The sequence below is a fragment of the Salminus brasiliensis genome, chromosome 23 (assembly GCF_030463535.1).
Source record: "Salminus brasiliensis chromosome 23, fSalBra1.hap2, whole genome shotgun sequence".
Lineage (NCBI taxonomy): Eukaryota > Metazoa > Chordata > Actinopteri > Characiformes > Bryconidae > Salminus > Salminus brasiliensis.
Window position 1 is genome coordinate 11,396,907 of NC_132900.1, and position 71,527 is coordinate 11,468,433.

The window sequence follows — 71,527 nt, forward strand, 5'->3', positions numbered from 1 at the left end:
ATCATATGGTTGTTGGTACTGATTCAGAACAGTCACAAATCTACTTAAATATGGCTATATGTTTCTTTGCCTGGTAAAATGGTTCTCCACATACATAGCATTCTATATAGCAGCAAAAAGGGTTCCACTATTGTTAGAAGACTTGACAAAGTACTATGTCAAATAACCCTTTTTGATTAGAGAGTAGAGTACGGTTGAGGGTAACAACAGTAGCCACATTAGAAAAGTGTAGTATGTTTAAGGTGGTAGTAACTTCAGTCACCTGCAGATGGTGCTGCACGAGGATGATCGGGCTATAAATACCCGCAGGGTATGTGACGAGATTCATAGATTGAGAAGAGGTGGTACAGTGCAGTGAATGTCTTCTTGGATGTGTGGAAAATGGGTCGCAATGCAAATGATTGGTAAAAGGAGTGATTACATTTGGGTGACCCAAAAGCCATAGTGTGAAAGAAGTAGCTGAATTTGCAGCTGTATGGAAGAGTACGGTCATACAGGTCTACCAGCAGTGGCAAAAATCCCAGTCTACAGGAAATTCTCATCATTCTTGAGAAGTGAGCAAAGGCCTTTTGCACGCTCTATTCAACATCTGTTTCATATGTTGATGGTAGGCAGTTCCTTATTCCTTCACAACCAATTGTTATTTCAGAAATTGGTTGTGAAGGACCTGCATTGACTTCTAGAAGTAATCTCTTGCCAAGCCGCATAACCTGCTGACGGTCTCTGTCCCTTAGTTTCGTCTTTCGGTCACAATTCTGATGCAACACCATCTACAGGAGCCTGAAGTTATTACCCCCTCAACCCCTTAACCTTCCAAGGCTTATTACACGTTAAGGTGTATTACTCCAGGGACTTCCTTGGTAACATAAGTTTGTAATAACACTTTCAGGGGTTAAACATGCAAAGTGACTGATTATTTGCATATGAAGCTTATATACCAATGCATTTCACAATGTTTCAGCTCGATTCCATATAAAACATTCCAAATGTTAATGTTGAATATAGTTTTATTGTCATTTCTAATACAGGTGATCGTACAGATTAAAAACACTGATTTAAAAATGCCTAGAGCAGCAAAAGCAAGAGGAAAAAAGTCCCAGGAATGAGGAGGGGGTTTGTGCTTTTCATATTTTATGTGCAAGAGAGATTTGCATGTGCTACAGACCGCATACAAGACAACACACACTCCACAATTTCAACAAGAGAGAAATAGAGAGAGAGAGCGAGCACTCTCTCTACAGGGTGTGTGCGAACCCCTACGAATTCCAATCAGCACATGACATAAAGGGCAATATAGAAAGACTTTATTAATGACACGTATTGCAACTTTTTGGGTGGCATAAGACATTGTAGAATACCGAAGCAGACTTACAGATTCCCAAACACCAAAATGGTGCGTGTAGACAACAAAAGCGGAACTATTGTATATAATGTTCTAGAAAGGAATCTTATACTGTGGATTGAGTTTGTGTTACGAATGTCGTCCGTACAAATGCTGCTGCAGACTAGAGACATTTCTAGAAACTAAGAATAGCACTGTACCCTGCTTCAGTGCTCCTAGGCTGTCTTGCATAACGTTTAGTTTGCATGTGCAGACCACGCCCTCTATCTATGGTAATGGTGGGGTTTGGCAATATGAGGATATCACCCATAAACCACTTTTTTCATACATATCATCGCTGTCATGCAAAAATCCTTGTATCTTCATTTTTGATAAATATTCATTTGAATTTTTATATCTTCTCCAATTTTAATGATGAATGGACCAATAGAAATGCTTCAAAATTACATACAATTTTTATACATTGACTTCCATTGAAGGTTTTTTCTTCACCTGAAGTTTCATTTTTGAAAAACGAGATTTGTGTGTATATATTTACACAATGATATCAGAATATTATAACCACGACTGGTTTGGAACGACCTCGGCCCAGGACGTCACACATGGCACGTGACAGGGTTTGCTGCACACCAGTCAGTTATAGCACAGTTCAAAACGATCGTCATGGGCAAAGGACAGGATTTGACTGATGTCCAGAGAGCCATTAAAATCGGCTACCGGGTAAAAGGCAGCAGCATCTCAGAAGCGGCTAACTTCGTGGGGTGTTTGAGAGTGCCTAGTGAGTGTTTTCCGAAAACAGACCCCCAACAGTGGTGCCCCTCCGTGGCTTTGCTACCAGAGCGGTTCTGCGGCACCATTGCGGACATGCTAACCTATATAACGAACACCGCCCGCTGTTTAATACAGTTCATGCTACGACATCTCGCTAGTGTCATCCAAGCCAATCCAATGGTGGTTATCCCCACTATTAGGTAAGTGAAATATTGATATACATTTAGAAAAGCATTTTGTGATGTAATTTACCATGACAGCAACTACATATAGTCATATTGCCCACCCCTAGTGGTGGGCTGCAAAAATGCTGTCATAGGAAACAGGAAGGCAGAGGTGGACATGTATGGCAATGGTCTTTCTCCCGAAAATTCATTTATAAAGCAAATTCTAGCTAGGCATACACAACGTCTGCTGCTGCTCACTAATCAGGATCAAATGTTGGAATACATTCTAAAGGGGTTTAATTTTAAGATGGTTTCCATATAGGTATTACACATAGTTGTTATTACACTTGTTTAATTAACACTGGTGGTTCAGCCCACACTACCAACCTTGAGGACACCTTTTAAACTTCTCCAAAAGAACTCCACACTCCGGCATAGAGATCAAGGTAAGTGGCTTAAAGCAATCAACATTCATAAAGGCCTTTGTTTTCTTTGTTATCTGATGGGACTCTTTTGTGAAACACTTATGCTTATTTGTATTGCACGACAGCTCATAAAATGACCCAGAACTATGCTATTACGCTCCATCTGAAAAAATAAACACAAATCCAAACTTCTGGCTCTCTTTTGGTTCACTTCTGGCTAAGTAAGAGGGATGAGGGAAATACAATGGCTTTAAACCTAACCTGTAACATTATCCTGAGAATGCATTTAAACACCAAATCAGGAATGTCCAGGAAAACAGCACTACGGCTGCCTCAGGGTGCAATTCCTAGTTTAGTGGGTAACACTGTGCAGCTAATATGGGTAACACAGCTGTCCTACAAAACATCACCTTACACTCCTTAAAATCAAGGAGCCACGAACAGTGCTGACTGATGCTATGAAAGAGTAAGATATATATGTATATGCTTAAATAACCCTTTAAATGGTCCACCTCCTCAAACCCTGAACACAGGTCCAGACTGCAGTCTTCACCCATATAACTACATTACTGGCATAATTAACATCAGTTTCACAGGCCCTAAAACCAAAAATGGTGGAATCTCTCAAAGAACCCCTTGTGGTACCTTTATTTTTAGGGTGTACACCAACAATCCTTGGGCAAGACTACTAAAGCTACATTCATTTGTGTAACTCTGTCAAATGCCAGAGTTAACCGACAGTGGTTATTAATAATAACAATAATAATAATAACAATAATAATACATAGCAATATATATTGGTTTTGGCCAGTGTTGTCTTGTAGCCTTGGTTCTGCGTGAACATTTCTATTATAACAGTTTTTGGCAAGTTATTTAAAAAACAAAATAGGTAACTGATAAAATATCCAATTCATAATTGCCAGTTAAAGCAATTTCTGATAGAATAAAATCGAATATTTATTATAGAATAAATAGATTAAATAAGACAACCAATAGAAAAAATATTGAATTTATCAAACCTACATCTCACATCACAGCGTCCTTTATTATTTTGTCCACTGTACCACTATCTGTTTTAACTTTCCAATAAACAAAAGACTGTGGCTAGACCAATTACTAAAATGTTTGGTGCTCCAGGATTGGATATTACTCTCCGCTTTCTACTCCTTCATCCAAATCTTGTCAAACATACTTTGCAGACACCTGATACCTTGGCAGTACGTGAACATTTCCAGACAAGACCTAGTCGGTAGGCAGTAGAAATATATGGCCAGCTAATTATAGCACTGTCTGGTTTCCGAGTTAGAGATCTATAAATGGAATACTGGGATATGATGGTAAAAACTGGAATGTACTGTCGCCATAGTAACACGCTAACGATGCAAGTACTTTGCAGTTTGTACATCGAGGGACTTTTTGCAACTTCAGCTCAATTTGCAGCACTGAATCCCAGCAGACACCAAACCGTGCTACTGTCAGGGACTGGATGTCCTGATGTATAGAACCCACATTGAAAACAACCCAGGGTGAAGAACATCTCAAATGTCAGTACAGAAGTGCTTATGTAGAACCAGACACACTATCAGTTCATTACAGTGTATGCATTTGACTGTTTACTCCAGCCTTCATGATTTTTGAATGTCATTTCAGACGGAATACAATACAATACAATCTATAAATAATTCAATTATTGCCAAGGAATAAGTGAACTGCAAGGCATAACTCTGTTATGAAATATGTGTTTATGTGTGAAAACCCATTTGAATTTAATGCATCTCATGTGTGTTTACAATTTAGCTGTTTTACCGAGAAATTCCACCAATTTTACAAAATATCTGCATAATCTACTCACTGAGATTCAGGGTCATTCAGAGTGGTTTATGAGAATTGGTGCACTGTAGAGAAACTTACCCACTCATTTTTCATTACAGAGGTGGTGACAGGAACCAGGTGTTAAGATGTCTGCAACACAAATATAGCCATTTTATTTGCTGTTAAAAATAACCAGTGAGGGCTTTCAGTAGCTCAGCTGTGTAATGCGCTACCATTATATGCCAGGGGTTGCAGGTCTGAATTCTGAATCATGCTGGCATTTTCCTCCGAGCGTGTCGGCTACCCAGCGGTGACAAAATTGGCGGCAGTTCGAAAAAAGGGGTGGTGGCAGGTATTGGAGGAGTCTTGTTACGTCCTTACACTCCTAGTGTCGGGAGTATTACTAGTGCTAGAGGGGGTTACAAACGGGTGGGTGAATTAGCATTACCAGAGAGAAAAAGATTCGACCAGTTTTTATATAGTCGTATGCAAATGTCTGGGCAACAATTTAGGGGCTTTCCTTGCCTTAAATACTTTTGGATGCCAACCACCACCATTGTTAAAAATATCAAACCACTCAGAATGACATTTCTTACATCCTAAGAACTGAATTAATCAGGTGAACTTGACAACCACACATGATCCCCCAGCACCCCAAGTTACCCCCCCCCCCCCAACTCGTTTGCACTGTGAGTGATCTATGGTTATTATACGGTATCATTGGTTAGTATACATTATGGCTATATAATCGCATCTACCTCACAGGGGTCTACCTCCCCCCCTGAGTCCAAGAAATTCTAAAAAGGCACCACCAAAAGCTCAAAAGCTGACCCTATATCAGCGCTTTCTCTGAAAAGTTGATCATTAGTTACGTATATAGACATACAGTAATTAAGAAGTGTTTCCGCTGAAAGGTAAGTAGTAATAAACCTACATTTACATTGAAAAAAGTCAAATATGCACGAGAGACTGTCAGTTTAACACCAAGACAATTGCTGTATGATTTATATTACTTAACAAGAGGTTTTTAAGGGTGCTTTGACATATGCCAGTCGGATCTATTCGCTTATTTGAGAACCTGTAGCCAGAACAAATCAACTCTAAACAAATGCTGGTGAATGTTGGTTCAGGAACTGCACCAGTGTACCAAGGTATATGAAGCAGCAACTAAAGGTGCATGGAAAGTCCACCAACTGCGATCAAGCTGTGGCTAGCGACAACAAAGCGTACCCTGTGTAATTTCCGTGAACAGTGTGTATAGAACTGCACCTGGGATTTAAATTTCAGATGTGAAAAACTCCCTACAAGAATTTGAAGGCAGTACCGTTTCAGATTCAGATTCAAATTCAATAAACCCCCAAAAAAAAGCGAAAAAAAAAAAGCAGTAAATGACTAAGATTTCCCCGTTGGGGAAAAGTATTCTATGCTATACATTAGCGACTAAATGGCTAAACTTGAAGAAGAAGGCATGGATTGTTTCACAATCGAATCTAAGTGTAATATAGCATTAATATCTGTTTTGCTAACCCTAAAAAAAAGCTCTTCCATTCTCACTTTCTCTCCCTTTAAGCCTCGGATTCGGACTGGTCTGTGGTGACGCTGCCGTTCTGTTCCCCTACGACTGACTGGTCCTGGGTTTCTGTGACGCCGCCCACAATAAACGTTGGCCCGCTTCCTTCTTTTCCGCTGACAGATTCAGAATCCGTGGGCTTTCTTGATTGCTCAGTCAGATTAGGCCCTTCCCACTTCTCTTCATCCAGCCGACTGGAGATGGACCAGTAAAGGTGAGCTTCCAGACGGGCAGCAGCCAAAGCGAGTTCTCGCGCAGAGCAGGAAGGTGTGTCCACCTATGAAAGTGAGAGAGGACAGGCGAAGTTTCATCCTCACAACCTGGTTTAGATGCTAAGCAATAGGAGAGTTTGAGCTGCTGCTCATAATTCTGTTACATTATGTTAATGGGCTTTTTTCCACTTTAGGAGACAGATCTAGAACCAATGTTGACTACTACTTTTTATATATTCTCTAGCCCTGGAAAGTTTAGTTCCAGCAATCCCTGATCTAGGCAGAAAGGGGTCATGTAAGATAGAGTGAATTCTTTTTGCACCTCAAAAGTGTGATGGAAGGCTCCATAGTCCACATCAAAGAATCCCTCAGCCAGGCACATCATCGGGCTGAACCTGTGACCCCACATCACCTCCTCCGCCAAGTAGGAGCTCCGTGCCTGACATGTCATACCTTTCAATTATACAGACACATAGACATACAGGTCAGGTGATCCATAGACAGACACAATTTTGGTTTTAGTCATTTACAGTTTCAACCCAATACCACATGATGCTACTGGTGCTTGAAGGGTGAAGTGGGGAAATGTGAAATTGAAGGGTCAAATGTCCTCCAGATCACAAAGAGAACCACTGCATCTTTTCAAACTGCTGCTAAAGCAACTGAACACTCTTTTGCATCTGTCACCAAACTGGGAGCAAATGACATCCAGCTATACTCAATATACACTATATTGACAAAAGTATTGGGACATCTGCTCATTCATTGTTTCTTCTGAGGTCAAGGCTGTTAAAAAGAGTTTATCCTGATTTTGTTGAATTAACTGTCTCTACTGGCCAGTTAAGGCTTTTTTGCTAGATTCTGGAGCATTGCTGAGGATTTGATTGAATTCAGTGACAAGAGCATTAGTGAGGTCAGAATGCTGGATGATCACCAGCTGACCTCATTCCAAACCCCCCAACTGAAGTATTAGATGGAGCACCAACCATCATTCCAGAGAACACCGTTCTGCTCCACAGCTCAATGCTGGGGGTGTTTATACCCCTCTAGCCCATGTCTGGCAGTAGGCATGGTGCCAATAGGCCCATGATAATCTGTTCGGGAAAGTCATTTGAAAATACAGCGTATATAATGAGTGGAATGACTTAAGTATTTATGTAAAGCATCAGTGGCTAATATATGCCATCTTGGTAGCTCAAACCTTTCCAATATCTCACTAATACTTCCAGGACATTACTATCAAATTTACGCTATTTTTAGAAAATGTAATGTAAATGAAGTATATTTGTTTTTAGAGTGGATTAATTGTTAGCATAGGTATAAAGGGTAAACTCAGGAAGGTGTGTGTAATATGTGTCTCACCCGTAGCCTCCACCATGCCCTCTAAAATGACAACTATTTCAAAGTCTTCTTTCTCCAGCTGGGCCTGTGACATGTCCCAGAACGGGGAGCGAGAATCAATCTCATGAGAGATGACCAACGGTGACACGAGAAACAGACGGTCATCCCCCGTCTCAAAGCCCACGCTGATATCCGTCTGATCCAGAGGAATAAACTCGCCTGAGGAGAAAGAAGAGAATTCTTGAGGAAACTATACAATATCTGATATGATATACATCATCATTCAGGAGGAAACAGTCAGCTAACAACATCCCTTCTCCATAGTCTGGATTCCCACTATTTTTTAGAAAAAACAGAACTTTTCCATGACTTCTGTATATGATAACAAATTTGCAATGAGCATATTAAGGGCCTTTTTACACTTGTCCAGAATACATGAGTCTGCACCCACGACAGATTCTGGGGCTTGTTTGAGGGAGGGTCTAAAGTATTTCTTGCAAACTGTGGATGGATTGAGCAATTTTTTCAGTGCATGTTCAGATTCATCTGCTTATCAGTTTTCATCATGCAGGCAAACCTGCTAGCAAGGAGACATTCTCATAGGAGGTTATCAGCCATACAGGTGATAAGTTGAAGCAGTCACATGACAAAATAAACCAATCACATAACACCACACTCAGTGGCAGGAGTGGATAGCTTCCACACACACAGTGGAACCGTACTTTGAAGCAAACCCCAGACCACCGATTTCAGGAGGACCAGAGATCGGTTCTCTGGACTGCTCCCGGGCTCAAAAACAGCTTTGCCACACCAAATGTACCAAACTCTTAGAACAAGCTCTCCCAGGTCTGCAAAAATCATACCCCTCAAGCTCATACCTGGCATTCGGCATATTCATCGGTACCAGAGAGTCATTTGAACATATAGTTTATATAGTGAGCAGATACAAAAGTATTTATGGTAACAGCTAATATAACAGCAAAATGTAACTGTCCACATAAAATACAGCATTAGTGGCTAATATATGCCATATAACTTAGTAGCTCGATGGCTCAACCTTTCCAAGAATATTTCCAGGACATTTTTTGCCAATTTCCAATTTTCCATGGTAGGAAAACTAGTATCTGTTTTTCCAGATATTATAGGACACTGTGTGAGCATGATTTTCTAGATTTGTTTCAGGACGGAATCGGATTCCGATGCTGCTTTGTTTTCCCGGATCCCAGATTGACTTGCTACCTGTGTTTCCATTCACATACTCTAGCATTTGTTTTACCAGCATACCAATACTCATCAACACTGATATGCCATCTCTGTCAGACAGATATACAGTTGTAAACAGAGCTTCAATAAATCCTCTCAAGGCCAGTCTATCAGAGTTTACTGAGATGGAAAGTATACACCATGTGCATTTGCCGGGCTCTTTATTAATTAGCTTGAGTGCTGCTCTTATGACAGCCTTGGTGTTTTGTATTCCTTATTGGTTTAATTAGGAAAGGCCTCTGAGTATTTGGATGGAAACACAGGGAGCAAGTCATCTCAGATCCGGGCAAACAAAGCAGCAGTGACTAGGGATTCTATGTTCCAGTCTTCCAATCTGTGCAAAGAGTCTGCTTTTGGTAATTTCATCTTGATCTGCTCAGTTCTTCAGGGAAATCTGGATAGATTTCTAAGGTTATTGGACGAGGACAGCTGGTATTTTAGACAGAGTTCATGCACTTAGTGCTCAGGCACACAGTATCCCTTTCCAAAACAATGCTGTCGAAATGTCCCCTTCAAACTGTTGCCTTATTACCTTTCACTTTAATTTATACAGTAGCTACTACCATGACCCAAGCCTTTCCACATTAGAAACTGCTCACCACCAGGTGGCACTACTGTATTCCTTCCCAGCTCTGCTACTAAGCTACTGCAGTCAACGTTTTCGTTTTCAAGTTTGGTGTTTTGTACTGGAGATGACGTTAGATGTGCTGTCTCACCCTCTTGAGTCTGTTTGGACTTGATGAGTTTGGCTCTCATGTTGGCGCCCACAATGTGCGAAGATCTTAAATCTCCGACTCTGAACATCAGACACAGCTTATCGTCCCGCAGAGAGATGACCGCATTCCGGGAGAACACCAGCGTCTCTGCCCGCTTGTTTGGCTGTGAGATCTTCACAAACATGCATCCCACCTGAGAGAGAGAGAGGAAAGAGAATTAAAGACAATGGAAACAAAGAAATACAGCAAAGAGATACTGAGATGCTCACTTAGAACTCCAGGCCCAACAGGTGCAACAGTAGAACAAATTGGGCCAAAAACAGCTTTCATTCAATAGCAACTAAACTGGATCCTGTAGAGCAGCAAGATCGAGCAACCCCGGCAGTGAAGACAGCAGCCCAGCAAACATACTCATGTGGGGCTCACATAAGTGGAAGGTGGGCTAGGTGGGTTCAGGGTTGGGCCTAGGGTCTGAATGGGTTTGTACATGTTTTGTTACTGGGATGCAGTTGGGCTTTCCAAATGGGCCCCATCGTTATAGCCCACCCTAATCTCACATGGGTTCCATGTAGGCCTCATGCGCAGTGTACAACTCAAATGGGGCCCATATTTAACCCCTCCTGACAGGCATACATATGTGGACAAAACTTTCTGGTTCCCAGTTGGGCTAACTGGTAGGTCCTCCTCGCACTGCCAAAACAGCACTGATCCATCAAGGCATGAACTTGCATGAAACAGCATTAATCTTAAGCAGTTTATGCTACAGTAGCTCTTCTGTGGGACTGGAAGGCAGACAGACTAGCCCTCACTCCCCCAAACATCAGTAAGCTTTGGGTGCCCATTAACCCTGTTGCTGGTTTACCGGTTATCCTTCCTCTGAGCACTTTTTGGTAGGTACTGACCACTGCACTCCACAAGACCTGTCATTTTTGAGAGGCTTGTCTATGTATCATAAGTGTGCCCTTACTTAAAGAATCTTGCCCATTTTTTCTGCTTCCAACACATCAACTTCAAGAACTGCAACTGGAACCTGATAATCAATGTTATTAACTTCACATGTTAATGTTATGGCTGATCAGTGTATATACAGTGATACTGCACAGTTGGTGAACCCTCTACAAATTTCTGGATGCCTGTAAAAATATGACCCAAAATGTGATTAGATCTTCATCAGAACACATCCTAACACTAGATTAGTGAAGCCAATAAAACAAATATACATTCATATGGTTCTTTAAAAATAGTTATTGTATGGCAGAACCATTTTTTAGGCCAGGAGTTTCAGTTTGTACATCTGCTCCTCATTGCTGGTATTTATAAATGTCCTGATGGATACAAATGAATATAATCCATTATAACAGTAAACAGTAAAGTAGCCAAACTGTGTTAATGCTAATTTTCACTTTGTGCACAGAGACGATGCTTAATTTAACAGTAATTAAAACTTTCGTTCTGTTAACTATCTAACTTACTGTTAGATGTTCAGTGACGTCAACATTCACCTTTTCTTGGTACTGAAGTAAGGTACTGTCTTGAAGTAAGACAATTCAGTGCATCACTCTGTTCTCTGTGTGGTCTAAGAGCGTGTGTTTGGGTGTGTGTGTCCAAATATATGGGTGAAACAGCCTTAGGAAGAGACATTAAACCAGGACACTTTGAACAAGACTAATTAACCCATCAAACACACACATCCTTACAACCACACACATACACACACAGTCCTCATTAAAGGCAGCCCTGTTCCAAAATCATAATACAGAATTAGGTTCAGAGACAGTCTGAGTGATAACATAGAATAAAGTAAATTAACCTCAGAAGATCCAGAAAACAATAAAGGACAGAGAAATAGAGGGGGCTCCTGAGAGGAAAGGGAGGTGAATAAAGAGCGGAGGAGAGGGAGAATGAGGAACATCCTCTTTTTAAAACGTATGACTCATTTGCCTCTGTCTGAAATAACTCTCACTCTAACACACACACACTGAGAAACACACATATAAGCACACATACACACACACGGTTGCCACTCTGGAAGATCTACAGAGGAAAGAGAACCGGGTGAGATGAAAAACAGAACCTATTCTCTCACCCAGAGCACAGAAAATGAACCCAATATGAAAAATTACACAGCTGCAAAGCCTGGCCCAAATATAGAGAAAGACAGATCGAACGAGAGTGAGAGAAACAGACAGAGAAGGAGAGCGAGGTGCATCTGGTACAGAGATAAGGTGTGAAGCTGAAGTGTCAACTGTCCATTAATATTAATGACTGTCACCCTTAATACTATGCAACTACTCCAATATGTTAATCACTATATTAGTCAGTATTTATGGGATCTCCTTGCAGTTGCATGCAGAAGGTGGATGTCTATTCAAAGAGCACTGCTTTTGGAAGGCCATATTTTCAAACACATTGTCCAAAGTACAGTCCTGCAGTTTCCATCCATATTGGTGGTTGGTGTGGCGCAACAGATAACACCACTACTTGCCACTGAGCTACCACACCATGTGGGAGACTGGGGTTCGATTCCCGGTCTGGGTGACTATGCTGCGCTACACCAATAAGAGTCCTTGGGCAAGACTCCTAACACTCCATTGGCCCACCTCTGTAATATGAGTAACCATGTAAGTCGCTCTGGATAAGAGCGTCAGCTAAATGCCATAAATGTAAATGTAATGTAAATGTATTAGTGTATGCCAGTGGTTCCCAAACTGGGGTACGCATACCCAGCTCACAAAACTCAGAACGGTAAAATGGTTCAGAACGGGCCGCTTCATAGATCTGCAAAAAATGGAAGGCAAATCCCATGCTTTTCCATGACACACCACACATTTGCCCAATGTATCACCATTGGTAACATAATAATAGACTAAAAGGATGATAATTAAGCCTATACGAAACTGTAATACAACAATTCCCAGATAACATGTGTGGTTTAAAGCTGTGTCCATGGGTTCCATGTTGGTCCTGAATACGGATGCCCACCAGGCTCGAGACGGGACCAGAAGGGGTTAAACATGGGCCACATCTGGGTTGTACACAGCACATGGGGCCTCGATGGGACCCATGTTAGATTAGGGAGGGCTGTAACGATGGGGCCCATTTGGGAAGCCCAGCTGGGTCCCAGCAACAACACATGTACAAACCCACTCAGAGTCCATTTCAACCTGGAACCCCTAGCCTATGTTCCACCCATGTGAGCCCCACATAAGCATGTTGGCCGGGTTAGGTCTATGTAACATGTTACACTTAAATATGATCGCCTTTCAGTTGTCTTTGCTGGTTCTACTGTCTCCTGATACTCACCGTAACCTCTAAGTAAGTGTTGTATCAGATTAATAGTGTTAACAATCTTAAAAGACACAATAGTTTCGCACATTCTGCAAGTAGGTTTGACTGAGTTTGAGTCAGCTATGGTGACTTTGCTGCAGTTTCCGATAGAAAAATTCAATACAGACATCCATCTAGTGGTTGAACAAGGAAGTGCAGCCAATTACAGCCAATCAGCAATAATTTGCTAAAGACGCTGAAATTCATGCTTGTGCACAGGATGGTAAAAGGAGAGGTGCAAGGGAGACTGCATCTGACATGCTACGTGTTGAACTACATACACTGTCAAGGACAGAGTGCAGAGAAAAACAGCCAGAAAGGAAACAAAGCTGAACAAAAGGCTCGTAGATCAGGCGAGGGCGAAGGCACGTGTAAACGCTGGTGAGGTGTTTGGACGTTGGGGAGACTTTCGAATTCGGAAAGACATTGAAAAGGGATAAGGATGTTGGTCTATTCCTGCTTGCTAGGTGGGTAACACTGACTTCTATACTTTTAATACTGACAGAAATTGGTCAGTATTGTTTTGTCTTGTTTTGTGAATATTTGCAATAGGTAATCATAATTGGTTTGCTAAGCAGCAGCAGTTGTATAACCAGCCTCATGTTTACTCCTCCTCCAAACATACCGCTGGTCGGTGTGGTCATCTCCAAGATGCATTCCTGACGTGTCAATCTACAATTATCCTTCTCAGATCTGCACTGAGCTCATTGGACATTCCTATTATACTGTGTATTGGTCAGGTCAATTAGTGCTGTGAAAACACTACAGTAGACACACAGCTTGTTGTGAGATTGGATCACACGCCTTAGGTGTCCATGACCCAGCCACCAGATTCACCAGCTGTCCTGTCTTGGACCATTTTTGGGAGGTACTGACTACTGCATCCCATAAGAACCTTACAAGTTCGTCAGAGTGGCTCAGGTTGCTTGTACATTTGCCCTGTTCTAAACACACCATCTTCAAGAACTGACTGTTCTCTTGCTGCCTAATATATCCGGCCCTTGACAGATGCCACGGTAGATTAAGGTAATCAATGTTTTTCACTTCACCTGTCAGTGGTGCTAATGTTATGGCTGATCAGTGCATGTCATCACTGCACACAGAAAAAGAACAGTTTAGAGAAATCACTGAAAGCCCAATATTACCATGACCTTCATGTCCATGATCAAAATGGTGGAGTGCCTGTAGGGGTGGCCTTGTTTAAAGCAAAGTAATCTTCTGGTCTAAACCAGGTTTCTGTGATACACAGAACATTAAATCCCTGATCAGTAATAAGTTTAACCCTTTAAAAGCAAATATGGTCCCACCAGTGGGATTTGCTGTGGCTAGTTGGTACGGTCCAACCTATAGGATTGGAATGCTTGGCAAAGAACGTATAGCTTCAAACGCTCAGCTTCGAACAACCACATAGGAAACCGTACGACCATAACTGTATAAAAATATTAATAGGCTGGGATGGGAAATATGTCTGTGCATGTATGTCTGTGTATCTGTGTCCCTACCATAAAGGCATTGACCATTGAGCCGAGTATGGCTTGCAGTAGCAGAAGCATGGTGCCCACAGGGCACTGGTCCGTGATGACACGATGGCCGTAGCCGATGGTGGTCTCAGTCTCGATGGAGAAGAGGAAAGCGGAGATGAAACCATTAACATTATTCACACATGGCGTCCATGTCTCGTCCTCCAAATGGTCCAGATCGCCCCTAGTGAGAGGGACACACCGAGCAAGAGAGAGAAACATAAAGACACTGGCATTCATGCATTTGCTTTGGAGTTATGTAATATGTTTATGCATTTCTTAAATATGACCTAATAGAAACATTGCAATCATTGTTTGATTCAGTCTTTCACATTATATCTAATTAGTCAAGGCATATTGCTCTCTCTAATGAACACCTGGCATTGTTGCAATTCAGACTTGCGATCTCTTGACAATACAGTGAAGTCTTAGATAGTTACACCACTTGGGAGTCTCAATTAATTCTCCATTTAAATGATATATGGTTACAGTTCCATGTTTTTCAAGCACTGACAATATCCACACTGTGCTTACACTGTGTCACCATCATATCACCCACCCGTAGTCCAGTCTCTGGACCGAAACCCTCTGACCCGCTTTATATATTTTGTAAAATAATCATTTAATACTGCAATAATTATTCTGTTTCAGTGGCGGCCTTTCATCCTGGCAAGTGGTTGTGCTTGTTTGAAACCTAGATTTAGCTGGAGGAGCAGAGGGAGAGAGGGAGAGAGAGAAAGAGAAAGAGAGAGAGGGTGAGAGTAGGAGTGTGTTGTATTCATGTTCTCTAGTACTCACCCACTCAAATGACTGCAGGTTAATCTCAGGTGGTTATGCCTCATGTGTTTGTGCATAAATGTATTTGTGGGAAGGTGTGCGTGTATGCGTGTCCATGTGCAGGCATGCATGTTCGTGTATGGACTCCGATACCTGCAGGAAACCCTAGGGAATATACTGCATCAAGTACAATAACAGTCCAGTCACAGCTGAGCTGTGTTTGTATCTATTTGCTATGACTGGGGGAATGTCCGCATGCAAACTCTGTAGTGGAACTAGCCGAGTCTACCCCTGATTGTCGCACATTACCGTATTATTTAACCCTTTCGCAAGTGAGTTCTTGCTGTCTGTGGCGGTTTGTACAGAATGAGTTCTTTTGGCACGAGCAGTGGGGAGTTCAAGGATGTGACCGTTACTCAGCAACTCAGCTGAACGTCACCTGTAGTATGATGTGGGGAATCAACAGACAGTAACTGTGCAGGCAAGATCAGATCAGTAATAATAAGGTATTTTTTTATTATGCAACAGATGTTGCTGTTTTTTATAAAGTAGTGACACTTCATGTCTTTGATTCATGTATTCATTGGATCTGACTATCTTGCCTTATCTCGCAGCATGAAGCTAAAATTCCACCTTAAAACAGCGGCAGTTATATTCAGTTAGAAGCTAGAGAATAACTCCAGCCTTATGAAGGCAGCTTTGTTTGTTTACAGAGTCACAAATCAACACTGAAATTTATGTCAGAAATGTTATACTGACGTTAGGTGATGGGGTGGTTAAATGTTCAGAGGCAAAGCAAAACCTTTCAGTGCTGTTTTTGCTGTGTGCTGGGGGAGTAGGTTCGATTTACTAGTGGAATTAACACAGACACCGTTGGGACGGTACCAACCACGAACCAGCCACGGCAAATCCCACTTGTGGGATCGTATTTGCTAAAGGGTTAAATCATTACTGATCAGGGATTTGATGTTCTGTGTCTCACAGAAACCTGGATTACACCATAAGATTACTTTGCTTTAAACAAGGCCTACAGGCTACAGTTACAAACACAACACTGCTACTCTGCCATTTTGAGAGCTAAGGCTAAAATTAAACACTAACATTTTACAAAATATTTTCAGGAAGTTTCAGGAGTCCTGAGGGTTAATTAGTAGGTCCTGGACCCTCAGAACCCCTAGACAAATGTGCTTTGCTTCTGGTTCCCTTGTTTTTTATCTAGGCTGCTATAGCGAGGTCTACTGGAGTCACTGTCTGCACTCAGCTATACTTTACATATTTTGTCCAGTCACCTCCAACAGAATCAAATTATCTTTGTATTTATTTTAGCCAAGCTGAACCGCCCTACTGTCTGATTTGACAACCTGTTACCACGCCTGAAACGTACCCATGTTACTAAAAGAACACGGCAGCTGAAATGTACGCTTATCTATGTGTCCCCATGGACGGAAAGGCAGCTTGGAAAACTGCATGCTGAAGCGTTGGGAACATTGTAAGAGATGTAGTTCACTAGCTACAGTTCCTGGAGTTAACGTTAGCATGTTAATCAGCCCATTTGCATCAAAGCACATTTGATAAGAAGTCTGACAAACACACAGGACCACTCAACCACATGTGGCACAGAGTGGCGAGGCGTTAGCTAGTATATTATCTGGACAAAGCTAGCTGTCTAATGATCCAACGGATTCTATTAGCCATCTATGAGCCAGTATAGGGAAGCAAAGAAGTGTCCCATTGATTCTCGCTTCCAAGCATACTCTCCTTATTATACTAATTCCTGCATTTAATAGTAGCACAAACTAATTATAAGTCTTTACAGGTTCATGATAACATAGAGACCATAGACCTAATTCTCCAAAAATGTCCAAAAATTCCAAAATGGTGAAGGTCAATTCAGAATAGTGTCCCTCTAAATATAAAAATGTGTGTGTGTGTGTGTGTGTGTGTTTGTGTGCACTCTGGGCTCTTTTACACACCTGCAGTATGCGATAAGGTACCAGATAGCTCCAAAGAAGAGCCAGGTGACAGCGTAGGCCATGACGAAGACGAAGAGCGAGCAACGCCAGTTCAGGTCCACCAACGTGGTGAAAATGTCCGTCAGGTAGCGATACGTCTCCCGCATGTTACCATGCTGTACGTTACAGCGGCCGTTCTTCTCCACGTAGCGCTGTCGCTTACGCTTACTGCGCGCTACAGACAAGTAAGGGAGAGAGGAGGGATACAGAAAGTGAGCCAGACAGAAATTATCAGAGAAAGAGGGGAGTAGAATGAGAGAGAAATTGGAAAGGGAAAGCATAACAGATGTAAAGCGTAAGAGACCCGAGCCAGTGTGAATGTGGATGGAGAAAGACATAAAGCTGAGTTACATCACACTGATATTTTCTCTTACACACACACAAACTGTCACAGAGCAGGACAACAGACCCTGCATTTAAATCCTGTAGTGACTGATTCTGCAGGCCATGGGGGGTGGGGGGCGGTGGCGCTTTCATAAGACTTGAATCTGGGAAACAATTTCTCGCATTAATATATACATAACTTACACACACAATATGTGCAGATGTTTGTGGACAGCCCTTCTAATAAATGTATTCAGCTACTTTAAAATGTACCCACCGCTGACACAGATGTGCAAACGCACAAACAGCTTGTCTAGTCCCTGTAGAGTACTAGTAGTTATTAAACTAATATTATAAAGGTTAATAGCTGAATAATAAGCCTAGGCTTCAACTGTTAATGTAACTTTTCCAAAAACAGTTTCGATTTGAAATATGTTTTGAAACGCTAATGTGTCCATCAGTTTTAAGTGTTTCGGTCTCTCCCAAGTCCTACAGATAGGAGACTGGACTCGTGTGACTGAAAATAACTGTCTGGTGGCGTTGCAAAGATGGTCGCCAAGTAAACAGACCTGCATGTAAGGACTGTACCTTTGTTGCTGTGTTGCCTGTCAGTAAATTGCAGAAGGATAATAAAAGGAAATGACTGGCCGTTCTGTAAAAATGTGCTGAGCAGTTTATGAACAGAGCTTTTAAAAGGTTGTAGCTTTTGGATAGCTCTCTGTTGCTGCGCATCCAGTCAGAGTAAAACACGCTATGTTAATCATCATTTATTGTTTTTTTTATCTCTTCATTGTGATATCTAACCGGCTTTATCGAAAACAGTCATTTCATGCACTAAGGAGGATAAATTCTCACCCCAGCCGAACTTTCCTCGCTCCTGCCCCGCCCCCTGCAGCTTCTTCCGAGGCTGATTGGCTTGCGCCTCCCGTGCAGCCATCTTGTCCTGGAAGGACATGTTGTTACTGCTGGGTGGCAGTGGGGCTGGGGACGTCTCCGTAGTAACCACGTGCCCGAGCTCCTCGGACACGTTAAACACGCTGGTGGGCGGAGCATCTTCTTTGTCCTCCTGTGCAGGCTCCTCCCCTTTCTCTGGGACTGGCAGAGAAAGGGACTCAGGACGGGAAGAGAAAGTGGAGTTTTCCAGTGCCATCTGTGTGAGCGTGTATGTGTGTGTGTGTGTGCACGTGTGTATATGTGTGGCTGGGTGCTGGCGTATGCAGGCTGGTGGGCGGGCAGCTATGCGTGTGCGTCCCGATGTGTTAATGATCTCTCTTGGTATGTTATTCTCAGCCGCAGAAGCTCGTCCGTGCCAATTTGCTTCCTGCACAGAAACAGACCGGGGAGAGAAAAACACATCAAAGAGGTCCGATTAGTCAGACAGAAGAGTTTCCACAACGCATTGAACATGATCGAAGAGCTTGGCTTTATTCTTACGGATTTAGATCTTCATAACAGGCCTTTAAAATGAGTCATAGTGTCAGCTGGCTTCAAAAGGAAGTTCTTTCCCTCTCCATATATGGCGTCGTCTTCTACGTTCATACCTACGGGCACTACAGAAAGTGACCGGGGTTCACACAACAAGATGTAATCGTTCTCCATCCTGCAGAGTCTGCACGGCGATGCTGTCTGTTTGGACAAGCTAAAGGCTACTGGTACTCACTCAGGTGTCAGTTAATGGAGTTTATTAAGGCCATGCTCTATAACAAGACCACATTAGGGCTGCAAAATACTGAGCTTGTTTACTGTTGTCCTAATGTCTGTCTTTGCCGGTCTAAGCCATGCATTCACACTAGCAGGCGACAATCGACCAGTCATTCCTACGGGAGTACGCTATTGTAGCCACAATTGAGTGACAAGCAGCAAACGATGCAGTGACAGAACAGCAAGTGACAAATTAAATTGAGATTTTCTCAACTTTATGCAAAGAAATTCTGACGTAGTGAAGCAACTAGTTCCAAAAAAAAAAGTCGTAGACATAATGGTCCCAGCTCCCCAGCTCCTGCTTCCTGATTTTGTTGTTTCTACCGGGATTTTTTATTGCTCTTTTTAAAAGTGTGGTACTAAAGATGGAAGAAAAGCTAATTTCCACTGTTATTTTACATATTTAAATTCATTTTGAATTTAGCTATTAACCTTTTTGGTGGGCTGAAAGTATTATTAAAATTTTCTGTAATACCTTAGTATGTAATAAGCCTTGCAGTGTTAATTACACATATTTATTAATGCGAGTAAGCAACTTGAAGCCTGCTAGTGTGCTAGGGTGAGGTTGCAGAGGGCTGGAATATGCAAATGAACAATAACCATGGTGTTCAGAGTGCCACCTGGTGTGCTCCAGGCGGCATTAACGACCATTATGCCCAGCCAGCAGCACTAAGGACGTTCACATAGGGTAAATAAAAGAGTTTAGAGTCTGCAAATGTGGAACTATTTTGCAGTAGAATATGAAAACAGACCTAATATAACTTCTAAAACTATTGTGGATTATTGTGGATTATTGTGGATTGTGGAACCGCATGCCTGTTATTAAGAGAGCGTTCACAACCAAGTGGAGGCTAACACTAGTACTAGACCCTTTGCTGTGGCACACCAAATTGAGCATTCCTGATGGCTTTAATTATCCTTGGGATGGTTCCAGTAATCCACCTGGTGCAAACTAAATTCTAAGCTTAGAGGTATCTTTTGAATTTAGTCTATTCTAACTAGCTGAGGTTTTCTTGGGTAAATAGCAAAGCACTTTGTAAGTCACTCTGGATAAGAGCGTCTGCTAAATGCCATAAATGTAAATGTAAATTTAATCTATCATCTAACCAATGCTTTTTATTTCTGTGGGTAAATCACTAGTCTAGTGGTGTTGAGTAAAAATATGCAGTTATACGATGTATACATGAGACAAATTGTTCATATACCCTCTTTACAATTGCAAGAGATACATCTGGGTCTGTACTTTCTTTTCGACTGATTCCGTTGTTCTGTTTCTTGCCATTATGTTCTGTATTCACTGCTAAAAGTCAATTATGTAGTGCGTTCTAACCAGCAACTAGCTGATCTCCTTCCCACTTAATAGTACGTGTCCCCAATAACTCTGTAGTTACACAATAATCCACGTCATAACAATGTAACTACTAGTGATAAATTCATTGTTACAAATGGATTATCGTAGTGAAGCTTGTGTAAACACATTTGAATTAACTCATGTAATTATACAAGTGTATCTTAATGGGTTTATCAGTATATTTTCTTTCTTCGGTGGTAATACGTGTATAATAAGATGAGGATAAGTGTATTGAGACAAATATGTACCTAATTACACAAGCTATACTACTGTAAGGCATCCATAACAGCAAATTCATCACCAGTGGTTAGAATATCGGCTATTTTAACCCCAATCCAGTTGCGAGTCTTTGTTTTAACCACAGTGTTCAGAGTGCCACCTGGTGTGCTCCAGGCAGCATTAACGAACATTATACCCAGCCAGCAGCACAGGACATTCACATAAGGTAAATAAAAGAGTTTAGAGTCTGCAAATGTGGAACTATTTTACAGTAGAATATGAAAACAGACCATAACTTCTAAAACTAATGTGGATTACTGACGGGAGAAACGCATGTTCTTAAGAGAGCGTTCAGAACCAAGTGGAGGCTAACGCTAGTACTAGACCCTTTGCTGTAGCACATCAAATTAAGCATTCCTGATGGCTTTAATTATCCTTGGGATGGTTCCAGTAATCCACCTGTTGCAAACTAAATTGATTGGAGATGGTCTGGTAAGGCACACACCTGGGTCTATCAGGACCCACAGTTTACACTGCATTTAAGGACAAAAACAAGCCATGAAGCCCATGGAACTGTGTGTGGATCTCCACAGTCAGACTGCGGCAAGACATAGATCAGGGCAAGGACCACAGTGGCCTCAATTATATTAAATGAAAGAAGCTTGGCACAAAAACTGAGCATTCGGGCAAGAAGGGCCTTGGTCAGCACAACATGAAGAAATATACTTTGATGAGCCATAACACTGAAACCTATGCCTTATACTGTGTAGGTCCTTCTCGTGCCAGAAAAACAGACCTGGCCATGGGCTCCACAAGGTCTCTTAAATTTCTGTAAGTTGCGTGGTGGTGCTTCCATGGATTAGACTTGTCAGTGTTAGTACATTATCCTGCTGAAAGACAACACTGCCATCTGGGAATACCATTGCCATGAAGAGGTGTACATGGTCTGCAACAATGTTTAGATAGGTGACACATCTCAAAGTAATGACCCCATGAACGCCAGGATCCAGCGTTTCCCAGCAAAACTTTCCCATAGAATCACACTAAATCCACCGGCTTGCCTTCTTCCCTCCTAGTGCCATCTCCCACCCCAGGCAAGCGAGGCATACGCACCAGGCCGCCACATGAGAACATGTAATACATCAAACCAGGGCACTTTCTTCCATTGTCGCATGGTCCACTTATCAGGTACCCATTACAGGCACTTAAGGGTCAGCATAGGTCCGCTAACTGGTCTGCAGTGTGTTCAGACACCTTGTCACGGCCAGCATTATCTTTTTCAGCAATTTGCGCTGCAGTTGCTGTGCAGAGGATTTAGACCAGATGGCCTAGCCTTCGCTCCCTAGACACATCACTGAGTCTTGGGTGCCTGTGAACCTTGTCGCCGGTTCACCAGTTGTCCTTGCTTGAACCACTTTTGGTGGGTACTGATCACTGCATACTGAGAACACCCCACAAGACCTGCCTGTCATCATGGGGATGCTTTTACAGACTCAGTCAACTAGAAATCAGAATTTGGCCCTGGTCAAAGTTGTTCAGATCATTAGGCTTTTCTATTCTTCCTGCTTCTGCCTCAAGAACTGACAGTTCAGCTGCTGCTGTAACCTGATAATCAATGGGACTTATTCCTCAGTACCTTCCTAAGAACCTATGAAATGTGTCCTCGTAAACTAGACAAATCCCAAGTTGGAAAACAATGGTGGAAACTATGTGAAAACTGTGTAAGTGTTATTCACTCAATGTTATTCACTTCACCTGTCTGTGGTTCATTCTTATTGTTGATTCATGTAATCACAGTACTAGTATTTTACCCATACAGCATTTATAGCTAAAGTTCAGTCAAAGGACATGGACAGCAGACCTTCTGTCAGTCTCTCTGTTTAAGTCACACCCACTACTTATCTATCTCTGCGAGACACACACACATAAAACGTCTCTGTTCATCTCTGTGTCCACCTCTCCATATCTGAGACCTGTATCATTATCAGATGAGGAAATCAGAGCCAGAGGCTGTGTGTCTCGCTCTCTCTCTCTCCTCATCTCCTTTCATGCGCTCCCACACACCAGTTACTCTCCGAGACGCTCTTATTATATCAATATTGATTATTCTATAAACAGCACCAAGGAACACTATTGCATCCTATCCGTGGATCCCGCCCTTTGTCTACGTGTGACCACACTGCGGTGCGGTCGAGCCTATCCTTGCCTACAGAGTCGCTATCCCTCGCTCTGGGCATGCAAGTGTGTGTGTGTTTACTTTGGGGACAAAAGCGATGCGAAGTCCAGCTTGCTTCTATATTTAGCGCAGATGGTTTAGCCAGAGTGATGGTGACTACTCATGCATCGACCACATCCCTGATCCTTTGTCTAGTCTATATTTAGAGCCACGGATCTTCTCCAAGACAGTGTGTTCGCGTGCTCGTATTTGTACAGACACGGTCAGTTTGTGGGCAGCGTTTAAAAAACGCAGCGAGCAGAGGCAGCAGACGTTGAGAAGAGTTGAAATCACTTTCCTCTGGCCCTGCTGGATGTTCTAATTTTGGGTTATCAACTGATGAACATATGTGCCCTCACACACACAGAGGCATGCTAGAGATGAGACGATCTACAGACTGAATATCACGATGATAAGCTCATTGTTTAAAGCAGTTTATGATATTATCATGATATAGTTTTATTTTTTGTGGGGGGGGGGGTAAGATAATACATATATAATCAGCTTGGGTGATAATGGAAATTTAGTCAAACATTTACAGAATTATCACTATAAATGATACCTTCATGATCTAAATTCATTTCCTTAAAACTTAATTTATAGAAAAATAATATTTACTATTCTTAGCAAATGTTGTTTGTGTTCACGGCCTGTTACAGTCCATTCTCTTCTTTATTGTTTGTAGTTTGTGATGCAGAAAATTCTATCAAACATGTTCCACTATAGCCTGCATTTCCCCTTATGACAATATAATTACCATAAAATGATCTGCTTGTTACGCTTCTAATATTACTAAATCTTTTATAATGTAACTAAAATCTGCACAGGTTATTAGCACTACTTCTTCTCAATTGCTTGTTCGGAAACCAAACCATTGCCAAACAGGGTGGCACCCATCTAATGGGCAACCTCATCCATTTTACTTGGTAATTCACTACACTTAAAAACAAAGGTGCTTCAAATGGGTCTTTGAGGAATGGCATAAAACAGGGTATTTAATTTAAATTCAATAAGGCCCAGTTAGAGAAATCTCCCTCAAGCCAAGGTCCAGAACATCATAACGTCCAACTTGCCTTATGATTAAGGGCCATATCCAATATGCCAAGTACAATTACAACTCATACAATTTATATTAACAATATTTAACTCAGTTTTCACACTGAACTGGACGAGGTACACATAACAAATACTCCAAATAAATGTTGTTTTCTCATTTCAAATAAAATCTTAATATAAAGAGCTTAATAACTCGTCTAGTAGTGCCACTTGACGTCATTGCTTTTAATAATAACCAGCACAGTCCCTAAACACATGACATACTGGTTTATAAGTGCCTGTGTGAAGAAAACCTTGTCCATAAACTGTCTACCTTTGGTTAAAGGCTCAGTTTCCGCACTGCACTTTTCTCTTTTTAGAGAAACTCACTCGAGTTGTAGTGCTCATCATACTGCACAGACCTGACTGGCAGAGTAGCCTCACACGCGAAGCGCAATGCATACGATTGGTCTGTGAGTTTCCTGGGCCACTAAACATGTGTCGTAAAGGCTATGAAAGTTACTCTGCTTAAAATAAACACGCAGTCACAATTACTTCGTTTTCAATAATTTGTCGGTTGTAGGACCTGATCCGGATAGTACAACGTCTGGATCCAGGTCTGGATTGCGGTCTACCTATTAGTGACCTCTGCAATAGAAGAGCCACTTTTGGTGGTTGTGTAGATGTGTAACTGTGAAGATCCATTTAAAGGTCTAAAGAAACATCACTTGATGCAAAGATTCTTCAACACTATAAAGGTTTCTCACACTCTTTCATATCAATTACATATACGGTCCTTTAGAACCACAAGTGGAAAATGGAACCATAAGTGGTTCTTCTATCTCACTGCTCAAATAACAATTTGAAGCATCTTTATTTTTAAAAGTGTTGATTTCTGGAGTTTTACCATTCCAGTTAAATGAATCAAATACTGATATTATAGCACAGTAGTCCAGCGTCACCTAAAGGTTCCAGTACAATAAACACTATCAAATATCGATTTTAAATATTAACCAAATCAACATCTGTCTGATGCTGATCATTCTGTTTATGCTTCTGCTGACATCGATTTGATTCCAATATCACCACTGCACACTCCTTAAATGTAGGCAATAAAAAAGCCATTTTAAAAAATCGAAACAACAATGTGTGCTATATTGGCACTTATCAGTCCAAATCTTACAGTAGTACATAATACAGACACATATTTGATAATACATATTTGAATAGCAATAATATTTTGATCATAATGCATTATAGCAGGGGTGGGCAACAGGGCCGGCAACCAGCACTGTAGATTTACCTGCTCTAACAGACCTAATGGACTTGCTAATTAACAGGTGAGTTGAAGCTAGGAAAAAACCCTTTACATAACCAACTAAACTGACCCGTGTTGGGCCAATTCTCACAGAACGCAGAACCTTGTAAGACTGTAAATCTGCTCCCTGCAATGCTTCAGTCCAGAAGATCCCAGTGTGAGACAAGCCCCTGGTAATCCAGTGTCACAACTAGATCCCTGAAGACTCTTGAGGACGTTTTTCATATTCCTTCAGTATCAGTATCCACACCCTATTCAGGGTGCTGCCTCTCTTGTAGCTATATTGCACAAATCTCTATCACTCAGTGAAAATGAGCACTCCTTAGCACTCTGGATGGACCATTTTTACACAAGCTACAATGCACCTCATGTTGCCAACAAGCTAACCAGCTACTGCTGTACTGAAACAAAGCCCACTGTGTGCATGGTCCAAGAGGAAATTTGCTTTTCCTAAACCAATAAGAAAACAGGAAGGATGTGGCCATCCCCCTGCATCACAAACTACAAACTATGAAGAAGAGAATGAACTGAAACAGGCCGCGAACAAGAACAGTAGGTATCATTGTTCTATCAATTATAGATATATGTTTTGCTAAACAATCCCAGGTGAAGAGAAACGATCCTAAAGCTGCAAGCGTTCACAGGAAAACTGTAAAAATCTAAAAATGTGCAAAACACATCTAACGGGTTAGATCTCCCCCTTTTTTTAATCAGTAAAAAAAAGTACGGCTCTTGCATAACGGCTGTATGCGGGCCGAAAAACCACGTTCCATCTACACTTGTGTTGAAGGTGGTCAAGCTCCGTCTCCGAAGACCCCCGTCCCTGATTTTGAGTGATCCGTGATAGTAATCCCATCACAGTGCCTGGTGTGCCCTGGCTCACGAGTCCTGCTGTGTGATTACAGCTAGCCTTTCATGCGTTCGAGTGTAATCCATCCGTGATTCGTTCTTCCAAAACAGATGCAAGGTGTAAACAGCCTGGATGTGACAGTGCCAGAGCTGCCCTCTGGCGAAACCGCAACTTGTATGACTAAAATGCAGTGGCGGAAACTGCCTGAGGTCCACGATAACAGTGTCTTGAGAATTGAATTCTGCAGTATGGCTTTTATTATTATTATTATTATTATTATTATTATTAATATTGAATATCAATATCAGCACATCTAATGCTCACACAACAAAACCACAGGTACTGAGAGACTGAAGAGAACTGCCCCAATTAAAATATCAGGGTTGGATACATCTGGTAAATGTGAGTGTGTGTGAGTGTGTGTGTTGGAGGGAGGGGGGAGGGGTGGGGGGGTGTACTGACCTGACAGATGCCACACGAATACTAAATTTGCTCCTGAGTGTGAAGAGAATGTAAAATTCACACACACACACACACACACACACACACACACACAAAACACTACCACGTTATGCACAGCTACAAGGAGTGTGTAGGTGTGTGTTTATGTATGCGTGTGGAGTGTGTGTGAGAGGGAGACAGATATAGAGCTAGAGAGAGAGAGAGAGAGAGAGAGAGAGAGAGAGAGAGAGAGAGAGAGAGAGAGGGCATTTAAATGAGCTCTAAATGAAGCCACGGTGTGTTGCTTATAGCTGAACGGTCATTTGATTAAAGATGCGAGATGCTAGAAACCTGACACACCTGCACACACACACACACACACACACACACACACACACACACACAGCCAACACAACAAAGAAGCAGAGCTGTCGGTCACACAGCAGCTGCACCAAACTCCATCACCCTCTGCCCGGACCTGTTCACACTCCAACAACAACAACAGTAATAATAATAATAATAATAATAATAATAATAATAATAATAATGGCTGTCTTGGCCACACTCACCTCCTCAGTCCTCCTCCGTCTTTCTCCTCAGCTGTGGTGGTTTCTGATGTTGTTAACCCTGCCTGGCCTTCCTCAACACCTCCTGCTCCTCCAGCAGCTCACGTCGTGCTGACAGGCTCTGTCATGTCGCTGGTCGGTGCCGCTGCTTTCTGAGGAGGAGACCGAACAGAAGCGGCAGCCTGAGCGACCGAAACCCGGCAGTACTGGAGGGGGGGGGGGCTTGGGTCCGCGTCGGTGCGAGCTCGAGGGGGGGGAGCCGTCCGGCAGGCTGTTTAAAATGGAGGCGCTTCGCCGCTGCCTCGGAGAGACTGGATGGGGCTGGAGAGCGTGATTCACCGGTGAGAGAGAGAGAGAGAGAGAGAGCGAGAGAGAGAGCGAGAGAGAGAGAGAGAGAGAGAGAGAGAGAGAGAGAGAGCGAGAGAGAGAGAGAGAGAGAGAGAGAGAGAGCGAGAGAGAGAGAGAGAGAGAGAGAGAGCTATGGAGAGAGAGAGAGAGAGAGAGAGAGAGAGAGAGATAGATGGAGAGAGAGAGAGAGAGAGAGAGAGAGAGAGAGAGCGAGAGAGAGATGGAGAGAGAGAGAGAGAGAGAGAGAGAGAGAGAGAGAGAGAGCTATGGAGAGAGAGAGAGAGAGAGAGAGAGAGAGAGAGAGAGAGCTATGGAGAGAGAGAGAGAGAGAGAGAGCTATGGAGAGAGAGAGAGAGAGAGCTATGGAGAGAGAGAGATGGAGAGAGAGAGAGAGAGAGAGAGCGAGAGAGAGCGAGAGAGAGAGAGAGAGAGAGAGAGAGAGAGAGAGAGAGAGATGGGGTGTGCGCGCGCAGGTGGCGGCTCGTATATGTGTGTTTAGCTCTTTGTGTGGAGCAAATGTCCTCAGGATGATGGAAATTACACCGACGTTGTGGGAACGTTGTGGTGCAGGTCCCCGTTTTCCTTTGCAGATGTAGCTGAAGAAGATATTTTCAGAAGATTTAATTAGTTTGGGGAAGATTTATACTAAAGCTTGTAGCATCATGTAGCAGGGGCCAATGCAAAGACCCCACGAGACAAATTATTGTGTGTATTTAGCTCAATTGTCCTCAAATTGATGGAAATTACATTTGACATTTGGCTGGTCCCTGTTTTCTTCTGCAGATGTATCCAAAGAAGATATTTTACAGCTAAATAATTCTAAAGATTTCATTAGTTTTGTTAGGACTTATCCTTAAGGTTGTAGCATCATGTAACTACTGTAAAACAGGGGTCAGTGGAAAGGCCCCACAATGATGAGCATGCAAACTAATGTCCTCAGGTTGATGCAAATTCCATTTTTTACAGATAAATAAAAAATGATAAAAAGAAAAAAAAAAAAGATTTATGGTACGGTTGTAGCGTCATATATCTACAACATGGTGCGTTTAGTTCCATGCATGGACCAAATGCAACAGAACCCTATCAACGTTTTGACGACATTTGGATATTGTTGGGACAGTCGTTGGGTCTCTGTTGTCTTTCGTAGCTTTGTTTGAAGTCTTTTAAAAATCCAGCTCAGGATCAGCTTTTGCTGTTAGATGGTTTCAGATAGTCCAAGCTGGTCTGTGATGATTAAGGTGGGAAAAAGCTGGCCGTCCAGGTGAAAATATGCCCTGTGCTGGTACGCAAGCTGGTTAAACTGGTTGACGGGCTTAGCTCTTGAAAGAGAATGCTTTGAATTTTTGAGTCTGGTGGAGTAGCTGGTCAATCGGTATGACCAGTTTGCTCAAGCTTTTCATACTGGCTGATTAGGGTGGATAGGATGATCATGCTGGTATGACCACAGTTTGATCACCTTGGTCATATAATTCATGCTGGTCAATTAGCTTCATGATGCTGGTTATACTGGTCAGCCACCTTGGTCATACTGGTTGACTAGCTTGGTTAGGCTGGTAATGCTGTTAAGCCAAATATAATATACAAAAATAAACAGTGTTGGGACAACAACCTATAGCTATGGCAGTACGGATAGTGTGTGTGTTTAGCTGGTTGTGTATTAGATGTCCTCGTGATGATGTTTGGATGTTGTAGGCCTAGACATGTGTAAAGGTTTGTTATGACTTTTGAACTCTGGGCTGCATCTGGTCCACAGTTGGCTCACACTGTGCCAGGTTTGGCTGTTCTGGCACACAGATTTGGACAAAGTCCCCATGGCAGTATGTGGGCTGGACAAATGTATACATGTGGGCCAGATCTAGGCCATGACTCGATTGCTATCTGGCCAAGACAAAGACTTTGTAGTAATCATATCTGAGTCATAATGAGGCCATATTTAGATCACATAAATAATTAAATGCATTTTTAGAATTTGTTTAAAACTTTCTTGAAAGAAAGCTGATATTGAAGTTTTGAAGTGATGAAGTTATTGGAAAGGCAAATGTTCCACACAATGTTTCTTTACCATCACATTATTAAAAATAATTTTAAAAGAACAGGTTTAAATATTTGCATTTGTATAGCTTAAATTTTGGGTTGACATCTATCTATATGCTGCATTTCTAAGGCAGATTGTCAGAATGTATGCTGAGCACCGACAGTTTATCATGCAGTGATTAATGCACAAACACACTACATGTGGCACAGAGCTGCTTCAGGTTCTGCCACTCATCTGTCATGATCCACAGAAAAATACAACAAAGCACAAATAAAGGGACTGTATGGCCCCGAGTGGTCCGGCGGAATAAGGCACTTTCACTATGACCAGAGTTTGTGCCATCTAGTGCCATATAGCACACCCCTGAGGTAGTCAGTACAGCCTGTTGTGTGTTAATTAAACAGTAAAGTGTAAACATCAGCATGTTCAGTGTTATTCATACAAATACATACACCACAAAATGCCATGACATCATCTAACCCACCATGAAAGAAGATGTTGAGCTTTCTGGATGGCGCACATGCTTGTGAAATTGGCATATTAACTCTAATAGTGCATAACGTGTATTCTCTGTGCAACCGCACCGTGGCGGTTCAGTGGCGAATATACACACCATTACGCCCTTACTATGTACTATGTGTTGTGGACAGCCAGGACCATTAAAGACAAGACCAAAACACACAGAGTCAAAGTCCAACAACACATAATCTACAAAAAGGTGCTTAAAGAAAAATGAAAATGGTCAAACGTGTCTGTCAAACTCCTTATTTTCAATGGAATTTAATTATTTAAAATCTCCAGCCGAGCAGTCATTTGTGTGCGCGACCATCATACAGTCTTCATCTCTTATATCTCACTTTCATCATCTGCCTGCTTTCTTCTGCTTTCCTTTGCACAGCGTGCTGTGCTGCTCCCTGCTGGCTTAAATTTAGAACAACTTGTTCCATCACCGTCGAACACTGATTTTGTTTGTCAGAACAGAGGTGTCCTCCTGTAATATATGGCTCATACAAACCTGCAAACACCTGCAACTCTGAGTCAGGGTGTTTGAGGATTAAATATATTAAAGAGGACTGTTGGTAGTTGGTAAGAAACTAACAACTAAGTAATAACTGGATGCAAATCAGGAAATCTCCCCTGGACATTGTGTCAGTCCATCACAGCTGAATTTACACACCTATTTGCTTACACCTAGAAGGTAATTTAGCATAGCCAAATCTGCTACTATGTTTTTTTGGAAGTTTGGAGTAAACCGGACTGCCTAGAGGAAATCCAAACAGACACGGGCAGAAAACACCTCACAGACAGAGGCTGAAGTGAGGACCGAACCCACAACCAAAGGGCTCTGCTGCGCCACAGTGTTGCTTGCACAAATTGTGTATATATGTATTTATTTATTTAACAAGCTGTTTTGTAGAATGTACATTGCTGCATGCAAGTATTTATTGTTTTTGCTTTTAATTTAATATTTCTCATCAAAATAAGTAATTATTTTAAGAGACATCCAAAAAAGAAAAAAATAGGGCCTCCTTTGTGAGCACTCCATACTATCAGGTGAGCACTTTCTTGCAATGGCTGAATAGATATTGGCAAATTTACTGAAGTGTACTTTCAGCTAGGTCTCAAATATGAAGACATAACATTTATTCTTGCCAGGGGTCATGGATACATTATCACTGCTAGATAGTTAAAATGCATTTTGAAGACTAAGGGTCTATTTTGTCTGAAGAACTACATAATTATGTGTGCAATGTGCTAAAAAATGAATACTAGAAATATATAAATGGTAAATATAACAAGATATAGAGTACATACTTAGACCTATATATATATTGTACATATTCTTAAGCTGAGTTACCTGAATTTGCAGACTATGAATGGCATAAAGTCACCCAACTGCAATGTAAAAAGACATGGCAAGACATGAAAGATGAAGATTATTTCACCATAGTGATTTTTGAATGCTCTCAAAGTTTAAATATTAGTATTGTATTGTTTAAATCTGAATAATAACCTATTTGATTTATAATTATTATAATAATTAATTTTGATTATTTGAGCAGTTGTTATTTCTGCAAATAAATGCTCTAAATACAGCCTATAAATAGTAAAACCAGAGATGATCATGTAGGGTGGTCTTTTGTTTTTTTTTTCCAGAGCTGTATGTACTAATGAGTAAATCAGTAATATTATTTAACCATGTTTGGAAAATAAATGAGTCTTATGGCCCGTAGTAGATCAATCCTTTGCATTGATTTATGCAGATATTAGTCGCGGAATTGAAATGCAGCTCCGCTATTGGTCCGCTCGTTTAAATTATCCGGCGCAATGGGCGGAGTCAGCTGTAAGCCCCACCCCCGTCTACCGCGGTGCTCTGAGGTCCTGAGCGCGTTAGCCAGCCTGCATCTGAGAGGGAAGCATCGCTGCTGCAGCACCCAGCGCCAGCCTCGTTGTTTCTGTGAGTCCACGAGCCGCCCTCCTTAGAGCTGCCCGGACCTTTTTTCCATAAGCGCAGTGCCGACGGCTCAGGATGGGGCCGACCGTGCGGGGCTGCTGGGATGCGCAGAGCCAGAAGAGCTACGAGGAGCTTTTCGAAAAGCTGGACACGAATAAAGACGGGAAGGTGGACGTGGCCGAGCTTCGAACGGGCCTCATCGCCATGGGCATTTCCCTGCGCACAGGAGCAGCTCAGGTAACCTTACAGACCAATGGGAGACCTCCTCCTCCTCCTCCTCCACCCCCATGCGGTCCAGCCGGCTCCGTGCTGCTCAGCTGCGAGGGGAGAAGTGGAAATGGCCAGGGGTCACTGACCGTGTTCTGTGTGTGGGTCAGGGATGCTGTGCTGGGACTGCGTTGCTCTAGGGTTTGGGGTCGTTTTCCGAGCTGTTGTTCATTCCGTGAGATCACGTGATGTAGTGCGTGACGTAGAAAAGGTTAGATTTCAGTGGTGGGAATGAAAGAGACTGGTTGGTTATGTTATATATAATGTAGTATTATAAACAGCTGGTCTTCAATAAGTTAAATAATTGATCAGGTGGAATACATTTTAATTTTTTTACAAATACACATTTTTAGCTTATGTAGAGTCAAGCCAATAAATTAATAACTAGTAGAAATATGACATCATATACAATTTTGTGTAATATAAGGTATTTAAAATGTAGTGCAATGTTTGATATATGGCCGATGAGATAAAATGTATCTCAACTAATATAGAATCAGTGAGTAATAAAATGTCTGATGTATTATAATGTTGGTATATAACTATTTAGACATTGTAATACAATATATATATATATATATATACATATATAGAGCAGAGCAGAGAGGGTCTTGCTCACGGGCCCAACAGTGGCAGCTTGCCAAGCTCGGGAATCAAACCCACAACCCTGTTATCAATAGCCCGGCACTCTAACCGCTGAGCCACCACTGCCCCTCTAATTGAATGTCTGATATGGGATATAATTAGGGCTGTATGGCAGATTATCATATCATATCATGTCAGCATTCTTATCTTAATATGCACATGCCTGATAGTAAAAAAAAACAAAAAACATTTTTTTGCTGCTTGATCTAGGAAAATTCACACACTTCCCTTTTTCTATGGTATGTATCCCTGAGGCAGATTATATTTGCTGAAATTTCTTTTACTCCAATATTGGATACACAAAGTGCATAAATAATATCTTGACATTTGAATCATTGACTATTTAAAATCCCATATTTTTAATATTGCAATATATACAGAAAACAAATTCTAACATCATGCAGCCCTCGATATAATGTCTGAGAGGTTTGTGATGATGCCAGATTTGTTTTTAATCTTATACTAGTTTAACTGTAGAATCACAGTGCTAAATAAAAAACAACACTGTTGTAAAAATAACAAAAAGCAACAGTCTAAGCCTGTCTTGGACTAAATTGCAATTTCAACATTGAAACTGGTTTAAAATGACTGAAAATGAAATGATACGATACTCAATATGTATTGTATAGTAATGGTTATATTCATTTGCTCATATATAATCAAGTGTTTGGGTTGTCCAGGTTCCTGTAATGTCTGGTTGGCAAATTTTGCATTGGCTCTTAGACGGACTGTAAGCAAGTGCTGTATCAATAAATATTAAAGTACATAATAAATACAGTCTGAATATTTTTTTTTGTCAAGCAACAACTGTGATTATGAGGAATATCTTCATGATATGGTGGCAATATGGCAAACTTTTATAATGAGTCATAATTGTGATAAACAATACTTTGAAGAAATTTTGAAGAAAAATCATTGTACTGTAGGGTTTTGACAGTTTTTGGTCTAAAACCTGCCATTACTAGGGCATTTTGTCTCAGACTATTGTGATACATGTTGTGTATGGTCATTATCCCCATCCCACCCCTCCCTACTCTCCTACTCTACCACCACCATGTTTTACAGAATGAACCCGTCTGCATTTCTTCACAGAAAATAGTCACCACTGGGGACAAAAACAAGGACGGCGTCCTTGACTTCACAGAGTTCGCCAGATACCTGAAAGAGCACGAGAAGAAGCTGTGGCTTACTTTTAAGAGCCTGGACAGGAATAACGATGGTAGTATGCCTCCCATTCTTCTGTAATACCAGTCTGCTAAAGCCTCATGATCATAAAAGGGTGCTAATGCAACAGCTCAGTGTTTCTGGACAGGATTTAAGTCTGAAGTGCTCATGACTAGTGCGACTAGTACAGTGAAAATGTTAGATTGGCAAAGCTTTTCTCTGAATGAGACCCATACCTTCACTATTCACCAGCTTCATTTAACTGCTGGTGTTCTTCTGGTGGTTTGATTACATTAGGCCTTGTGTCTCTTAATTATCTTGTCTTAGTGAAGTATTCAGCGCTGTTGAATGTCTCCCTGTCTGCTGTTAGGCCGTCTGGATGCCTGTGAGATCAAACAGTCCCTGGCTGAACTGGGAATGGACATATCTACAGAAGCAGCACTGAAAATCCTACAGAGGTTGGTGCTTGCATGTCACATTGGTGTTTTATACAATCCATGTATGGCTAAATTTGAAAATTATGAGGCATATACATTTTATACACTCAACATTTACATTTAAGGCATTTAGCAGACGCTCTTCTCCAGAGCGACTTACAAAAGTGCTTTACTATTCACCCAAGAATAACCTCAGCTAGTTTGAATAGACTAGAATTTAAAGATACCTCTAAGTTTAGACACTACTAAACACAAGTCAATATAGAGACCATAGTACTCTACTATTCACCCAAGTACTCTCGGAAGAGGTGGGTCTTCAGTCTGCGTTTGAAGACAGGGAGCGACTCTGCCGTTCGGACACCAAGGGAAAGTTCGTTCCACCACTTTGGTGCCAACATAGCTATCAAATTTTACTGCACCTACAGTTATTAGTAAACTGTATGTTCTGCCTCTACAGCAGGTTACTCAATCCTTTGAGCCCAAACTTAAACCTGAATTCTTCAATGAAAATATGTTGCCGTTCTTAATCTGGCAACAATACATAAAGCACAGCGTTCTGTTCGAGGGCCTTGGCTCATTATGTATGTACATTCCTAATAATTACATAAAATACATACATACATATTGATACGTTATTGTGTTTTATTGCTTACATTTAAGGTTGTGGTGTCGCATAGTGCTTTAGTGCTTGCATTTTTGCACTGAATATATGAACGGTGTCAAGCTTACCCTACCATATGTCGGATGTGTTCTCCAGCATTGACATTGACGGCACCATGACTGTGGACTGGAATGAGTGGAGGGAGCACTTCCTGTTTAACCCTGCCACAGACCTGGAAGAAATTATTCGATACTGGAGACACTCCTCGGTCAGTTACTGTTTTAGCACACACTGTCTGAACTACTGGAGCTCAGTGCAAAAAGTACAGGTTGAAATGAAGATACTTCTTTAGTTTAAAACTGAAACACTAAGGTGTTCCTAATTAGGATTTATGCCTTATAATAATCAGTGGTGCCTCATAACACAGTACAAATGCTGCAAATACTGACCTAAGCTAAGTTTGTTAATACAAAAGTATGGAGTATTCAGTGCTTATGCACATATGAATATGTATAGGTATGAAGTACATTTTATCTGATCTTCAGATAAAGTGTTAGCAAACGTTTGAATGACACCGGTGAAGATATTCTTTTCAGGCATGGTCATTAAGTGATAGATGTAAGCTAACCAAATGCTGGGATGAGGGAACATGCCTGAAGCCCCTCCTCCCTAATGTAATGTCCTATGAATCCTATCAACCCCTTGTTTACGTGTCATCTATCATTCCTGGCTCTGCATATCAAGAGGGGAGGCCTGGCTTCCTACCAAAAAGCAGAAGCCACCCAAACTTCAGTCTATACCTCCTCAGAGTATGTGTGTGTGTGTGTGTGACATATTCATATCTAGCCTTAGTTTGTGACAGATTAAGTTAAGTTAAATTATACGGTCATGTGTTGACGTTTGGGCTCTTGGGCTCTTTTTGGGTGGGGAATGGTCATCCCTCTCCCACATCACTGTTAGCTGACATAACAGTTGTCATTTTATTCCAAACACATTCATTTGTCCAATTATGACAAAAATGTTGAGGTGGGCTGGGTTCAGATGACTCCGCAAAAGCACATGCTGACCTTCACCCTCACAACACTGTCAGGGGCCAGTCATAGCTAGTGGGTCAGATGAAAATTGGGTGGGGAGAATAAAATAGAAATTGTGCTTTAAATTTTGTAAAACTGTAGATTTGTTCAATTATTTACACTTAGAAAATCACAGGGGTTGCTTCTTTACCATCCGTGGCCAGAGTCTGATAGAGCACATTTGGCTGTGGGTGAGTAGATGGCACTGTCTCCCCTTATCACTCTGAAAGCCCTCTGAAAGGTGTCTGTTAGCCAGTTCGGTCAAGCCAAGGGACCTGACACTTTCCTTTGAGCGTGGTGGCTGGCCGCCGATGCCACATCACGGTTTGAAAAGAGGCAGTGGCTGGCTTTGCATGCATGAGAGGACTGGTGGGTTAATTGGCAGTACCAAATATTTAGAACTTCAAATAAATAAACCTTTGCATATGGCTGCAAATATGGCTTTGAATTACCTGTAACTGTTCATATTATTAACATTATAATTTATGGCTCTCCAAGTTAGCAGCTGGACATTGGTGACAATCTAGCCATTCCCGATGAGTTCACCAGTGAAGAGAAGACCACTGGGGGTTGGTGGAAACAGCTTGTTGCCGGGGCAACTGCAGGGGCAGTCTCTCGAACAGGGACCGCCCCTCTGGACAGGATAAAAGTTTTTATGCAGGTACACACAGTTGAATATGCACTGCTAACCTTCTGGTTCGTGATGCATCAAACATTATTTTGGTTGGCATTATCTGGGGAAAAAAGGGCAGTGGTTGACTTTTGCAGATGTGCTGTTTGTCTTGTTGTTGGATTGTAGGTTCATGCTTCCAGGTCAAACCGAATCAGTCTGGTGGGGGGCTTCAGGCAGATGCTTAGGGAAGGGGGAGTGACGTCTCTGTGGAGGGGGAATGGCCTTAACGTGTTAAAAATTGCCCCTGAGACTGCTATCAAATTCATGGCCTATGAACAGGTAAGCTGATGTCTGAACACTGGCTCAGTGTTTTCTATTCCCTGCGGAACACAATGTAACTTATTGGCTCAGAAAAGTTAGTAACTTGTTCAGTAACTTGTTCAGCTCATGAAAAGATGGATGAGTTGAGTTGCTGTGTTTCCATTTACTAAATCTTTACTACATTCAACAAGGTTTTAAATAAAGTATTGAAAGTTTGAGTATAGAATATGACAGTTACCATATTTCAGTACTGAAAAATTACAGAACTGCAGTACTTTGTCTCCTTTTAGCTTCCATTCTCCTGGGAAACTCTCCCTGGTCCTGGAGGCACCCTGCCCTGCACATCTATTGCCTTCTCTTCTCCCATCACACCTGATTGAACCATTCACTTAATAAGTCCTTAAAGTCCTTTTAGAGTTGCAGTGCGTGTGTTAAAGCAGGGAATCCACTAAAATGTGCAGGGCAGGATGCCACCAGAAACACAGGGTTAGAATCCTAACTGGCTTTGCCCACTCTGCTAAATTAGCACACACACCTGCAATAAACCATTTTGCCATCAGTGCCCGTGTTCAGTAACTGCTGTCTTCTTGTCTTCTGACAGTATAAGAAGCTTCTGTCAGACGGGGATAAAATAGAGACTGCACAGAGGTTCATGGCTGGCTCTTTAGCTGGAGCCACAGCACAAACCGCCATTTACCCCATGGAGGTGAGCACCATGTCATTTACTGAACAGGATCCATTTTCAAGCACAGGCCGCTCTGATTCTGAGGATTACTAGGAATGAATTAGTTAGGTCTGTTTCTAGACCTCTAGATATTAGCCTTAGTCACATTACTAGAGCTGTAGTGTAGATTACTTTTTTGATAAGTTTCTATACTTCTGATGGAGTGTAATTGATGGACAGCCTGTACAGTGACAAATACGTGCACCTTTACCTTTACCTTTTTTCAAATGATCATACATTTTAAATGTTGATCATTAAAATGTTACATTTTGTAATTGTACAACATTCAGTTTCTAAATCCATGTTTTTTAGTTTGTCTGTATGTTTAGCTTGTTGGACCTAGGCAATGTCTGAGGCCCCAACATGCACAGATGTTGAAAAGGATAGAAAAGGATACAGATGTTGAGTGTAGTATTATAACACTTCTGGAATTCAGACCTAGAGGGAAACATGGGGACTATATATACACACAAACACAGAAAAGGCACAGGTGCAAGAAATGATAGCAGACAAGGCGCAGGTGCAGGTAATGATGAGCCAGGTTGTAGCCGAAGCCAGAATGTTCCAGGCAGTAATCATGACACAATACTAATGCTTGTGTGAAATGCATACATTTTACAGTGTCTGTTGGATGTTTGAAGAATCCTTACTGTTATTTTTTTTATTAAATATATGTAATTAAAAGCATATTTCTTTGTAGTCTTAAACTATAAAAAATGGCTGTTGCCGTTTTTTTTCAACTGAAGGAACAACTGACAAAATAAAGAGAAATTCCACATATGTCAGCTTTAAGTTTGAGGAAAAAACTAAACTAAAATAATAAATTAATAAATGTATCAATGCCGGATAAAATCAATATTGAATTTATTTGTTCATTTTAATAGAATTTTTATTTATTAGTACTTTTGTCAGATTCAAGTTTGATTATTATTATTATTATATTATTAATCATATATGTTTATTTTGGTTTTCTCGTCTGATTTTACATTTCATTTTAAATTGTATCATTTTATTTGGTTGTTTTATAATCTTCATTTTTAATTTCTTGTTTTTTTTTGTTACATCAGTTTTTTTTGTTGTTTTTTTTTATTTATTTTTTAATGATAATTACTTTTTGTTCTCTCTTCCTAATTAAATCTCAGTTTACTTCGTAAGTTGATTAAATATTACTACTATGTTCTCTTTTAGTTCCCATTTATTGTAAATACTCATATTGAAAATGAGGGTCATCCTCAATAACAGATTTATTGATTGATTAAAAGTCCTACCTTTTTAATTCCTAATGAATCTTTGGACAATATGTGTTTTGCATTCATTGTTACGTTAATATCAACTGTACTTTTTGTTTTTTTAATTTCTAAAATTATTGTTGTTGAAGCTGTTTGTTCATTATTTCAAATTTTCATGATAACAGGTATGTTTTTAGCTTAGCTCTCTTAATGTACAGTGTAATGCGTCATTATTATTCTGATAATTCAAAGGAGGAAAAGGAAAGAAGTGTTCCTACACTGTTGATATGATTGTATGTATATCTTTGTTTTGTAGGTATTGAAGACCAGACTGACTCTAAGAAGTACTGGTCAGTATTCTGGAATGATGGACTGTGCCAGGTCAATTCTGAAAAAAGAGGGCATCGGGGCTTTCTCTAAAGGTTACATTCCCAACCTGCTGGGCATCATCCCTTACGCCGGGATTGATCTCGCTGTTTACGAGGTACATGCCGTGACAGACGCAGACTATCAGACACTTAATCGTTCATTACATTGGAATGAAATTGGATTGCTAATTACAGAACATTGCTGTGTCCTGTACGATTTTCATCTTATCAATACATCCCTGTTGTACAGTGTGAGGGCAGCCGGCGAGATAATGCTTCTAAATTTAATGCTAAGATGTTCACTTTTACAAAGATAAACGTACAAAGGGTAAAGGCATCATCATTGAGTGTTATGTAACCGTACTAGAGATGGGCATATTCGTTTTTTTTTATTATTTGTAGGCAGGGATTAAACCTAGTCTTGGATTAAGGTACAGTGCTAATGGCAATAAAACTTTTAGTCTAGGTTTAGGATTAATCTTGGGGCGAGAAGAATGACCCTTTGTGTCCAAATGTTTGATAATTTCGCATTTCTTCTTTAATCAAGGGGATTAATAGGGATCAGTAGAGATTAGGAACAGGAATAGGGAATATGGAATTGGAATAGGGAACATGGTTATGCCCCATCCCAAAGAAAAGCATAGGACCCCTAAGGCTATAAGCTAACACACACTTAATATGCCTTAATCTCCGCTAACATTCTTGTTTATTGGTGCTTTTCTGCACCACTTCCTATGTGGGAACTGCACTTTGTGGCTAGCATCTGCTCCCTGACTCCAGAGACACTCTGGCAGCATGGGACGTCTCCTTCGGCATGCAGTGGCCTTAAGCCAGTGTGATGATTTTTTCAGTCCCTCCTGCCATTCAAAATGCTGCTTGTAAAAAAATGCTGGTTATTTTTTACATTGGCTGCTATCATACGTTAGCTAGTGGGTGATCAGTTGGCTAGCTTACTGTCTTTGTTTTATACCTAGACTGACCGTTCTAGAGGCAATTCATTACAAGGGGAACCGTCTGGAAAAAGAACAGTTGGGAGGGAAATTTAGCTAAACAGTCAGTAATTGTTTTATAGAGCGATGTTTACAACTACATATTAATGCCTATGGATTTAGAATGGGCTGTCATTAAAGCTCCTGTAAGTGTAATGTGTAGAAGTCCCAAGACTTTTTGTCAATGTAGTGTAATAAATCATGCATTGTATTTCATGAATAATGCATTTTAATATAATATTAATAACTTAAAAACAAGCCAGCTATTTATAGGGTTAATGTGTTTAATATTATATGACATTGCATTACGCCTTGCCTTTGTCAGAGTCCTTTACACAAATGCATTCCAAATGGATCAGTGTATAATTCATTGCCTCTTCTGTAACAAGAGCCTGCAGACATGAAATGGTAATTTTATAGGAGAAGAAAGAAAAACGTCCTTAAATTTTCATATTAAGTTTTTGCTGAGAATCATATTGGGCTGTGAAGCAGCTGAACTGCATTCTTTGAAGTGATGAAGCTCTATCCAACCCATTTTATATTTCATAATGTGATGAAGCTCTATCTATCCCAATGGATTGGAGTGGTGTTTCTGATCCACAGCTAGTTTTTATTTATTTTAAATTTATTTATTTATTTATTTATTTTTCCTGTTTTGCTTACTTGGTTCCTCTCAAGGTTTCTTCCTCTCAATTCAAGGGAGTTTTTCCTTGCCACTGTTGCCACTAGTTTGAGGCTCGGACCCGGATCTCTGTAAAGCTGCTTTGTGACAACATTGGAATTGAAATGAATTGACTGCCTCTTTTCAAAATTCTGCCAATGTTGTATCGGCGGGCAGCCAACACTCTCTGAGGAAAGTGCTGGGTCCCCCAGCCCGTGCCATCACTTCTAGAGTGATGAGAGGAGAGAGCACCATCTACCCACTCGGAGAGAGCACTGTTAATTGTGCTCTCTCTGGCTCTGGCCACTGATGGCAAGGTGGCATGGCACACATGACCCCTGGGCCATTGTGACCCCTGTGATTTTCTAAGTGTAGCACAATATCTATTTTAACTGTGGCTATGCAGACTTATACACAGTTGCCCGGTTGCCCTGTGATGTTGCGTTGGCGGCTGGTGGCGCATGTGTCTGCTCCCACAGCTCAGTGCTGCAGGGCTCTGTACCCTTCTATCTACCATATGGGCAATGGGCATGATAACTTTAGACTCATGCGTCGCTGCTCCAGAGCATCCTGTTAAATTGGCAGTGCTTTTCTCTGGTGATTAAATAAGCTGTGTCTGCGCAGCTAAATGCCTGTGTCAGTAATATGTGCACTGTAAAGTAGCTGAACTCCCTCCTTAAAAGGAGTGTCTGGGTACTTTTGTGCATATAGGATAGAACCGGAGAAGATGCCGGAGAAGACATAAATGGTTCCATACAGCTCCTTTTTTTTACTGTGAAAACCTCCACTTCCATTATCGCCACTCTCTCTTTGGCTCTCTGGCCCTGACTCTCTCTCCCCCTCTCCCCCCCTCTCTCTCTTGCTTGCGGCCCTCGCAGAGTCTGAAGAATGCCTGGCTGTCGCACTACGCCCGAGACTCGGCCAACCCCGGCGTCCTGGTGCTGCTGGGCTGCGGGACTGTGTCCAGCACGTGCGGGCAACTGGCCAGCTACCCTCTGGCCCTGGTGCGCACCCGCATGCAAGCACAAGGTAGGCCCTGTGCCCCATTCAGAGCCCTGAGGAGCTCATAGAGACGCTCTTGAATGCTTAATGGAGGACAAATCTGTCACAGCGCTGCCTATGTGTGTGTGTGTGAGAAGAAGAGCTGGCGAGGACACAGATGTGTGGCATTTAAGGAGGCATTTAGAGACTTGGCACTTAGCAGCAAGGGATGGGGTGCTAGCAAATAAGGTCACAAGGTGCTCGAGGGCTGAGTTTTTCCAAACGGCAGTTAAGCCCAGCTTCAGACTGCGCTGTGCTGTGGATGAGCTGTAACCAATGAAATCCTTTTGGTCAGAGGCTTGTTATTACTGTCATTTTGCTAAACGGTTTGATCTGAACTCCTAGACGAAGATCAACAACGTTCCAACTCTGGCACACTCAGTCTGATCGGGAACGGTGTGGTCGTGCACAGCTTTCCATTGTTTTTATTTGACTTTAACTAGTTGCAATACCCTTGCAACCATGTTGCATACTAAAGAAGACACCTAGCAACATCCTAGCAACCACCTGGGATACCATAGCAGCTATTTAGCAAACACTTTGAATAGGGTCAGAACCACCTAGTAACACCCTGGCCTTTTGGGACCATAATAACCATTTGGGACATAATAGTAACAGCAGCCAGTAGCCACTTGGAACAGCATAGCAACCACCCGAGACAACATAGCAACTGTGCATACACTGGACATACGCCATATTTCTAAATGTTTTTGGACTCCCCTTCTAATGAATGCATTTAGCTCCCTATACCCCTCCCCCAACCATTGCTCACACAGATGTGCAAATTTACCCAACAAGCTTGTCTAGTTCCTGTAGAGAAGTGTTGCCAATAGAATAGGACAGATCTGGAGCAGATAGTCATATAGTCTTAAACCTAATGGCACCATGCCTAATGCCAGGCGTGGGCTAGAGGGGTATGAAGACCCCCAGGACTGATCTGTGTAGTCGTGGAACTGTGTTCTCTGGAATGATGGTGCTCAATGCAGTGCTTTTGGGATGAGGTCTCACTAACGACCTCCCTAACTCCCTCCTCACTAAATTCTCACAGCAGTGCTCCAAACAGACTGTTACTCCCAACAGAAGCAGAATAAACTCTAAAGGGTTTTATTAAACCCTTGATTTCAGAAGAAATGTCCCAATACTTTTGTCTATGTGGTGTATCAATCCACACTTTTAACAGAATCTCTGGGAATTCATGAATGAGTTACAATTTACCAGTATGAGTACTGATTGCTTTGTCATCTATTTATTTATTTAAGTTCATGTTCATTAATGTTAACGTTTTATTTTCTTTTTTTTCTTCAGCAACTCTTGAGAACACGGAGCAGATGTCCATGCGCGCGCTGGTGAAGAGCATAGTGGCAAAGGAAGGCTTCTTCGGCCTGTACCGGGGCATCCTGCCCAACTTCATGAAGGTCATCCCTGCTGTGAGCATTAGCTATGTGGTGTATGAATACACAAAGGCATCGCTGGGTATCTCTGGGTAAACTGAATTCCTGGATTCCAGCGTGGTAATGCTGTTGGAATGGGTAGTTCAGCTAGGGGGAAAAAACACACTTACACACTTCACAGACTTACAGACTTACTCCTCAACTCAGATAATGATCAGCCTGGAAAGTGCTTGGGGTATAATTGGGTTTGCTCTGGAGATACGAGGCTAACGGAGCCGGGTGATGAAAGCTCGTACCTCACCGGTTTGAGTCATGCAAACTGTATGCTTTAATATTATAGCTCTTTTTCAGATACGGTACTTTTACGCAGTATCAGACACCACATACAGTGGCATGCAAAAGTTTGGGCACCCCAGATGCTCAGATTTCTTAAGGGCATACAGTTTAAATTTTACTTGCATCCTCAACAGTGTCTAAATATTAATTTCATTAGGATATATTATAATTTTCAGAGCACTAGGCATGGCTGCTGATTGCTGGGAGAAGGTTTGAGAAGTCAGTGTTTATTAAACTTTGAAGTTCGCATTGCCTGGTAATTTCCTAATGTTGACTCTGAACCAGCTATAGCCCTAACAAGCTAATTAGCTAAATTAGCCCAGCCTTTGTTTTATCTGTACATCCATGCCTTTTGGAGATCAGTTCATCCTCCACTCACTTCTCATCACTATTCACAGTGATGGTAACAACAGTTTGGAGCAGAGGTGCCCAAACTTTTGCATTCCACTGTAAGCAACTCCTGTTGGAGAGTATCAGCCTTTGAGTGACTACATGCTAACCGTTGAGGACAAGCCTCAAGTCTCTTATTAGCAACATTAGCCTTGTGGCTCCAGTGCAGAACTACAGAAGCAGACTGGACATGTCTTGACTGATGGACTACATGTAGGGTGAGAGGAGGGAAATGGTGGATCTTCTAAAACTTTTACTTGATGAAGGTTCTTGTGAAGAACACAGGAAACCAGTAACTAGGGCAGAACGCAGAACTCCTGTTCTTTGAGGCTTTGGCTGCCGGCTGGGTTGTGACCGTTTCCAAGCACTATGAACGAGCACTCCGTCTCATTCCTGGGGGATGGAGCTTATCTAGACTCCGACTACAGAATTACACTTTCCAAGCCCTTCCGTGTTGTGTTAGTTCAAGGAAACAAGACTGTTGTATGAAGCAGTGGGATAAGCTCTCACAGGTTCTCAAAGTTTTGTCTTTTTTTTTTTTTGTATTGTGACCAATGTCTGGCGTATTTCAGTTTCTCAGCACTGCAAAAGCTGAAGACTGTGCCTTATGGCCTACAAAGTATTGTCTCCTTTCTGTGCATTTCAACTTCAAATGTTCAGTTTTTTTTTTAACTTATTTATTTATTTATTTATGATACACTGTACTGTAAATGTAGCCTTAAGGCACTTAAAAAGAAAGGAAAGCCCCATTCACACATGCAAATAAGCCCAGGTGTTTACTGCTAATTAAACAGGTAAGGGTTAAGCATAACCATGAGCCAGAATGTAAATCCCGGTAATGTTGGCACAGTGATTAAACCATACGGGACCTTGTACAGTTCCCCCGAAAATGATAAGAAAGGCTCAGATGTGAAAACAAGCCCAGATTTTACAGGTAAACGGTGAAGGAGGTCTAAGAGTGAAAATGCCACAGGAGTTTTTTTTTATGTCATGTCATGACCAGTATGAATAACCAGTAAAATACCATTTAAACATGGTAAAAGTACTTTTTTCTTTAATGGGTAAAAATAAAAAATAATTAACCCTGTCTGTGAAATTTTGTCTCTGGCTAAGTATATTGGGACACACAACTACCAACACCCGGTAACAGTGACCACTGGGCTTGGGGAGATGACTGGCATATTGGTGCCATCAACAGGGCAGAGTGGGTAATGTGCTTACATGGTCTCAAATATATATTTTAACTTAACGTGTGTGTGTGTGTGTATATATATATATATATATATATATACACACAGAAATAATTTATTATAATATATCATTATAAAATAATTTGAGCAAAAAGGTTAGCTTGATTTTTATATATTATAATACATTTTCTGATTAGATTCAAAAGATAATTATATTGAGGATAATAATCTTAAGGCAGAGAAATGCAGAATATATAGGGAAGATAGAGTTAGTGCTATATAGCTGTTAATTCCCATATTCCTCAAATATTTCCAATAACAGATCTTCTAGCATCCCTCAACCATGGAATGTGGCCTGGGGAAAAAGTTGTCAATGGAATATTGTTACAGTCAACAGGGCATTGTGGGTAATGTGCTCACTTCCAAGGATCAATACCCTTTCTGAGGACCCTGAAATATGTTTCATTATCCTGCAATAACTAATTTGTGGCAGAAAAACCTCAAGCAAGATTTTCCAGAATGTTTACCCATTATAGGAAAAACCCAAGCCGTTTACACCATCATCTCCTTTCAGCAGTAGCACTGAAAGTTCCTCTGACCTTCAAGACAGAAGACTTTTCCCATGCCTAGCTGTGGGCTTCTTTTAACTGTATGTGATTACATTATCTATAGTCTGAGACTTGAAGTCTCTTTCTGTAATTGTCAAAAGGCCAACTTTATATTGATCATTGTCGCAATTGGACATTTTAAATTATGCTCCAGTGCTTGAAAAAAAAAACAACAACTAATAGATGGTTAGTCTTAAGCTTTCGCTATTATATACTGTATGCAAACGGTAAAAATAAACAGACACATGGTTTAAATGACTACTATGCCCCACCCCTAGAAATGATTGGGCTGCAGATTCTAGCAGACTAGCGGTGTTGTCATGGTAACAGGTCCCTGACTTGCATCAAAGCCTATGAGAAACCTGTACTGCTCATCTTTCCTTTATTATTATTATTATTATTATTATTCCCCTAATAACACACACCACATCTAAATGTGTCTGTGTGGTCTTGTTCTAGCCGAGAGTATTGATCCCTATAAATTTCTTAATTCCAGGCTGGTCCATGCTGGTTATTTCTAGACAGCGCTTCCCTGTCGAGGAAATATGCAGTTTACAGTTTTCCTTTCTGTAGTGCGCACAACCCAGCTCACAGGTGGAGTAATAAACAGATGAAGAGTTGAATGAAGTGTATACAAGTAAGGAAAGCAGCTACAGTGATTGAGAACTGCTGCCACTAGGTCCACTACCGAAATGTACCTCCTTGGCTGTAATAAATAGGCGATATCTAACCTGGAGGAGAAAGCACATTAAAAGCAAAAGCACCATTTTGGACTACACTAAGATTTGGAAGTACAACTTGGGAGTATCAATTAGCTAGCTAACAGTTAGTCAGGCTAACTACATACATCTCAGTCTATAAAAGAATTAAAGGAAAAAGCTTTTACAGAAAACACTTAAATAAATTACTTATTTGTACAAAAACATCTCCGATGTCCAATCCCATTCACCACCAGCCAACAATACTGACTGCAAATTTCTCAAAACCATGCACTCTAAATGATATGCAGAAATGTAATGTAAGTTCTATGAAATAATTGAGTGGAGTTGATCACGGTGCAGTTGCGTAAGCCTTCAGTACAGAAGCAGAACTATTCTAATAAAGATTTTTATTGTTCAGTTTTAAATAGGCCAACAAACCATAAAAATACATACAGGTCAGTAAAATGATCAGCCACAATACCCACGTGTGCATATCAGCATCGAGGTTTAAGATTGTAAACCGTCTTCGAGAACAGAACTGAAAACTGGTTAACTTGCCGTTCACAAATGGTTTGGGGGGGGACGGGGGGGACGGGACAAAGGTGTTTCAGTTGGTGTTGCCGAGGAATTTTCCGCCTTCCCCCTGTTTGGTTTATCCTGAGAGTCAGTTAAAACGAGCTCACGTTGAACTGGTTGGAAATGGTCAAATGCTGATGTAAGTAAAAGCCCTCTCCAGTCTCCAAATGCTCGAAGGCGTGAAATAAACTACAGGGTTTGATGCTGATGCTGCCATCATTTTACTGAGCCAAAAGTTCCAACGAAACCAAACACATGAGCATTCATAAGTCCAGGAGGATCGCCTAGATAGCCCCAAAACAAGGAATTTACGTCGCAATCTTGAGAAGAAAAAAAAAAAGAAAAAACCCCAAACAAACAAACAAACATTCTCTATTAAAATATCTAGGCGCTGAATAAATGAACTTCGTGAGAGATCGAGACAATATTGGCATTACAAAAACAAAAGTTTCAGCCAAACGGAAAAAAGACAATGAACACCCTACTATTCTTTTGTCTTCATGATTCCCACTTTAGAGAGCTGGGGACATGTAGCAACAAGATAACAGTAATCTGAACTGTACACACTATTGGCTTAAAGTAATGTTTGGGGTTTCACATAGCGAGATTGGGGTGGGTGGTTCGATTAGGGGGTTGAAGGCCTCTGCAGGGCAATCATCTGCACAAGCCTGCTTCCATAGAAGTGTCATCCCTCCTACTTAATAGTCCTAGTCCAAAAAAACAAACAAACACAAAGCCAAGCAAAAATGAAGCATCCCTTCAAAATCCATAACAAGTTCATAAAAGCAACTGCTTCTACACCAGTTCCAACCAGCTGTAGGCCAGTGTTCCTCTGGTTGCAAGGAACATCTGCACTCCTGTGCTCCAACACTTTCGATTCAAATCAAGAAAGGCTTGATAAATAGTTGGGGGGGGGGGGGGTTCAAACAAGTGTTTTAATCAAGAGTAAGAAAGCGGCAATTAAAAAGGCCCTCAATGACCAGGACTGATGTTAAAGATCTGTAGACAATTCCCGTGTCTCTGCTCTGGAGCATGAAAGTAGCTAGAAATGCAGTTTATTGCTGAACCGGTCAGACTGCAAATGCTCCCCGGTTGACCTGCTGTGGTTCCACCCACACAACTGCATTCTTCCTGTTGCTGGATGGGACAAGCTTTACAGAGTCCATCAAATTAGGAACTGTGCAGCTCCAAAAGTTAGTGTGTTGTATAACGTGTCAGAATCTTAACTGGGTTAAAACTGTTAGGATACATCAACATGGCTAATGTTAGCTCAATGTTGCAGCCAATCAGGTGGGAAATGTCAACATGGCCCAGGTCAGTAATGCAACACAAAGGCCATAGCAATCCCGATTAGTCATTTCTATGCATTTTCTCATCAAGTTGAATGGGTCTTTGATCGAATTTCTGTAAAGTTTGTCCACCTAGCAACAGTTGCTATGAAGTAACATGTTAATGGGCAGCGCACCAATCAACAGGTCAATAGGAAAAGTCTGCCAGGAGAAAACTGGACGAAGACACTAGCACTACCTAACTCAAAAGACGCCGTGGATGGAATAGGTATAACCGACGTAAACACACGCACAAGATCATCCGAGACCACCCTCTTTCACTCCAGCACTAATTCACCAATTCATATTCATTCATTCCCCCACTCAGTCCCGCATTCGTGTGTCTGAAAAAGCAAGGGGGCGTCAGGATTTCTGCAGCAAAAATTAAATGAACCCTCATGGAACCTCACTGACTTTAAAAGCTTATGGGAGACCATATCAAATCAAGAGCGAAGAGAGAACACAATTCATTTTTCAGCTAGTAATAAAAATCAAAACCAAAAAAATAACCTTAAAAAAATTATAGTTCCTTTAAGGAAAAACAAACAAAACAAAACAGCTATCCGAGTGAAATGAATACATGCGACAGCTTTTCAACTTTTCAGGGTGAAGATGAAGGTGAGGACAAGGAGGAGGCTGGCGGTGGCGATGATGTCACGATTCCTCATTTCCTGAGTCGTCTTCGTCGTAGCAACAGTCCTCGTCATTATCATCCTCCAAGTCCTCGTCGTCATAGTAATCGTCGTAAAACAAATCAGAGCCCTCGTCAGTCGCTGGGGCGCGTGTGCGCACGCAGTACTCTGCCAGTGTGGTGGGAACTTTCACACCGTCCCGTTCTGCTTCTGCTTTAGTGGCCATAACCTGCTTCCTGTAACACACACACACACAAACACAAACACACTTCAGAAACATGCAGGGGAACAGGATACTTCTGCTGTGCAGGCAGTTTTTCCCCCCCTGTCCTGTCCAGCCTTTCATCCCTACTCCAAATTCAATGCATTAAAGAACACCGTCAGGCCTTAACGTCTTTCAGTTTTTCCGCATATTTGTCTGTAACATCAAGCCTGGTCACACTGGTGAACGGAAAACAACAAATGTGAAAACAAATGTTGAAATCATATGAAGCAAGCTTTTCCAGTTCTCAAAGTGGTTTCCACCTCAGTTTCACGATGACCTGGCATGTTGCCAAGTCTATCCACAAGAGGGCAGCGTGATTAAACAATTAAAAAAATTCTTGTGACTCAGACACTTCATCAGAACTTCAGCTGAATGCAAACACACAGGTCAACAGTGTTTCTGTGGAAGCACAGCTAGATTATCAATGCCAGGGTTGGCCAGGGTTGGCCAAAAAGCTCTCTGAATCCTTCAGAAAGGTTGTAGATGCATACAAGTATGAGATTTAACAAGAGCTTAGTTAAGCTTAGGTAAGTGTGGGTCTTCCTACCTATACCAAAAACTCCTGAAAAGGGATCCTTTCTGATAAAGCACTACAGACACGCAATAGACATAGATGTTTTTCAGCAAAAACTAACAATTAGCTCACAGCCTGCTGGTTCACAGCTCTGTTAATCTCTCCAATGAATATATGAATAGCTCTAATGTCTCTTAATGTTAGGTGACTTAATGCCAGCTTGGCCATTTTGTTGATCAGGTAGATGTTCACTTCTTGATTAACATTATCTAACTGTGCTGCTTAGCAGAACACATTTCCAGAATTAATCTTTAGTGCCAGAAACTTACTACACAAGAAACTCTCAGCATGTTCACATGAGAGAAAATAAAAATAATAATAATAATAATAAAAAGAATAAGGAGAACACTTGTAACTCACCGAATGATCTCTGCATACTCCCTGTCCTTCGCCTTGCTGTCTCTCCATTTGCGATACATGACCGATGCATCAACGTTAGCAGGAGAGAAAGTGTTGGGCTCGTTCAACAGGGATATGACACTCAGTAGGATTGTCCTGGAAAACACACACAAATAAAAAAAAATGTCCATAAATATTGGACACTTGAGCGATGGAAGAGATCATGTGGTCGGATGACTCCAAATGTTCCCTATTCCAGAGCAAATGGGCGCATCAGGGTAAAAAGGAACCGATGTACCCATCATGAACACGGTCCGCTGTACAAGCCTATGGAGGAGTGTCAGGACCTGAGGTTGCTTCCGTTGGTCAGTCTAGGCTCATCTGCTTATGTGGCAATAAAACAAAGACAGCTGCATACCTGATCGTACAGGTTAAACCATCAATGCGGTACGGGCACATTCAAGGACAACTCCTCATGATTCATCAGGTATGAATTATGAAAGACTGTTCTAAGGAATTCTAAGGAATCATGCTCATACATGAACTGGCCTCCACAGAGTCCTGACCTCAACCTCACTGAAAGTCTTTACATAGAACTTTACAGAGCGGTTCAACTCACCCACAAGATCTCGTCCAAAAATTAAGAACAATCTGGTGGAAATAAACGTTGTGACGTGGCATAAGGTTGTAAAAACAATGCCACATTGAATGTGTATCATGAGACAGCTAGCAGGTGGTTCTGCAATATATTCGAGTGCTTTTTTGTGGCCAGGAAGTGTGAGTCAGTGTGAGCTCATTCCAAAACGTGAGCTACTGGACGACAGGCTTTTTTCTTTCTTTCTTTTTTTATTAGAATAAACCTGTCCATCGGTGACAGGTGCTCTTTAAAACGTATACACACAAGCAACTCTCAGTTAAAGCATTTTCTCACGTTACATAGGTACGTGAAACCAGATAACAGAAGATTGAAGTGAAAGGGGGGGGGCTCTAGTAGAGGAAAGACGTGTTAGACACTTCCTGCCGCATGACTTAAACAGACAAATGCAGCGATGAGTAAACTACAGGAGAACAGTAGCAGCTGAGCACAGATAAAGAAATAATCAGCTGAACTGATAATACAACCAAGTTGTGATGTCAACCAGCACAGAGCAAAATAAATGGCTATTAATAATATATGGCTGTTAAAGTAGGGGGCCATGAGACGCTCAGAAGTACAAGAAAACTACCAAAACAAGTGGGTACGTGTGAGCAAACAGCAAAACTACAGTTTTGTACAACAGGGGCTTTGCGTGCTGCTTCTTTACCTGACATTCTGTGTAGGATTCCACCTCTCTGAGGGCAGCTCTCCACTCTGAGGGTCATCTACTGGAGGGTGAAGGATTGAGATGCACACGTCACCATTCTGAAAGACAAACACCAGGGCAGGCATGATTTCACATGGTTAATTTAGTTATTCAGACAAAGCAAAACTTGGATTGTCTCGTCCATTAAAACCTTGGATCGCCAAAATTATCACTTTACAGGAGAAGGAGGGCGCTCTTAATGGTAACGTACACAGTGATGGGCAAAGTAGACAAAAGGACTTTGCAGCAGCCTTACTAAAAATCATACTAAAGGCTTAATTTTGCAGCAGAAAGATTTCTAGGCTGTATTTAAAACGAAGAAACAGGTGAAGAGTAAGGGTCTGATATATTTAATTACTTTGTTTTTACTGTAGCTTAGTTCCTGTCAAATGAATAAAATAACAAGAAGTGCGCTGCCAGTGTTCATCTACATGTAGACTATTTTGACGCTCATACTTTTCCCCTCAGATTTAAAGTTCTTAGCTTGCAGCTACTGTGCTTTGCAATATTAAACACATGACCATACACTAATGATGCACAACCTCCTGAATCTTGTTGGACAAACATGGAAACGTGTTCAGGCAGACATTCAGAACAGACCTGACAAGATCATGAACGGTCTCCTTTTGATAACCAAGTCTTCTAGAAAGCAGCTTAGCTCGGGTATCAGATGCGCCATCTAAGTCTGGTCCGAATGTCTGAGGCTGAGCCCAGACAAGTAGTATGCTTAGTTTAGTAAGTATTTTTAGCACAGCCTTTTGTGTAATTGCATTTTAGATTTACATGTTTAAAATTAATGCAGTGACTGGGCAGAATGCAAGGCCTGTCAGGGTTGGTTAAAACAGTGTGAATTCTCACAGTCGCAGAAAGCAGAAGTTCTTAATTAACCATTCTACTTGAGTTAAAGTACAAAAGTCACTGCTAAATGTACTTAAATTACCAAAAGAGGTGTTTTACATTTTAAAGTTTCTAGTATTTTTATACTACGTACACTTAACATTTGGTTTGCAGAACACTGGCAGTTCCTCGCTTTAGAAGCAAAAACAGTGGGGGAAGAGCATTCTCTTACACCCCCCACCTCCAAAATCTGGAATAAACTCAGACACACTGTGTTTAAAGCTAGGTTAAAAACAAGCTTTTTTCAAAAAGGTCTTCGGATAATTCACCAATCTACTGTGTTTTTTCCTTGCTGATTTAGCCTGTTTACATACTAACACTGTTCTGGACTGCTCTGATTACAGGTTCCCTAATTGTGTCTTTCTAATCTACATACATATACACATATATACATATACACACTGTCGCCACTGGCTTGCTCAAAAGGCTCGGCAGGTGCACACAAACAAGAACAGTTCATAAACCAGGCAAATTTCCATGGTGATCACAAATGGCATTAGGCCGAAACCAGTTACTCTTTAAATTCTCAAGACTGTAACTCTTGCATGTATATGCCTTGCTTGGAAAACTCAGCATTTAAGGTAGTGGTTTAGTTGTTTTTTTGTTGGTGTTTTGTTTTCTTTTTAAAGTGGAGCTACGATGTTTTGATCCTGAAAAACATTCAACCTAAATCTAAAGACATCAAGGCATTCTGTTCAAGGCCTGCTTTGGCCTCACGGACAATGTGGTGAGCCGCGGGAGCCTATCCAAGTTACAGGACAACATCTTTGACCATTTCTGTCTGCTATTATTGTGATGGATTGGACCCTGGTGTAAGGCTAGTTTACTTGGAAATTGCCAGGAAGGGTGTTACAGAATGTTCTGAATGGTTGTGATTGAGTGTTCGAGCCTTGGGCGCTCTTTGGTCGCTTGCATTATGTTCAGGAGGGACACTCTTTAAGAAGTGAGGGGCTGCTTCAGCAGAAGCCGGCTACACAAACATGTTTTCGCTCTTGAAGGCACTCTGAATACCGTACATTCAAGCGACTCACAAAGCCTAAAAATGCTGCCAAGTCAGGTCATAACTGTTTGCCTCATTCATACACTCCCAGAGGCTGCTGTTATCAAAGTCACTTCACCTCTCACTCGGTACATGTTATTTACAACAGAAAGAAGCGTACCGATAAAGATGAACGTAGGTAGTCACCAACAATTAAATATGCAGTATGAGTAATCTCCCATTGGTCAGTATTTCAGGCTATACAATATTATTACAAAAAATATTTCTAGAATATTAAAGATGGTCTTTAAAAAGAGTGTAAATGTGATTCTGAACACTGATTAAAGCAAAGACACGGAACTTGATCAGGATTATAGTCACATCGCCGGACTTGCAATGTCACATGAGGCAAATGAAATCATAAACATTATGCTACAACTTAATTGATACAGAGGGAAAGAATTATAATAAAATCACACCGTTCTGATTTCCCATGGCATATCTACCAGAAGCAGACCCCCCCCCCCCCAATTTGTGCAGCCCTGTACCCAATACATTAAAATTTGTCTGGATCTGCCCTTATACGGATTCACTGGATCGAAACATTCCTACACAAAACATTAGTGATTATTAGTGCGTGTTTCCAAACCTTTTCTCTGGAAAACCTAGTATTTACTGTTACTATTAATTAATTGGCTGAGCTGCTGGTGGAACTGAATAAATCCACTGGCCAAATTTTACAGCAACTAAACCGGTTCCTCTCAGCTGCTCAATGAAATTGTTTGACATTAACATTAAATTAATTAAATTAGCATTTATTTGCACTTAAGTAAAATATATTATAGTATCTCTACAAGTAATATACGTATTTTGCACTGTACCGTACATCTATACAATGTGTCTAAATGCATAAATGGCTATGGGTCCATTTCCTACTGTGATTGAGATTTTTAATATCCATTAACACCATGCAAACCAAGTCACTTTTGGAAACACTACAGACTGAACTTGTTTAAATCAAGGTCAATTGAGTAACAGCCCTAATGCTCTTAGTATCCCAAATAATCAAACTGCGAACCATGCAATCATTTTCTTAATACTTAACAGCATGTTTTTTCCACAGGCATTGTTTACTGCAGAAAGTAGCTATTTATAGACAGTGAATGGGGTGAGAAGAGTTTAAAGCCTAGGATGACTTCCAACGCCTGCTGCCATGGAGTACAATCACATCGATCACGACAGCGTGAGGAAAAACACACTTTTACTTACCTCATAGATGTTGGGGTGCCACATCTTGGTGAGGAATCTGAAGGCAGGTGGGGAGTAGGGGTAGTCGATAGGAAACTTGATGCGTGCCTAGAATGAAGAAAAATAGGCCAGGTTCACTATGGGGACTAGAACAAATGGGGACATGGAGAATTGAATAAATAAGCAAAGCAACTTCGACCCGGGCCCCTTTTCTCTGGGCATCAAGCGCCACAGCCGCAGACCTAATCAAGACTGATTTTACGCCTTACACTGACAGACGAGCCAGCCTGTCGGTGCTGTGAAGTTCAGGACCATTTCGAATCCATTAACGCCCCAATGGAGCGGAGTGATCAGGCAGGGCCTGCCTCTCCAATAAAGAGACACTGGCTGGAGGTAGCCGTTCTCTCCCTTAGCAAGGCGGCTCGGAGACACTGGGACAGCCGCCGATAATTGGATTGGAGATGCATTACAACTCAGGGAAACAATGCAGATGGGCCAGAGGGGCACGGCGCAAAAAAGAAAGACAATACACGAATCAACAACTGGCCTTGAAATGAGAAAACAGGGGCAAATCAAAGCCAGCACATTTTTAGGCAGTAAAACAACTAGGTTAATCCGTCATTACATAAGAGTACCCTGCTCTGTTGAACTCGATCCAGGTCCAATGCTTTTACAAAAACCTAGCTATCAAGTTACTGTCACTGAAACACGCTACCAGTGAACTACTTGGGGACAGATAAGCAGCCTGAAACTTGGAAGGTGCAGCCGAATACAAGGAAGGAAGCGCAGGCAGATACAAAAAGATAAAGGGCATCCGACATGTGTGAACACACACAGACAGATAGTATTGATGATAAAGTTCTGAAAAGACACTGTAGCAATGTAGTGACGAAAATCTCAAGGCACCTTTAATTTTTATACATGAAACTCTGAAATAAAGTTGATACAAATGGTCATTTGATCCACTTCTGGTTCCATTACCAGTTTTGTAAAAGAAATGTGAAAGTGTGAAGAACCTTTGAACTGGGAACAATAACATTTACTTAAAATTTTCTTTAACAAAAGAACCCTTAGTAGCGCCTTTATTTTTAAGAGTGCATGTTAAGACTACCCCCTCATCTACCTAAGCAGTGTACATTTTAAAAACCCTTATTACAGGGGAGGGTACATCTGCATTTGTGATAGTCTTTGGTTTTCATCGTGTGTTAAGAACAAATGAACTGAAACAACTCCATTCCTGAGTTGTTGTTCTGACAGTGACGACACACAACTCAAAACAGTGAAATATTTAAATTCTCTGACAGACAGCTTTTTGTATATCGTCAAGCAAAAACCTGTTAGTACCAAAACGTCAACCTTACAGGCCAAGGTAAAAACCTTCTTAACTTTTAATGTAAAAAGGTTTTATTCAAAGTCATTTAAGTGGAAAAACACATATGAAGATACAAGATTTTTATATGACAGAAACACGGTTGTTTAAAAAGCTTTTTTTCACTATCCAAAAAACTAAACAACTACACAACGTGTAGCCTTTTCATTATGTTTTTCATCATGTTTGGTACTTTTGATTTCAGAAAAACACAATGTATCAGCCTGTATGTGTAAGTCAGATACTGTCCCTTTGTGTTACACAGCACTTACACAAGCACAGTAATCTTGCAAAATAGGACCATCTTTCTACCCCTGTTTTTCCTGTCAAAAACAACTGCGAGATACGATCATCTGCTTTGTCCGGGTTTCTAACAAAGCACAGCTCATCCTGGTGAGCAGTGTAAACCGTTGCAAGCGGCACTACTGGTTCTGGTGCTGCACCCCAGGGGCACTGCAGGTTGGTTTGCACTCAGAGGGGGAGCAGCTCACACTCCCAGCTCTGTCACCGATCAAGTCTGAACACGGCCCTGTATCCAGCCCCAGCAGAAGGCAATGACGCCACTGTATCTGCCAAGCCCCACGGTGCTCAACCAGGGTAAACAAAGGCAAGGACTGAACTTTCATCAGTGTGACCTAGTTTTTAAAAATCCCTCCATAAAAATCCACTCACTTCTGCCATAATAATCCTGGGCCTGCTTGGGACTGATTCAATAATTCACTGTAAAATCTAACCAGATGTAGATCGAGTAATTATATCTCCACTGGGGGAAACGCTGGGGAGACAATGAGCCTATTATTTTAGCATCCAGGTCCTGGCTGCCTTTTTGCTTGTGCTGAGGAACTGAAACTTGTGATTTTGCTTCCTCTGCATAGTTCATACCTACTATAAAAATCACAGGAAAGGAAGGAAGACAGAGACACTGAACACAAGGATGATTGTCCCAGCTAACAGAGAACGTTATGAGAACGTTCAACAACGTTTTTAAAAGGTTACAGAAATAACATTCCAGGAAAAGTCATTGAAACGTTCAGACAACGTTTTTCTTCACCCCAACGTCATCAGAACGTTAAACATCAAACAAAACGTTCTAGGAACGTCATCAGAAAACCTGACAGATCGAACGTTCTCAGAACCAAAACTTGTAGCTAACGTTTAGAAAACGTCCTACCAACCAAAAAAATGGATGGGATGGTCATTGGTTTGTCCACGGATTTATGAAAAAACGCTTCACAAGGAGAAAAGCGTTGATTTGGGGGCTTTTTCTTAAAGATTAGGAATGTCTAAGGCTACAATTAACCCAAAACGTTTGGGTTTTTAAACGTGACATGGTGTAAAACCGAAAAGCTGGACAGTACAACGTCCCCCTATACGTTTCAGTCCTGTGTGCCTCTGAAAAGCCAGCGCAAACAGAGGCAGCTACACCGTGCCAGTCAGCAACTCGCTGCTACTTGACGGGCGCATTGTTGACAGAGAGAATAGGAACAAAGAGGCAAACAGCCAAGTGTCACCAAACCAGCGCTGCCTCACACAGACAACACCGAGGACACCCAAAAGGCCTCGCTAAACCCCACCCCAGCTCAACATAACCGAGCTGTTGGTACTTGATATCCGATAAATATTATCTAGCTAGCTACATTTAAGAGCACTAGCAGTAACAGCCGCGAAGACAGCCTGCTAGTGCTAGCTAGGATAGCTATCTAGCTATGTGGGCAGCCGAGCAGCTAGCTACGCTGGCTACATCAGGCTAAATATAGGCTGCTAAATTTAGCTGGCCAAATGGTAAACGGCTGAAATCATAGCTAGCGACCTCACACTAATGACTGTAGCGCTAGCTAGCTATGCTAGCATACATTGCCCAAATGAACCACGTTCGCCTACCTTGAAATAACCACCTTCGTAGAGTGTGTTTGGAGGTCCGAAAATGGCTACTTCCCAGTTGTACAAATCTGCCTCGTCCACCAGCGTTATTTTGAAGCCTTCGACTGGCTCCTCTTGAAGACTTTTCATCTCCAGCATTAAGGCTTTTTGCGAACTCGCGACGTGAGGACTACTGTGCTGAGCCATTTCTGTGCTGCTTCAGGCGAATAAATGTGTGTGTGAGGGTGTGAGAGTGTGTGTGTGGAAACGCCTGGGCTGGCTGTGTGTCTTGCGCCAGCTATAGCGAACTCAATCTAGGCTGAGCGGACCTGCGCTGGCAGGCTTTTGTGTGATAGCTCGGCTAGCCTCGCCAGCTACACAGGAACGCCTTTTGTTTCTTTGGACTTCCCTACGACTAGCTTAGCCAGCTTTCCAGTGAGCTAACCGTGACGCATAAACCCCCTCAAAAAACGTCCCACTAACCACACAGACGACCCGAGCAGCTGTGAACTATCTACCATTATACATGCTCTACTCTGTGCCCATAACGAACAGGGTCAGAGTCCCTGCGAGCCGAAATACGCAGAGCCAAACTCGAAAAAACGCCTCCGATTTGTTTTCGTAGCGAAGCTAAGCTAAGCTAAGCTAAGCTAAGCTAACAGAAACCACAAAGCTCCGCCAGCTCGCGACGATTCACCAGCTAAACGCGCCGTCTCTGTCTCGGTCACCAGCGCTTCGTAAAACACTATTACAATGCTGCCAAACGGCCGAAACGCTGGTTAAAGTTTGAGATGACTTCTGTAGCTACAGAAAACAACTGAACAAACAAGTCAGTTTGGGGAGCGACTGTTCGCAGCTGCCCGACTCGGCAGACTCGGCTCTGATGTGTGTTTTTTTTCCTCGGTTCCACTCGTCAAAAAGGCCGCAGGGCACTCTGGGTAATGAAGTCTTTTAGGCTGAAACTCCGCCTCCAACTCATAGATTCGACAGTGGAAACCATAGACACATTAGTATTGAACACTGGTTTTAATATGTAACAAATATTAAACATAACTACAATGACTGTTTATGAAATGCTGATTTAAATATGTAATAAATACGTTAATATACTTATGTTTCTATTAATTACATGAATAATATATTACGTTATAAATTATATAATGATATGTAGTGTGTACATTACATTTGAAATGAAATGTAAATAAATACAAGATATTGTACCTTCAATTTTAAAACTGCAAAATGTACAGGACCCTCAGACCCGTGGTGCAATATATAAATACTTGAGAGACTATTCCGGAGTATAGCAGAGATGACTGTAATGATTTTCTTCATCCACTAGGGGGGGCTAAAAAACTGTGTTTAAAATCAGGCCAGGAACTACAGTTTTCTGAGCTCCTCTTGTGCTTCACCTCATAATAAATGCTGACTTTATTCAGTGACTACTTTTGAGCTTGGTTAAGAGTCAGAGTTCTGTGTGTCTGTTTATCAGATCCTGGTTCCCTACTGTGATCTGATCTCGGCCGTGTGTTCTGGAGACAGCCCTGCTAGAGCCTCTGCTGATCAGTACTGGCAAGCTCTGCAAGCTGTCACTGTCGGCCCCCTTGAGCAAGGCCCTTTACCCTCTCTGCTCCCCGGGTGCCGCAGCAATGGCTGCCCACCACTCCAGGCATGTGTGCTTACTGTCACTGTGTGTGTGTGTGTTCACTGCATGGATGGGTTAAAGGCGGAGGCCAAATTCTATCTGTGTCCAACGGCAATGGTGAATATGGTTGCCTTGTCTTGGCTTGTCTTGTCTTGTATGATGGAAGGATCATAGAAACCAGTAGCAGTCTGTGTGTGTGTGTGTGTGTGTGTTCAGGTTGTGGTTGGTGTTGCTGGTGAGACCAGTTTGTTCCTGTACCTCTTTCCGGGTTGGCAGGGCTTGGCACAGGAAGTGGCTGGGGTGAGTAGGGTCAGAGGAGATGCTGATGGCTTTCCACCCACATCTCTTGTTGTAGGGGTCCTGTATGGGTGGGAGGGCTGCAGTGATGTACTGCGCAGTTTTCATTATTCTCTGCAGGGCCTTGCGTTCAGCAGCAATGTCGTTGTCAGTGCATCACTCTGCATGGAGCTTCACTTCCTCCCTGTATCTGCTGGCGGGAGCTTCTTTAGCTCATAATGGGAGAAGCACAACCTGTAGACGGGCCTTAAGAAGAGAGACTGGAGCTACAGACTGTTTGGTTCCTCGTGCCACCGCAACTGCTCTTACTATCGAGACATGGGCTCCACAAGACCTCTGAAGATGTGCACCAAGCGGTTCCAGCAGATCCTGAAAGTCCTGTAAGTAGTTAGGTGGAGCCTCATTAGCATTAAAAAATATAATAATAAAATAAATAAATAGTAAGTTTTGTATATTGATCCCTAAATAAAAATACATACCTATAATAATATCTAAATACTTGTAACTATTGACACCCACTTTACCCAGAGGAAGTTCAAAAGTATGTGAAACAATCTCTTTGAGAGAGCAATATGTTTATGATATTTGCATGATGATTAGCTAATGTAATTGGAAAATAAACGTTTATTTATTTATTGCCAGTGACATATATTAGGTGAGGAATCATATGTCATTGATATATGTCTTTAATGTACAAAATATTAAATTTAATGTAATTTTTGTAATTAAGATTCATTAAGATTTATCTGTGTTTTTATCATTTTATTAATGATAGTGGAAAAGTCTGATTTGTGGACAGGGTATAAGTAGCAATGTATTAATGTAAACAAAATCTATTCATTTTGGTGTGATAATTAATAAAATAATTGATTTAATAATGATTAAGAAAGCCTGTGCTTTTGGACCTTTTTGGAGAATATACTCCACTTGGTTCCATCGGGACGAAAGCGCAGGTGTCCCCAGGTGTCTGGACTTATGCATTGATTTACCATACTTTATACTGTCTGCTGAGACTAGCTCCTTCAGTCTGTTACAGGCACCCCTCCCCAAAGGAAGAAATAAATGTTACATTTTTATATGTAGCAGAAATATGCACACATTTCTTAGATAAAATAAATATTACTTGTGCTAGAATAATATTAAATATGCAATCATGTTTTTTTATATAAATGTTTTATGTGTTTTGGTTATTTTGTGAAGTCTTTTGTCTCGCTACCATTAATACTTTTTATAGTAGTAGTATTCCAGCAGTATTAGTATATATATATATAATACTAGTATTATTATTACAATATTATACTTAGATATATATTATATATTTATATATATATATAGTATTTTTATACATGGGTAAAATAATACTATTGGGTCTATTCGTGGGTATTAATATTATTTATCTGCTTATTAGTTACTAATTTCCTTTCATCTCGCTATCGTTAATAAATATTATTAATCCTTTGTTTAAAGTACATGTGTTTAAACGCACACAGGCGTCCAGTCCAGAGCTTTTATTCTGGAAACTGCGGCTTTTAGTGAGTAAATCTGGAGCCTGAGCTCTCCTGGCTTCTCACTCGCCGTTACCGCTAGTAGCAAAACAGCTAGCCGAGCGCTGCAGCTGAGCTTTTCTCACTGGCTTTTCCAAGATGCTTTTAGGGACACGGGTTATATTCTGGGTTGAGGGATTAGTGTCTTTTCATGTGTAGGTGCCTACAGTCTGCTCAGAGCTCCAAATAAGCGTCGGTAAGTACCGGTGTGAGGGTTTGTTTTTCCAAAGCAATCTGAGGTTTGTGTCATGTTAGCGGTTTAGCCTGCTCCGTTAAGTAGCACCATTAGCGGCCGTCGTGCGGTCCGGCTAACGCTCTCAGGTGGGACCAAATAAACTATTTAGGATTATGTAGTGTTAATGTGGTCCTTATCCATATCGGTGCTAGTTTATTTTGTAAACTTCAAGTCAAAAGGAATCATTAATTTGGCCACAGCATAAAGGAGAAGCCTGTGCGGTGGAGGTAGGAAGCTTGTTAGCTATCCTAGCTGGCTTGTTAGGTTAAATTAGCTAGGCTAGCTAGCTCTAGCTGCCGAGCAGCGGAACTGTCTGTTAATGCTACTAAACTAACTTATTAGCCACTTAGCTACTAAATCTGCTTAACGATAGCTAGCTAGCACTGTTGGGATGGACCATGTTAACTAGCTAGCTATAATGTCCCTGAGATAATAATCCCTGAGCTGGATTTATTAGTCTAACATCAGCGTTAGTCGAATGGCAGGTGTTGTCAGCCTTAGGCTGGATATCGTGGTGAATTGCTTGGCTCCTCGGTTTCAGGTTCGTTAGCTAGTGACTAACTACATTTGTAAGGAAACTGGTCTGTTTTAGTGTGTGTTTACATGTTTTAGTCCCTGATCCCTTTTCTCTTTAGCACTAGGTCATTTCCTGCTGCCCTGTTGACTGTGTGTGTGTGTGTGTGTGTGTGTGTGTGTGTGTGTACTTTCCGATTGGTCACACCTCTGATTTTTGAGGTTGAGAGATTTTTTTTTTTTTTTTTTTTACAGATATATAAACTAAATAGCTGCAGGAATTACTTTGGTCATCGTTTTGTGTTGTGTCAGTAAACTCTAACTACCTACATTTAAGCCCACTAAATATATGAATTAATAATAAACCGGTTTAACTAGTCTGCACTAATGACCCGATGGTGTACGGCTTGTTTGAAGTAGCTGATGAAATATAAGGGCCTTGTTTCCTGTTGTTTCGTAGGGCTGGGCGATATGGCCATATTTTATTGTATCAGGATGCACTGTATTTTTATTTATTTATTATTAAGTTTAATGAACACTAATCAACTGCCGGTTTTATTACAGACAGTCTAATCAGACCGGTTTAATTAAATGAAAAATGAGATGTTGAATAAAAAATGATTGTATCCAGTATGGGAGAGAATCTGTATAGTATTAGTTAGGGCCCAAACGATGGGCGTCCCCGATATCGTCCACTTCACAAATTGCGCGTTTGCGCTCTCTCTCTTTGCCAATCGCTTGGATGAAATTCAGTAAATGTAAGCTCCCGCCTTAGAGCCGCGTTTGGACCTTATTGTTTCAATAAAACCCCCACATCTCTAACAATGTTGTGCATCTAGAGTTTCGCACCATGAGGAAGTGCCCAATATTGGGGCGTGGCCGTTGTTAGGGGACTAACTGCTATTTTAGTGAAGCAGCAAGATTTGGCCTGAAACCGTAACTTTTATGTACAGTCATGTGGAGAAAAAAAATAGCACAAACAAACCTGTGTCTGTTTGAACACATTGAACACAAACGTATGGACGTCTGATGGAGGTGATCTAACTGAACATGTAAAGCTGAAGAGATGTCTTAAAATCATTTGTGAAAGATAGTGAATAGAAAATGCAGTTTTCTTTTGTAAGGGAAAAGTTAGAACACCCCCCACATTTGTTCTTACAGTAACTAAAATAGCTAAAAGAAGAAGCAGGTGCAGAACATCAGCTGCAGATGGTTAGAACATGGCCAGAAAGGGTTTTGGAGGAACCTTATTTTTTTTTAGCTATATGAGTAATGTTAAACGTTACTCATATAGCTTTTTTTTTGCTTTCAAATTGGGGACCTGCACAGCTCATGGTAATGTTTGCAATGTTGTCCTCTCATACGCAGTGGGCTACACTGTATATTTGATAACAAATAACACCTCTATCTGCCAGTGAGGTCCCACACCATGTTCGAGTCCCAGTCTGGGTGACTATGCTGTGCTGCATGAGTAAGGGTCCTTGGGCAAGAGCCCCATCGTTACATTGGCCCACCTCTGTATTCCGAGTAGCATCGTAAGTCGCTCTGAATAAATGCGACAGCTAAATGCTCTGAAATAGAATTATATTAAATGTTTACCAGCACTTGCCTAATCTACGCACTTGTGGAACTAAGTGTATAACAGTTGGTTACTGTACATTTAGTTTCCACATCAGTACAAGACAAGTTGTTGCTTTGTTGAAATAACAAACTCTTTCTTTTCTCAGTCTCTTCCAGCTTTTCTCCAGCGTGGCAGCAGAAGATGAACGGCTTGTCCGTCAGCGAATTGTGCGGCCTGTTTTGCTGCCCTCCATGTCCGAGCCGGATTGCGGCGAAGCTGGCCTTCCTGCCTCCGGAGCCCACTTACAGCCTACTGCCAGACCTGGACTCTACCCCCGCTGTGGCCTCCAACCTGGGGGCCCCAGGGTTACGATCCCGATTGGGTGGAGGTGGAGCAGGAGGTGGGGGAGCATTTGGTGACCGAGGTGGAGAGGGCAGGTGGAAGCTTCATTTGTCCGAGCGAGCAGAATTCCAGTATTCCCAACGGGAGCTGGATGGAACCGAGGTGTTCCTCACCCGCTCCAGTCGAGGGAACAAAGTGGGATGCATGTACATCCGCTGTGCCCCCTCAGCCAGGTAGCAATCAGCTTTTGTTCTGACTGTGTGTGGGTAGTCAGTTGGTTTACTTGAGTGAATATGATTGTGATGAAGGACTTTGTCCTAGAAACTTGGTGTGGCTGGTCCTGCCAGCCTTTTACAGGCATCATATTCTAATTGGTGTTTTTTAAGTAGTTGTTACAGTATTTTTTTAATAGTTAATAGTAAAACATAATTAAGTATATTTATTATGAATGTTCTAAATATGTCCTATAGGTAGCAACAGTGTATTAATAGTGTAGATTTTGATGGTGCAAATGAATCAGCTTTGATGCCAGCAAACCTAGTATATTATTAATAGGACTCAAGGTTTTTTAAAGATATTGACCATTGTACTTGCATATGTGAGATTCATCAAATCTGTCCTCCCTCTATTGTAAACCACCTATATCCCAAATTTTGCCTTGACACTTTTGTCAAATTATTTAAAGTGCTCCCACAAGGGTGATTTCTTGAGCAGTTTGTTGTGCTGAGTTTATTTATTTATTTATTTTATTTATTTTTTAAATAATAAATATATTATTTATTGTTAGTGTATTTTATCATTACATATATTAAATAACTGTTCTGTCTTGTGGCAGTTGCTGGTTAGATTAGCTGTAGCTGTTGAGCATTCAAAAACAATAATGAATACAAAATGTGGAAACTAATATCAACACAACACACATGCTCCAAAAAATTCTCCAAATTTCTCAAGTTTTTTTTCTTTTTCTTTTTCTCAAAGCCCTTTGTGAATATTTCCTAATGAATAGTCCATTAGAAATGGCCTAATATGTCCCAGTAATTAATTTAGGACAAAAAAAACCCACAGGCGCACACGTACAGTCACACTCTGCTCAATATTTTTTTTTAATCAAATGATGTTATAACCGAGCTGTGTTTTCCCCATACATCTCTTATAACATGTGATGACCGTGTTATTGCAGCTTTATTTTTATTACTCTTCCCCCCCCCCTTTTCTTCATTCAGTTGCATCCAGTTTTGACACTTGTCTCACTGTGAGTGTTTCTGATGTCTGTTCACGCAGGTTCACTGTGCTGTTCTCCCATGGTAATGCTGTGGATCTGGGTCAGATGAGCAGCTTCTACATTGGGCTGGGCACCCGCATCAACTGCAACATCTTCTCCTATGACTACTCTGGGTACGGAGCCAGCACAGGGAAGCCATCCGAGAAGAACCTCTATGCAGACATAGACGCGGCCTGGCACGCGCTGCGCACAAGGTAAATAAAGAGTGTGTGTGTGTGTGTGTGTGTGTGTGTGTGTGTGTGTGTGTGTGTGTGTGTGTGTGTTTTTTCCAGAATGTGTGTAAGAGAGCTGAGATGTTTCCAGGAAGTCACAGTTGCTGCACTTTTTAGTGCTGTAGATTAGGGTTGGGTGGTATAATGGTAATACGGTATACCGTGGTATTTAAAAAATCTTGACCTCTCAAAATGAGGGCTGTATTTCAAAATTCCAGTTTGTCTGCTGTCTTGTTCTGTTCTGTCTAGTTTATGGACAAATGAGCTCATTCCTATATGTGCATTCACGAGAACCACAGGGTGGGGGGACACCGGGAGCTCATTAACTAGTGATATCACGCTCTGAAAACAGCAGTGGGGGGGACTAAGCCCACCTTAGTTGCGAGTTTAGCGACAGGCTGAGTTTAATTAAAAGACTGGGCAAGCAAATCTGCCTACAAAACAAAAAAAACTTCCAAAACCATTCACTGTAGGGTTTGAGCCTCGGTTAGCTGGAACATGGTCTGTTCTGGGGTATATAGCCTGCTAGCTAACTTGGCTAAGCCTAAATAGTCTGAACACAACAGAATCTCTTTTCCAATTGTTACTACCAACACCAGTCGCTCGACTTTGAGACAAATTTATATTGTCAACATTTGGCACACTCAGCAGTTGGAGAAGCTGCAGTAAGCTGTCTAATGCTCTGTGCATCTGTTGTCAAGCTAGCTAAGCAGAAATTAGCATGGCGAGTTGGCGACAGATCCAGAACCACAGGCTTAAAACTTTTTTTTAAATTCAGCTTCCTGTCCTTTCAACAGCTTGATCACATTTTTGTCTAAAAGTGGGATTTCAGTCAGCCAGACCTGAGTACTGTGGTGGCCAAAGTACTCCTGGACTCCTTATAAAATAGAAGAGTACACAGTTACAGTCAGAGTCCTATTATGGTGCCCATGGAGTGAATACTGGTCAAGTATACTTCCCTTCGAACTGCCAGCCAAAGACAGGCAAGCTGGAGATAAACCATAATGACTCTAGTGATCAGTGAACTGCTGAGAAGCAGAACCGGACTTATACAGTGTGCAATAAATATGTATAACCTTTGTGTGTTTTTGGTATATTAATCCTCATTAATCTTTTCCTTTAATTAATCTCCAGATATGGCATCAGCCCTGAGAACATAATCCTCTATGGTCAGAGTATTGGGACAGTGCCCACAGTGGACCTGGCATCGCGGTATGAGTGTGCTGCTGTCGTACTTCACTCCCCACTCACCTCGGGCATGAGGGTGGCTTTCCCCGATACCAAGAAGACCTACTGCTTTGACGCCTTTCCAAAGTTAGTGAATTGGTTATTCAGATGTGCTTTTGTCTGCGTAATGTGCCGCCTCCCCTATGTTTAAATATCGCTAGCCTACTAACAATGTCAAATACGCCTGCAATTTAACAGACTATGGTCTGACTCGATGGTGGTCACTGTCACACATCCCAAGAATCAGTTCTACCACCAAGCAATTGGATGTGTAGTTAATTTGTAGAAATCTGTTTTAAAAAAAAAAATATTGATGAATGAATGGAGATTCAAAATAAATGGATGGAGATTCAGAGTATTTTGAACACAGCCAGATGGCGTTGGTCTGCGCGGTTCCTCTTTTAGTTGCACTGGTTTGTGCTGTTTTCAGTGACTGAGTGTACTTCTCACTCCCTGTCTAGCAAGCTAAAGAAGTACATTGCCTACCTTAATGCTGATTGCCTACCTTAATGCCGGTTTGAGCAGTTGCTGCTACTATCGAATTGAGGAACACAATAGCAGAATAGTTTTTGGTAAATTACAGGTTTTTGAGAGGATTATGGTAGTCTGATAACTGATTTACAAATGTTTATTTTTAAAGAATATTTTTTTTTACAGCACAGGCCTTTTGGAAAGCTAATTAGATGATTTGAAATTGTGTGTGTGTGTGTGTGTGTGTGTGTGTGTGTGTGTGTGTGTGTATAAATGTATTTATTTTCCCTTCTCTCTCAGTATTGAGAAGGTGTCTAAGATCACGTCTCCGGTGTTGATCATCCATGGGACCGAGGACGAAGTCATTGATTTCTCTCACGGCCTTGCTCTGTTTGAGCGCTGTCCCAAAGCTGTGGAGCCACTGTGGGTGGAGGGAGCCGGCCACAACGACATCGAGCTCTACAGCCAGTACCTGGAGCGTCTGCGTCGTTTCATCACCCAGGAAGTGGCCGCCCAGTACACCTGAAGATCCAAACAGGCAGCAGGACCCAGGCTTCTAAACACGGGCGACCTCCATGACCCGTGAGGTCAGTATGAAATTTTGACTGATTGCCACCAATGCCAGAGTCCATTTGCAGTGAAAACGTCCGTGCTAATCAGAGGACTTGCAGTTTACTTACCTTCACCCTGAGGAGAGAGAAAAACAAACAAGGAAACGTGGATGGTTTGATAGAGCTTTAAAACATCCAACAATGTAACACTCAATCAAAGAGCAAAACCGATCTTGACCCTAAAGATGAAGAGGACCTTTACAGCCCAGTGTAACAGAAGAAATGTTGGCCACTTGTTTCTTCTGATCAAGGCACTTGCAAGGAGACTGCCATAAGTTCTTTAAATAGTTCTTTCTTTTTTTTTTTCTTTTCTTTTTTTTTTTGTCGGACTTTTATGTTGTTTTGTTCTTTAGACAATATTTTGGGCCAGGAAACTCTTATCTCTGCTGGCCCACTGGACCAGTATGACCTTAACCCCCCCCCACACCACCTTCTCCTCTTCTTCCTGTGTGCAAGCTCTCTCTGCTGGACAGATTGGGTGTGGTCTCCTTTTTTTTTTTCTTGTGTGTGGTTGCCTGACTCCATCCATGGAGAACAGTAAATGGGCCAGGTGTATGTATGTGTGTGTGTGTGTGTGTGTATGTATTGATTTAAGTACATTTTGAAATTGCTTTTGTTCTCATGTGCTCGTTTCCCCTCCATTTGTCATTGAATTTACGCTCACACAAAAAGCGTGCAGGGCGGAAGCACTCTAGCAGAAGCTTGTGTGAATTTTACCCCCCCCCCAATTTGTCATTTTCAAAGGCTTGTAGATTTTCACACCAGCTTACTAAAACTAGCATTTGGCCAGCAAGCAAAACAGCTTTGATTACTGTGAAAATGACAATAAGAAGATCTTGATAGAACAAATTGAATTGATTCTATTTATAAATGCAGTGCGACCTGCCTCACTGCTGGTGGATAATGGGTGTCAGACAAGCTGCTCCCAGCGGATAAACAATTATTTTTGTTTTTCTTCATGTGATGGTAGATTTTAGTCTTGTTTTGGTTTTTCTCCAATGATTCTCCTATTGGTCCGTGTGAGTCTGTGGTTTTCCTCCTCCTCGTCTGTGTTTTCAGAAGACTCGGACCGGTCTCCTGTCTTTCCACACTGGCTCTGTATTATTCTACATACTCGTTTTCTCTCTGACTGTGGCCCTCACACTGTCTCACTGTGACCTCTAGACAAATTCCACAATGAAACTGGGCACAATATAATTCACTATATGCGCACGCACATATACACACACACGCACACACACACACGTGCGCAAACAAACACACTACAGATATGGCTGAACACCTCACCTTTCAGCTCACACAAGCTTTTTTTTTTTTTTTTCTTCTTTTTTTTTTTGGGTGCAGTCTCTCATGGTCTTTTTTTCCAGATTTATTTTCTACCCTTGTGTTTTTTTTTTTTTTTTTTTTTTTTTTTTTTTTTTTTTTTTTTTTTTTTTTTTTTTTTTTTTTACTTTTCTGTAATTTTTACAATTACTTTCTCAATTTCTCAGCCTCTCTTGCGTCCGCTCTTTTTTTGCCACATTATTTCTTTTTTTCTTTCATTCTTTTGCTATTTTTATTTTATCCTTCTCTGGCTTAATTTTTCGTTTACTTTCATCATTCTCTCTCTCTCGCTCTCATTTTGTCTCTCTCTGTAATACGGATCAACACTCTTTACACTGGCTCAGTGCTGAGACTTTTAGCCATTTTGGCCTGGGCTTCTTACTGACCATCCTTCCTTCTGACTTCCACGTTGGCCTGTCTGTGGATTTCAAGATAGATTGTTGAGGGTTGTTTTGAATACAAATGCATGCCAGATCATGAAGAGAGAAGAAAAAAAAAAAAAAAAAAAACACCCTGCGTTGCCAATTTGTAAAATATAATTTCTCCTTTTGGTATTTCTTATTGCAAAAAGGTTTGTATATTAAGCTATTTATAATATGAACTCCTCTTGCAAAACACTCTGGATGTTAGATATGCTTTACTGTGTTCTAAGAATATTCCAATGAACCTGCAGATCTATTTTTCTAAGAGGTTAAGTAATATTTGCTATAACGTAAGAGCTTTTGTCTAAACCCGAGCCGTTCTTAAAGAGGCCAGATGTCCGCGTGTGCGTTTTTAACCACGTGGTTTGGACATCTCGGGCTTCGCCTTTAAATCTGATGGCAGGAGAATGGAACCAGCTCATTTGGTGGGAGGAGTGGTCAGAATAATGGTTTCTTAGATGGAAGTGACCGACACCACCAGAGACCTCGTTAAAGATGTGTCCGTACTGATAACTGGATTTGCCTAGTTTATTGCCTTTGAATTTTACAGGTTTTGAACATAATAGCAAGTTACGAAAACCCTAGAATACAGATTCTAAGGTATGAGACGTTCATGAATGACTTGATTTCTGTTTCACAGCTCAGAAGCAATAATGTCAAAAATGATGTCCGTAAATCTACACATAAAGATGATGAATAAAAAAAAAAAGAAGTGCAAAGTACAAAAAACAGTGATTTAAAATGGTAGATGTATTATTCCTTTTCTATTCGCAGCTGTGTGTATAAGGATGTAATCATGTCTCCCCTTATGATGTAAGAAGCTTATTGACCGTTTTGTTTTTATCTTCACTTTTCCTTTTCTTAGCTGAAGGATGTATGTGCTGTAATGTAACTGATAAATAAAGGAATGATTATATGGTACACAATGGTCATTATTGTATCCGCTATTTGAACTTATCATATTTAAATGGCCATTAAAGTCAAAGGTGTACTGTCCAGTCCCTGGCAAATCGGCTGCAGGCTGCAGGCTTTCATTCTGCGTATGCAGAAGCACCCCGATTCCCCCTGATAAAAAAAGACGGCTCTGCCACAGCCAGCGAAGGGATATTTAGAGGAAAAAAAAGAGGTGCAGAATTTGATTAGAAGAACACCTGCCCAACTGTTAAGCTCTGGGTGGACAGGTCGTGCTATGGGCTTGTGCTGCAGCCAGTGGCACAGGGACCATTTCACTGGTGGAGGGAAATCCCTTCAACAAAAAGTAAAAGATGCTTAGTTGCTACAATAAATAAATAAATAAATAAATAGCTACCACTTACCAAAGGGGGTGTTAGGAAGTACTGACCATAGACTATGCCCAAATGTTTGCTCCAGTTCCTTTTCCTCTTTTGTTATAAAGTAATCTTGCTTAACAAACTTCGAAAGTTTGATCTTTAACTTAGTATCTTTGGAAATCAGGACTTTATCACTTTCAGGGTATTTATTTATTTTTTTTATCAGGGTTCCCAAACTATCCCATGTCCCTCTAACTGAGAGGAACTGCAAGTCTTAACAATTCTCAAATTTCACTGAA

At 41.4% G+C, this 71,527-nt stretch overlaps 4 protein-coding genes across 4 annotated transcripts; 2 read left to right on the plus strand and 2 right to left on the minus strand.

Moving 5' to 3' along the window:
- Positions 1–989: 989 nt before the first annotated feature.
- On the minus strand, positions 990–27,635 carry kcnj9 (potassium inwardly rectifying channel subfamily J member 9). The gene is made up of 8 exons (XM_072668765.1): positions 27,279–27,635; positions 18,435–18,900; positions 17,217–17,430; positions 14,449–14,650; positions 9,620–9,812; positions 7,662–7,859; positions 6,622–6,752; positions 990–6,364 (listed from the first exon to the last, which is right to left on the minus strand). The coding sequence occupies exons 2-8, from the start codon at positions 18,727–18,729 to the stop codon at positions 6,083–6,085; spliced, it is 1,515 nt and encodes a 504-aa protein (XP_072524866.1). The 5' UTR covers positions 18,730–18,900; positions 27,279–27,635; the 3' UTR covers positions 990–6,082.
- A 4,402-nt stretch (positions 27,636–32,037) lies between these two features.
- On the plus strand, positions 32,038–45,463 carry LOC140545789 (mitochondrial adenyl nucleotide antiporter SLC25A24-like). Its single transcript, XM_072668766.1, has 10 exons — positions 32,038–32,350; positions 34,118–34,244; positions 34,560–34,647; positions 35,384–35,495; positions 36,803–36,961; positions 37,100–37,252; positions 37,836–37,940; positions 39,504–39,671; positions 42,084–42,234; positions 43,552–45,463. Exons 1-10 carry the CDS (start codon positions 32,189–32,191, stop codon positions 43,731–43,733), a joined length of 1,407 nt encoding a protein of 468 aa, XP_072524867.1. The 5' UTR covers positions 32,038–32,188; the 3' UTR covers positions 43,734–45,463.
- Positions 45,464–47,252: 1,789 nt separating this feature from the next.
- cdc34b (cell division cycle 34 homolog (S. cerevisiae) b) lies at positions 47,253–59,145 on the minus strand. Its single transcript, XM_072668767.1, has 5 exons — positions 58,294–59,145; positions 55,065–55,151; positions 51,881–51,978; positions 50,598–50,732; positions 47,253–49,634 (listed from the first exon to the last, which is right to left on the minus strand). The coding sequence occupies exons 1-5, from the start codon at positions 58,477–58,479 to the stop codon at positions 49,421–49,423; spliced, it is 720 nt and encodes a 239-aa protein (XP_072524868.1). The 5' UTR covers positions 58,480–59,145; the 3' UTR covers positions 47,253–49,420.
- A 2,661-nt stretch (positions 59,146–61,806) lies between these two features.
- On the plus strand, positions 61,807–69,586 carry abhd17aa (abhydrolase domain containing 17A, depalmitoylase a). Its single transcript, XM_072668770.1, has 5 exons — positions 61,807–61,954; positions 64,234–64,642; positions 65,691–65,885; positions 67,038–67,217; positions 67,902–69,586. The coding sequence occupies exons 2-5, from the start codon at positions 64,269–64,271 to the stop codon at positions 68,125–68,127; spliced, it is 975 nt and encodes a 324-aa protein (XP_072524871.1). The 5' UTR covers positions 61,807–61,954; positions 64,234–64,268; the 3' UTR covers positions 68,128–69,586.
- Positions 69,587–71,527: the final 1,941 nt, after the last annotated feature.

Excerpts from the sequence above, each read along its gene's own strand:
- abhd17aa (XM_072668770.1), top strand. The coding sequence starts at position 64,269 with ATGAACGGCTTGTCCGTCAGCGAATTGTGCGGCCTGTTTTGCTGCCCT. Across the intron at positions 65,886-67,037 it reads TGGCACGCGCTGCGCACAAG|ATATGGCATCAGCCCTGAGA; the intron begins GTAAATAAAGAG and ends ATTAATCTCCAG. Across the intron at positions 67,218-67,901 it reads TGCTTTGACGCCTTTCCAAA|TATTGAGAAGGTGTCTAAGA; the intron begins GTTAGTGAATTG and ends CTTCTCTCTCAG.
- LOC140545789 (XM_072668766.1), top strand. The coding sequence starts at position 32,189 with ATGGGGCCGACCGTGCGGGGCTGCTGGGATGCGCAGAGCCAGAAGAGC. Across the intron at positions 37,253-37,835 it reads AATTCATGGCCTATGAACAG|TATAAGAAGCTTCTGTCAGA; the intron begins GTAAGCTGATGT and ends GTCTTCTGACAG. Across the intron at positions 42,235-43,551 it reads CACCCGCATGCAAGCACAAG|CAACTCTTGAGAACACGGAG; the intron begins GTAGGCCCTGTG and ends TTTTTTCTTCAG.
- cdc34b (XM_072668767.1), bottom strand. The coding sequence starts at position 58,479 with ATGGCTCAGCACAGTAGTCCTCACGTCGCGAGTTCGCAAAAAGCCTTA. Across the intron at positions 51,979-55,064 it reads GGCACCCCAACATCTATGAG|AATGGTGACGTGTGCATCTC; the intron begins GTAAGTAAAAGT and ends TTTGTCTTTCAG. Across the intron at positions 49,635-50,597 it reads GAGTATGCAGAGATCATTCG|GAAGCAGGTTATGGCCACTA; the intron begins GTGAGTTACAAG and ends TGTGTGTTACAG.
- kcnj9 (XM_072668765.1), bottom strand. The coding sequence starts at position 18,729 with ATGGCACTGGAAAACTCCACTTTCTCTTCCCGTCCTGAGTCCCTTTCT. Across the intron at positions 9,813-14,448 it reads CAATGGTCAATGCCTTTATG|GTGGGATGCATGTTTGTGAA; the intron begins GTAGGGACACAG and ends TCTCTCTCTCAG. Across the intron at positions 6,365-6,621 it reads CCTTCCATCACACTTTTGAG|GTGGACACACCTTCCTGCTC; the intron begins GTGCAAAAAGAA and ends TCACTTTCATAG.